The following is a 60,948-nucleotide window of genomic DNA, read 5'->3' as shown; positions in this document are numbered from 1 at the left end:
TTCATTTTAAAAATTTCTGTGGACTCGTTTTTTGTGTGCGATGACATCATCAAAATTAAAAATATCCGCTTTTTGTGGCGATCCCGCCTTCGCATAGCGATCTTGTGGTCGAGCGAAGTCGTAAACACTGGAGGTACGGTAAAGGTAGGTTAGTCGGCTGCTGCGAAAGACTGTATACCGGTACTAGTACGTGTCCTTATAATTGAGCATTGCACTCATGTTTAGTTCTGAGCGAAAGAGAAATTATGGGACACGGAGTGGACATATGGATCGTTTTGGTATTATATTGTTGTTGTTGTTTGTATTTTTTTTTCTGTCGTTATGAAAAAAATCGCTTTTCTCTTCAATTTGTGGACTTACTTTATTTATTTCATAACATAACTATGTGCTATATGAGATTTGTTTCATGCGATGACAATATCAAAATAGCGCCCACAGTGGCGGTAACGAAAGCGTTCGCGTCACTCGCGAAAACTGCTGTACCAGTGCGGTCATTTACAGTGACAGATTGCATAGCAGTACTATTTCGCGTCCATATTTTTGAGCATCCCTCTCTTGTTTATTTCATTTTACTGTAACAATATGTTGAAACCGGGTGTGACACAGCAGTTGGGTGACTTTCACCTGTCCACTGAGTACAATTATTTACGGTTTGCGTCTACGATGCATTTACAAGTTGGGGCCGTGTTGAATACACACTCACGTAGCGGGCGTGTTTTTCCCAAATATCACATTCTTGCATTAGGGGATTGGGCGTTCTATAAAAGATCCCACATATTTTTGCGATCTTCCCGCAACATAATTAAATCTGCTCTGAAACCATTAGGACGTAACAACTCTAAAAGTTTACGTCAAATGTCACGCTGAGCTTAACCGGTTAATTTTACCCGATTAACGGTGAAAGTATTTTCACTGAAATTCCCAGCCCTAGACACTCAATACATTTTTCCCCTTTATTTACGGTCGATTTGTATGTTGGTCATGCTAGACGCTATCTTCATTGTAATATAATTCAAATGAAGCGATTCATTTGTTACGTCTTAGTGACAATAGAAAAGCGAGAAAAAAGACGCGAAAAACTGAACTCGAGAATGTACTTACTTATTTAAAAATGTAACCTTCGAATGAGCAGTTGAATTTCATGAGTATCTGCAGGTTAACTCATTGACAGCTGGTCCGCAAACCTATTTTTGCTGATCCGCGCAGAAATTATTTTGTTTTGCTACTAGTATAACCGATTAGTTACCGAGTATACAAAGTAACGGGATCTTTTGCACTAAGCGCCCGCCAAAATCAACACCCCCGCCACAGCTTAAGATAAGAAAATTATTTTTTAGGAATCCAGTTAGAAATAAATATTGCTCTGAAAATTCAGAATGTTCAATCATTTCTAACCATAACTCGAATCCAATCGGATAATTACTAATTTAATATTGGAAAACGTGGCGGGTTGTTTTTCTCAAATCTCAAATTTTTGCATTAGTGGCTTTGTACAATTAATCCAAGTACAGTTGCTTTATTAGGCAATTGATCCTAAACTGGGTGTTTGACAAGTATGTTACTTATTGCCTGTAGTGTCTTTACCGAGGTATAACACTTTTCAGGTTTCGATTTTTATAAATTCCAAATTTTACATCCTAGTTTATCGAGTACTTATACTATAAAAAATTATGAATACTTCGATAGATTTAATTTTAGTCCAAACGGTGCTCCGTGGCGGTATTAACTACTAAAATAATTACCATGCCCACTTAAAGCGTTAATATTGAGGAATCTTCAATATTGAGCAATTAAGAATAACTTTATGATCACATGTGTGTCATAAAATATCTGACGCATCTACTATTAGTAGAACTTGCGAACGGCAGGGAATAATTGCATTCATTGATTTGGAGACACTGGTACATTTCCAGTGTCTATTTATGTCTAAATTCATAATTTATACATTACAGTACTTTAAACATACACACATAATAGTAGACTGCTTCCCCATACTTACAATGAAATTATTAGGTCACGGTATTGTGATATCGCTTTCTGTTTCTGTTGATGAAACAGTCACCACCCAATCTCGAAGTCCTACATCACTCTAAAAATGCCCAAAACAAAAATTACTATTATTACGACGTACTTGAAAGTTGTATTAAAAATCAATTTCTCACTATTATTTTAAAAGATCCGGTTAGAGAACCTAAAACTCAGACATATTCATTCAAATTGATTTGGGAATATTAATCTATAAACTTTGCGCTAGCAACAAATATGTATTTTGAACTTTTTTGAAATGGCTTATATACAATATGAATCTTTAATATGTTATTATACATATTTCTTTTGTATAACTAAAGTATTGTCATTGTTGTGAATCTCAATGAATGAATTTCTCAGTTCACTCCTACAAAATATAAAGTGCAATATAATTTATGTTCTTTGTGAGTTATTCAATTGTTTAGATGAATAGGGGAAACGTGTTCGACTATGGTATGTATGTAAGAGAGTCGCATATTTCTCTGAAATTATTTCGCCGAAATGCCACTTCTATAATTAGAATTGATTTAAAAATGTATGTATCATAGGCGTGACTTCTACTCAATGGACTTTGTGTTAGCTTATTATGCAATTTAACTGATTCATTTCATATCCTTGTCTTTGTAATGCGTTGCTTTAAACGCAAAAATATAAATATTTCCCTGGATCCTACTTGTGGGGTGGGTGAACAATTGCCAGAAATGTGGGTAATACGCGTCACGAAAAAAGGTTTCTACTGTATTTGATCTTTGCATCATCTCATAATGCAGATGTTCGTATCCATATAAATGTCAATGTGGTAATTTTTGGCAATTCCCTGCTAACCTACTAGATCAGGTTATTCAATTTAACAACACCCTTTGCCAAAACCAGGGATTTCACCGTATTCTGCACCCGGACTAGATGGAGGTAAACTATTGTAGGTAGCATTGTTTACCATTCCGCCCTACAGTGTTACGCAACATATTTTATGCGCGTCGCTGAGTATAAAACCATCCCATAAAAATTTCTCTGATTGAAATGACTGATAAATTATTTTAGATTTCTTTGATATCATTTCTGATATTCTGTTATGAATATTATGTTCTAAATTGAAATTTGATTTATTTTTTATTAATCGATATTTCTCAGTCTGTCGCAATATGATGTAAATATGTGCTTTATTACGTCGTAGTCAAAGGTAACGGTATATAATGGGTTTGCCAGTATTTGAAGAGCATATATTGAATCTGTGGAAGTTCAAACAATACATTCCAACTCCCCTATTTGAGCCTGGTTTATGAACAGTAAGATAGAAGTTGAAACATTAACGTGCCTCTTTTGGTGTCCTCGAGATTATGGAAATGCCTGATTTTAAATAATTTCCGTTACGTTAAGTTGTATGAATTGGCGAATTATAAATATATTTTTTTGCGTATAATTTTTAATATTAGTTTATCATTGATGTCATAACCTAATTAACGAGAATATCGGTCAGAGACCGAAGACTTATCGATCGAAACTTAGGGATCCCAAAACAGCGCTCTTACTCCATAGTGACACCTTGTGTCCAATCACCAAAAAAGTTATTAACTCTCTAATTATACGACGAAATTCGCCCAAAATCAATAGGCTTTTGGTACGAGATATGATGAATGCACATACAAATCTGGAGCAGATTCGATCTTGCTTTCGTGAGATATCGTGTGCATCTAACAGACATACAGACAGACCGACAGACAAACACCTATCAACATGCTTACCGATTAAAATCGATAAGTAATGATCTCGTATATAGCATATCGTCAGGCTAATTACCGAATTGCGTAGGTCATTTTTGGCGATTTTAAGTTTTTTGTAAAATTGGTATTTATGTAATGCTGCGCACCTGTCTGTTAACTCAGATTTTATTTTAAGTATTCCGAAACCCATAAAATGGAATTGTTGTATGACATGCACATTTGTGCAATTGTTTCGTCATAATGAATTATCATTGTTAACGTATGACTATTGTGACGTCACAAAGGCAAATAGCCTCGGCGAAGTATTTTCAAGTTGTTGCATCTCAGATTCCAGCTTAGCGCTTATAAATTTCAACTTATACCACAGTATAGCAAGACTTGCATTTGTGATATTCACAGTCTGAGTCCAATTCACCGTGGTTGGCTTTTATATTGGGTGCATTGCTGATTCTTTATATTTGATTTTAGTCTTATTTCGGTGGGTATGCAGAGCGTATTATATTGATGAAATATATATTTTTAAACATAAAAAATAATGTATTTGAAACAGATTAGCTTATTTGGGGATTAGACATCGTAGATGCTGAGAATTACATTTGTTTTTGGAATGCTTGGTTTTCAGGTCTGGTGCATATTGGCCAGTAGCAAAATTGCGTATGTCCCCAAGTCACATTTCTGCCTAAGTCACAGTGCGCCATTATGACGTCACATAACTGCGTCATAAAAATTATCTTGAATCCGGCTACGACCAAAAATTGAACCATGGCAAATTATTGACTCTCAATCGCATAACAATATAATTAGGAAGTTTTTTACGTTTTTCTCAAGCTTGCTGAAAATGACTTACGCAATTCGGTTCTTAGCGTGACGATATACAAATAGGTCAATCGGACTCACTTCACACGAAAAGTGTTTTCATCGGATATCATTCATATAAAATCGACTGGTACCAAACAATACAAGTATAATGGTAAAAGAAAATTTTGGCCATTCTGCGCAATAAAATGGGGAAAATTCAACAAAAAAGACTGAGAACCACTGTAATATTTTCTTTATCTGAGCACGTGGCTTGTCAAAATGGCAGACTGACATGACCTTGCGGTGGTGCAACATGTGCACGAAATAGCAGAAATTCCGTTAATCGATTCCAACATACCTGGAAATTTATAAATATATATAATCAATAACTAAACTATTTGACAAAACTCTTTATCTCTCATTTCTGATTTAAAATTAATTGATCCCCAGTTCCAAATAAATGAATTTTTCACAAAAATACCCGCAATAAAAGCAATTTGCAAAATTATTAATATTTACACTTCTTTACAAATAAGTATTACTATATTTCCAAGTAACCCCGTGTGTGAGGTTGCAATCGCATCTAAGAAAACGAAATACATGTCTCTTAGCTCCCACAAAATATTTTCTTATACTATAACATTGCTGCCACGCATGTCTGGTTGAACAAAGATTGCCACATGTCACAGTCATAACAACTAATAAGACATTGATTTGAGAAGCATCCATAAAGAGTGTCCCGTGTAAATTCACTGTTAAACGTTATGCACTCTTATGTAGTGCAACGGCACTTTCAAACAGTGAATATTTAAACAATTAAATATTTTAGTGAAATTAATTCTGATTATTTTTTATTTGATCTATTTATGCACATTCTGAACAAATCTCTCTGTAACACACATAGTCATTCCAAGCAAAATCCATAATATTGACGTTTGTGCAAGTCATATAAAACAAATCAAATAAATTCGAAATATACCATTATATAACATAGCCAATGACTCATGTTCTCCTATGTACGATAAATATATAAATAGTGTTGCAATTAGCGATGTACGTGATGTGACTGAAGGAAAATTTTGATTCTTTTGATTATTTTAATTTAGGTCAGTTCTAAGGTTTAAATGATTTGTATATTACCGTAATTGAATTCATATTATCTTTTTCATAGGTGTGCCCGGCAATTATAATTAGATATATTTCTTGAGAATATTTAATAGATTTATAGACATAATGGAATCTATTAAGATTTATTTCATCAGCTTTCAATGAAGCATAATTTAAGCATTTTTTTTTTCAATTTCATTATGAATCTTTTTTTGTATTATTATCATTTTGTTGCAATTCAAAGATACGAAATAATTTTTATAGCATGAAACACCACGTAAATGCAAGATCTCCAAATATGAATAATGATGGCAATAAATGAAAATCCTCTATTAAGTTAAGTTAAAATATGAATCGTTTTGTTAATATGTTTTTGTTTGAAGTCTTTTTCATGTTTTTTATTGTTGTTATGAAAAAATCGCCTTTTTTATTAATGGAAAGGCCAATATCGGGCGTTGAAAGTTTTGGTATTCAGCAAAGTATTTTATCTGCAATAAGAATATTTGTTTACGTTTTGTCGCGCATGTTTCTAGTTCATAATGGTGTTACAGTCGGGTTTTAGTAATGTTTTGATGATATCATGTGTGGGATATTGTTGCAAGACAGGGACATTATAATGCAAAGTAGGAATATATATCAAAATCTGACTTTAATTAATTATTGTACGAATAATAAAATCGAAAAGCAGAAATAATATTTATAATTCCGAATCGACTCTAAACTTTAGGACCGATCAAACTTTGCCTTCAATTTGTCAGGATTTTTAAACCATTTGCAGCAACCAGGGACATCACCCGTTTCCATACCTATAAAACTATTAAACTTATTCTTTGAGTCCATTCTATGCAATTCGTGAATAACATATGACGTATGATTATTTTGATCCGTGTGTTTGCTTTTCTATAAAAGGTTTCGTTTAACAAAATATATTATTACTTTATGAACTCCTACAGAAAAGATATTACATTTTCTATTTTATTGCATAGTTATATTTCATCGGACGATTCTATGAGACAAAAGTTGAATAAAAGGTGTTATGGTGGATTGTTGTAATCTGTCAGATATTTATATATTCATCTTTTTAAACGCAGATGCTGGTAATGTGAATTGTTTTAGCTAAAAACTGAACGAAACACTAAAGCAGCAATTTAATCCCTTTTTTATTGCGCGAGTTGTTGCTTTATCACAAACTTCAACATAAAATGTAAATTATCCTTTTATTCCAAGATTGTTCTACAAAGTATTATCAGCAATTTACCATACGCTTGTAAAGCCAGACCAACTCTGATTTCAATTTGATTCCGATTGATAAAATATCAGCAAAAATGTCAAGCGTTTCAACCGTTCACTAAAAAAAAGTTTCGTACTTTTTTTACAAGTCATTCAGGTCTTTTATGACATTGCGTAAAATTTCGCAATTGTTTGCATTCTGACATAAAAGTGGAAGTAGAATATTTTTAATACACTTGAGTGTATTGTTGCAATAGCCTTGTTATATATAAAAGAATCCTAAGCGTGGGCATTTTGTTTTCCTTGTACTGTCGGTGTAGGCTTTCAGGATAACTAAGTACAAGGGCTGCTGCATTAAACCCTGTCAGACTTGGTAGAATACCAGAACCATAATATTGTGCCAAACAGAAGAAATTCATTTGAATAATTGAAAAATTCTTTGGAATATTTCAGATTTAATAAATTATAAATCAAATGGATAAATGTTTCATAAATAATTTCAAATTGGCCGAGATTTAACATCTGCGTTGGGTGGCAAAAAAATCGAAATAAAGCTAAAACACTCTTTGTCGATAACTAAAGTTATATGTCATTTATTTAATACGTTAAAAACCATCTGCTCAAAGATTTGTCGACGCTCGTTTAAGTCATATAAATCAAACCAAATAAAAACAATTCTAAATATATCATAGCGCAGCCATGACATGCCCAAATCAACACAAAGGGAAGGTAAACTATGACGCAAATTCTCCTATGTACAGTAAAGATATAAAAAGTATTAAACCTAACGATGTACGTGGTTTGACTGAAGAAAAAGTTTAATAACTTTAAACTCTTTAATTTAGGTCAGTTCTGAAGTTTAAATTATTTGTACATTACGTTAATTGAACTCATATTATCCGCTTCATATGTTTGCTCGGCAACTATAAGTATATATATTACATGAGATTATTCCATAGATTTATTAACATAATAGAATTTATTAACATATATTACATCAGTTTTTAATGAAGCAATTTTTAAGGAGTTCTTTCAATTTCATTATGAATCTCTCTTGTATCATTATTATTTTGTTGCAATTCAAAACGACAAAGTAATGTTTTTGTATCATACACAACGCAAATGCAAGATCTCCAAATATGAAACATGATGACAATAATCAAAAATCCTATATTGGACACGAAATTAACATATGAAGGCCAATTTCTGGCGGCGAGAGTTTGGGGATTTGGCAAAGTATTTTATCTGCGTCAAAGTTTTTTTGTGTGTCTTGTTGCACATTTTTAAGTTTATAAGAGTGTTGCAGTCGGGTTCAGTAATGTTTTTGCTGATATCATGTGTAAGATTTTGTTTCTAGACAGTGAAATTATTATGCAATGTAGGCGTACATCTGACTGTCTTCAAAATCTGACTTTTATTAATTGCTGTGCGGATAATAAAATTGCACAGCAATAAAATATGTGAATCAGAATCAACTGTAAACTGTAGGATCGATGAAACTTTGCCCTTAACCTGTCAGGATTTTAAAGCCCTTTGCAGCAACCAGGGACATTACCCATAATCATACCAATAAATTGTAAGTTTAACTTATTGTTCGACTCCACTTTAATTGTGAATGATAGAAAAACTTTTTTTACACTGTGGATACTGAATTTGCGCAACCTTTTATTCTTATATCAAAACGAAGCAACAGAAACGATGCACACGTTTGTTCTGAATTGTGTTGAAAATGGTTGAGGAAATTATTCAAAAAAAGAAAAAAGTCAACCCCCCTGGGCTCATGTGATAAAATAGTGTTTAATATTTTTATTTTAAACTGAAAAAATAGTTATATTTCGCCATTTTTTTAACAAGTCTGTTAACATGCGCACATAAAACCTTTTATTAAATGTTTTCTAAGCGATAGTTTTGATACTGCTTCACGTTTATGTAGGCGTATGAATAAATTCAAAATAATATTCTGCATAAAAAGATACCCATTTTTTTGCCTGCGGTGTATCTCTCTTTCGATCCGGCATTCAGTGAACCCAGTATGCAAACATTGTTCAATTTTAAATGATTTAAGAGTCTTACTGCACACTAACACAAATATATTTCTGTAACGTTTCAATTTTATTAGGTTTATCTTTATTTGAGCTATTTCGTCAACGTACAGTTTAATCAAAAAAATATATATCACACAACAAAATAAAACCTATTCATAACAGAGTGCTTGTCGATATGCTTCATTTAAACAAAGAAATTTGCAGGGTATGGTTTGGTAAGGTTATATATCTGTGACTGTAAACATGAAAAAGGTAGTTACAATTTTAAAATTTTCTAACGAAGTAGTTTTTTGTCATCATAACTAAGCCGAGTTTGTTCATATTTTTTTCATTGTTTATTCAATGTAATAAAATAAAATAATGCATTTTGTTTTCTTCCAGTCTATAGGCTTTTTGATAACTAGGTACAATGGCTGCTTCATTAAATCCTTCCGATCTTGTAGAAAGTGCAAAGCCATCAGATGGAGAAAATCAAAACAACCAGGCAAGATTGATTTTGGAGTAGTAAGCTATCGCTAGGAAGAGTACATTAGGTACATAGTCAAGGCATTTTGCTCTGCTATGATGCTCTCATCAGAAATCATGCAAAACAATTCAAAAATTTTTTTTTATATTCCAAGTTTATACAAATATACTTGGTATTAAATATGTTAAATGAAAAGTTGAATGAAGAAATAACTTTGAAGCACATTTGATAGAGTCAGCTTCGACATTGGTGAAATAGGTTGTTAAAATATAATTTTCTGTAACTAACATTTATACTAATTCACCGGAAAATGTTTTTTCCGTATTTTGTCATGATTCAAAATAATCAATTATTTTAGGAAGCTCTACCGATTCTTTCTCCGTCAAGTGATGCACAAAATGGAGAAATGCTGAACGATCTGTTTGAACAAATGAAGAAACTGAAAGTGAGAAGTTTTCTCTAATCCCAATACAAACTGTTATTAGGAAAAATTATGGAATTATTGTTTTTCTGCTGTTGGCAAATATTCACTTTAAATTTGTTTTAGCATATCATCAAAAATTCATTTTACTCTTTGTAAAATCCGTGCAGATAAAAGGAGTCATGTATTTATGTAATTATATTTATTTAGCTGCTGTATGTGCGACGTATTTTTAAATCGAGCTTATAAAAATACAGGACTATCTGAACAAAGCGCTGTAATCCGGAGAACTGATATATTGGAATGTTATGGAATCCTGTTCTGCGGTAAATCATATTCTACCATATATAGGTATAAAGGATGAGTGTTTCATGCTAATTACAGAATTATATCATAAGTTCAAAAATGGCTGTTTGATTTATTCCGCGTTATTTATTTCAACAGGAGCAAACAGAGAAACAATTGAAAGACCAAAATGCGAGAATAGCAGAGCAAAGCAAAGATTTGGTGAGTATTTTGTATTTAAAATGAAAATCACCAAAACCATAGTTCACAGCAGTGCAAGATAAGTTTTGAATTCAAATTCAAAGGTGCTCGACGGTACTTCTCTGGACCATATTCAACCACTGATATATCAAAAACGTTTTTTTTTTATATTAATGTACTATTCTTCTTATCACAAATCAAAATGAATAAAATTAAATCGCAAAAATTTAAAAATGCTGCTCTTTTTTATCCAGTGCTTTTTATTTCTTATGAGAAATTCAATAAATTCAAATAAAATTCAGATAGGTATAAAGGATGGGTGTTTCATGATAATCACAAAATTATATCATAAGTTCAAAAAAGGTTGTTCGGTTTATTCCGCGTTATATATTTCAACAGGAGAAAACAGAGAAACAATTGAAAGACCAAAATGCGAGAATAGCAGAGCAAAGCAAAGAGTTGGTGAGTATTTTGTATTTAAAATGAAAATCACCAAAACCATAGTTCACAGCAGTGCAAGATAAGTTTTGAATTCAAACTCAAAGGTCCTCGACGGCACTTCTCTGCACCATATTCAACCACTGATATATCAAAAACGTTTTTTTTTTATATTAATGTACTATTCTTCTTATCACAAATCAAAATGAATAAAATTAAATCGCAAAAATTTAAAAATGCTGCTCTTTTTATCCAGTGCTTTTTATTTCTTTATGAGAAATTCGATAAATTCAAATTATATTTAGATAGGTATAAAGGATGGATGTTTCATGATAATCACAAAATTATATCATAAGTTCAAAAAGGGTTGTTCGGTTTATTCCGCGTTATATATTTCAACAGGAGAAAACAGAGAAACAATTAAAAGACCAGGATGCGAAAATAGCAGAGCAAAGCACAGAATTGGTCAGTCAGTATTTTGTATATAAAATGAAAATCGCCGAAACCATAGTTCACAGCAGTGCAAGATGAGTTTTGAATCCAAATTCAAAGGTCCTCGACGACACTTCTCAGTATCATATTCGACCATATTTACATGGATCATATTCAACAGAAGTTAAAACAATACATCTTTCTTATATATTGAAACAGTCCTAACAGTTCTGAGTCCTGAAGTCCTTGCTTGCTCCAGTTTTGTAAAATGTTTCAGAAATCAGAAAGTCTTGAGAATGAGGATTTTTAAATTTTTTTAGATAAAAAAAACATTTATTTTTTTCAAAAACACTTCGCTATTCGCACGAACACCGAGTACCTTTTTTAGGGTACAATAAAAGCCATTTCATCTCAAATATCTTCAGTTCCTCCTAATAGTTTACTATAAGTGTAAAATACCTACCAAAACATCTCTGGTTCGGACTTGTAAGTAATTTCACTGCAACTTTCATTGTTTAGATTTTTTGCAAAATAGAATATTACCATTCGTGCAATTATTTTTGTAGGTTGAAGTAAAAAACAAGTTAGACACTGTTCAGAAAGAGTTAGATGACATCAAGGTAATTGATTGTTTTGTCTCATACTTTATTCATTTTAATATGTAAATGCGTAATAGTACTCCAAATGCTTATCAAGCATTAATATCAAACGTTCACCCCGAGTTTACCTGATGTTGAGCAGGGTATGCAAGTTCCAAGTAGCAAAGCGTGACCAATTTTAAATAGTTAACAATCGGTTTTGTCATAAAATAATTCTTCATTTATAGATGATAATGACCACATTTTTGATAAAAAACTTATTTGTATGTATTTATACTTTTTAAAAACTGGTTCTTGACTTATTTTATAGGATTTCGAGACAATGTACAACAAACTTGGAGGGGAGGTAAATAAAATTTAACACATGTTGAGATGTATATGGGACGTTGATAGATCAGCGGGTCTTTCAATTATATATCGGAATCAAATAGGTTAATAGGATATAATAACATAACGGCTCCATTCAAGTACTTCATTCAAAAGTATTTTTTTGTTTATTATACTCAATGAATATTCGAATATTATTAAAATGCTTTCGCCGCTAATGATATTTCTGATATACCTAGTTCTATTTATCAAAAACTTCTTTTTAACAATTTTGGCATCTCAATCAAGAAAGCAATGCTCATATATATGAACATGAAAGTAAAATGACAATCTGAACATAAAGCTGTCATTCTAATGCAATACTAAAATCAAATTAAATTGCAAAACTTTCACCAACGGTATACTGCTTGGTAGCTCTTTGTCGAGAAATGGAGATAAACATGACAACAGAAAGCAAACTCTTTAAAAATATATTTGAATTCCAGATCATAATTTATTCATGATTTCATTACTAAAATATTATTGTTTTGTAGTGAATATTAGAGGAAGGGATTTAATGATCATAAGGGCCCCGGACTACGCAAGGCAATCTACTCTTTTTGAATCAAAAGTCTTTTGATGAATATCAAGATAATATACGACTTTTTGTTTTACTGATAATATATTTTATATTATTCATATTTTTGCCTAGACCTACTTCTATATGGATCTGGAGAAATGCTACAAAATGATGAAACAAGAATGTAAAGGTGATAAGGAAAAGCTGAAACAACTGGAATCTTGGTACAAACAAAAAAAAAATATGAGAGTGAAGAGAATTGGCGTCGCCACGGTTGCTGGTGGCGTTTTTGGCGGAATGATTGGGGGTCTCTCTCTCCACAGCAAAGAGTTTGTTTCATACATAACTAGAATAGGAGTGCCGTCAATTGACGTTGTAGCAATCGGTGTTGGAATTGGATTTGTTATAGTAGGCTTGAGTTTGGCAGCCTACAAAGCATATCGAAATAAAAAAATGAAAAACATAAATATTGATAATAAAACACAAGCCAAAGTAGGTATTGAAAATGAGTCAGCCGAAATGCCTTGTCAGAATGATTGTGAGAGTAAGACATCAGAAGTCATGAATGATCCCATGTCACTGTCATTAAAAAACCCTTCCTCATCGTCAACGAATGAAGGAATTGTTTCTCATAATTAAATAAACACGATTATTTTCCTTATACACAAGGTGTCTCAAAAGTAAGTATACACTTTTAATGTTGATTTGCTTTTTAGGTACTCGTCCTAGAGCGTTCATTTCTTCAGTAAACATAGTATGGATAAGTAGTAAAATTTAGGTATTGTTTGCATTTTACTTCATCCCACAGAATGACAAGAAGATTAAACCAAGAAATGAGGTGAAAAATTGCTGTTTGTCAAGAAGCACATAAATCAGTAAGACAAACTCAGCGCCTCTTTAACAGAGAATTCGGAATTATTTTCGAATTTCTCGTAAATTTATGAAAACTGGATCTGTAATTGATGCACAAAGATCGAGAATGACAAGGAGCGTATGCTCTGAGGAAAATATTCAGAGCCGAATTGATTTTAAATTCTCTGTAAAAGAGGCACTGAGTAGGCCTTACTGATTTATATGCTTATTGCCAAACAGCAATTTTTCACCTCTTTTTTGATTCAATATCCTTGTCATTCTGAGGGTTGATGAAAAACATGAAAACAATAACTAAATTTTACTACTTATCCATACTATGTTTACGGAAAAAATGAACGCTCCATGATGAGTACCGGAAAAGAAAATCAAAATTAAAATTACATACTTATTTTTAAGACACACTGTATATATATAAAATAACAGTGAAACTCGTTTTGTATGCTGTCCAAAATGAAATAAACAAGTTTCGGTATTCATTACTAATTGAAGACCAAGTTATGATCATATATTGGTATCAGTTCTCATGCCCACAAACTTTTATAAAACGGTCTAAGATGATATATTTGGTAACCAAAAATAAACAAAAATTTATTTCAATCGGGCCAATATTGAGGTCAGAATTTGAGTCTCAGAACTCGAAATATTTTATTAAATCCTGGAGCGTTATTGAACTTGTTCATGGAAATTTCTGTGGTGCCCCCATTCCCCTTTGCCCTAACACGTGCTTAATTTGCGTAATGATTAATCCAATCCTGTATATATATTAGAATGTCGTGTATTTTATCTTGTCAAATATCAATGTTGAATAATTTATATTGAACTTATACTCATTATACATATTTTATATGTATGTATATAAGAATTATCATTTACCCCCATTTTGCCCTTTAATGTATTTTTTTACTCATATTGAAAATAAATGGTTATACAATTCATAATTTTTGTGGATAATTCAATTTTTCAAAGTAGATAAAGAATGTGCCTAATTATAATATTTATTAATTTGCTAGAATATTGGCCAATTCAAGCTGCAGGAGATGAAAGGTTTAAGAACAGCTGAATATAGCATTATTCTATTATTCAGATTTTTATACCCCAGGTCATAACTGTGGAGAAGTTGAATTTCAGCGCATACTCTGTCAACTCTGTACCAGGTTGGGGCTGGACCATAATTTTATTCCGATTTCTTTATTTTAGTTCTATTACGAGTTCGGGGATTGCCAAGTGAATATACCCCCTGCCCAAAGGTTTCAGTCCCTTTACACAACTTGATGTAAAATAGGCAAACAAAATTAGTTAGCTACATATTGGTACACATACTTTTGAAGCGCCCTATAAAGACCAACATGTTGGGTCAGGTTATTCAGTTGCATAACACCCTTTGCCACAACCAGGGACTTCACCGAATTCTGCACCCGGACTAGATCGAGGTAGATTGTTGTAGGTATAGCACTGTTTGTAAATCCGCCCTACAGTGTTACGCAACATATTTTAGGTAATGGCACTACGTTGCCTGCGCGCTGCTGTATAAAATCACGAACTTTTCTAATAATATCGCGGTTTGGAATAACTAAGAAGATATTCCAGATTTTATTAAGATCATTTCTCATATTTCATGGAATATTATGTAATAAATTTAAATGGTACTCCCGATGTATGTGAACCAGATTAGGGTTGGGCCATAATTTTAATCAAATTTTCGTTAATTTAGTTCTATTATCAGTTCGGGGACTAGCAAAGTGACTCTCGTAGTATTTGTACATCAATTTATATTCTAACCCTAACCTGGTACACACCTGGTACTATCTTCCGGTGTCCGCCATCTTGGTTCACATACTTCTGGAGTACCGTTTAAATTGACTTATTCTCTCAGAAGACATTCACGACTCTGAGTGCATTTCTCAATACCATTAACTATCAAATTGTGCTTTTGGGTTGAGTTCAACGATATCTTGACGAGTTAAACAATTCCGTCAAACCTGGATTAAACAGAAACTAAAACAAATAGGAATTTCTCTCATTCATTTTGACTCTTGCTGTAGTGACCTATAGTCTGACACCTGCGTTACACAAAATAATGAATGGGGTATGGGTTTGTAAAAGAGTTGAATGTACCATTTACAGGAATGTATAAAACGTTATAGCTCAGATCACATAACTTTATTTAAAAATAATAAAAAATTGTAATCATTTTATTCGTCGGCGATCCACAGATTAAATTTAGGGACTGCGCGCACCTTGCAGGTAAAGAGAGAATATCATAAGGTAAAGAGAGAATATCAAAGTGAAAAAGCTTATAAGCACTAAGGTCTCCTCCATTATAGATTACTGATCAACACTACGCCAAGCTAAAGGATGACAGACATATATATATTTACATGTTTTTTTTTTCAATTTGAGCTATTATCAGCCATTTGATCAAATTCAATGGTACGTTTTATCTCTACATTACCGGTTCCCGACAACGCACATATTATATTATCCTAAAATATTTGTGCTGTATTTGTTTTCTCTTACAAGTATGAACTTGGAGTTATGCGTAACTTTATAAGATTTGTTTCATTAGGAAGCGCCGCAATTTTCATGAAAATCAAGGACAGAATGTTGAAGCGTTCCCATTCTAACCATACATCGTGGGCAAAAGTTCTCGGGACCTCAAATACCGTGCCACACAGTACTCGTGTTGTAATAAATTAGGTGGGCAATTCCAACCGTCAAATTTCAGGTCACTTCAAACCACAATGCTCTTTATATTCAAAGGCCAAAGCCAATATGCAATATAAAGCAAAAAAGAAATAGAATACATTCCATAAATTACAAAATCAGATATCGACTCACAGTAATCAATATACGAGGGGCGCAAAAATCTCGCTCAGTTATCTCGTCAGCGATATCTTGTTGTTCAATTACAACATCGATTATAGTGAGGGATTGAATATGAAATATTTTATATGGTGACCGTACATTTGAACCAATGTACATTTGAACCCATGTGTATATCCACGGGTTCAATCTATATGCGGGTGCTAAAACCCATGGGTTAGGGTTAGTATGGGTTCAACTATCCGAAAAACAAAAACAATTCCCTAGGTGCAATAGCATACAGGTGCAATTGTCATGGGTTCAAATGTACGTGGGTTCAAATGTAATGGAACCATTTTATATAAGTATACACAATAGAAAACCAGACAACAGAACCGAAATAAACTACAGAAACAAGGTACTAAGTCGCAATGATTCATGGAATATTTGATAACTCACTAGCGACATCTGGGGTTAGGCTATGGCTCATTGTTGCTGATTCCACCCTGAAGCGTATTCTTAATTTGACGCCGACAAATTCAATGGAAGTTTGTATGACTTTTGTGGAAAAGCAATCGTCATAACGAGAGGATCTGACAGAGGATTGTATTCTGTTTGAATGAACATTTCCCTGCTTCAAAAATAGTACGTATGAGAGTGTTTAGTTGTGGCTTCGGTGCATCAACAACTCAGAGTTTGTAATGTAGGCATGAAAGAATAAATCAAGATTTATTCACCACATAATATCTAAAGGGATATCAGAAATGACAAGATTTGATCCAATTTCGCATTGCATTTGAATGATAGTATAGAATATAACAGGGGTGGACAACCTTTTTCGACTCGCGTGCCAAAATCGGCTAAATTTATCTACAAAATTCTTCCTTGTGCCGACCAAAATTAAAAACAATGCTTTGCTACTTTCAAAGCGAAAATACACAATAATAAACCTTTTAAACATATACGGACAGATTCACTATTCAGGAAAATATCAGTCCGACAAATAGATTTGATTACTTTCCTTATTCAATATCAGTGAGACTTCTGCTGCGCATTACCACTGATGGAGATTTGACATTGGGTTTATACTTTGTAACTTTCAGAGAAACACACAAACTACTGGTTTCATTAGTCAGGCCACGCCTATTTACAAGACTTATTAACTGAGAACAGAGATTCACAAGCATATGCAAATAAAAACATGAAGACACGTGTTGCCCACCCCTGGAATAGATGATTAATTCTATATACAATTGTCACTGCATTTTCGCTGACGTATAGTTGAGCACACCTTTTTTATGCTTCCCACATACTCTTCTGGTTCTGGTGGGTTATCTAAGATGCATTTGATTCTGACGTAAGATATAGAATTGAGAGCTTATTATCAACTGGCATATGTATATATCTGTATATTTACCTCTCCTTCATAGTGCTTGAACATTGACTGGAACGTCTGTAATGTTGGTAATATATAAGTTATTAGAAAGTATAGCTTTGAATACGCAAAAATCCATCAAAGATTTTACAACTTACAATTGTCAACAATAAATCCACTCACAAATGGTGAAATATCCAATCATTATATAAAAGGTGTCAGATGAAGAATTTATGGTTAATTAAATCAAATGTTGTGACATATCGAAATTTGTATCTCAGATATTCAAATGAAATTTTAAATTTCTGGAGCTTGCATGAGAAAATAATTATTCTCCTTGAAGCTCTCCAATTCATCATGAACATTTGACTTTCTTGACTTCTTCCTATAAAAAATGTATATTTTGTATCATTTGAATTCACAATCACTGCGCACAGCAGTCAGGATGCATAAAATAGATTAATATTTCCAAATATAGGTATATATGATACGGTGTATTATGCAATGATATTCGGTCCTAGATTCGCTGTGGAAGTTCCCTGAACGGTAAAAAACTGATCTTGTACCATTAAACTGCTTGACCCCAGTCGCATTAGTATGAGAGCTTTTGTGTGTGTGTGTGTATTCGTACTTTACACAGACAACATTGACATAAATTGAAAACAGTGTAAGCTGAATTAGCATGACATGCTTTATATCACGGATCCCAGATACAATGTATATGCTCTGAAAGGTCTGGTTAACCCACCTTGTCATATTGCGACAATGCGAGAATATAACCTAACCTCTATTTGTGCACATATTGACAAATAATCAGACTCAAAAACAAAAAATTATATCATGCTTGTCCACTACTGACAACAGAAAAAAAAATGATTTGTGGGGGTAAATGTTTTTTAAAAGCGTTTACACTAGATATCGGCCACGTAATCAAATAGGTATCTTGATCTTTAAAATGGTTCTGCATTTTGTTAATATTTAATTGGCGATATATGTATGGGAGGGGGAAAGGAAATAACTTCCATGCGTATTATTGCTTATTTTATATGAAAAAAAAATTTATAATCAGAGGTTTCATATTCTTAAGTTTATTTCTATCAGTAACGACGAGTAAACTCGTTCTTGACATTTTATGACTAACAAGAGGGCAAATATATATATATATATATAGACGCTTCAAATCGTTTTCAGTACCGGTAGTCTTCCTTGTCAAAAAACTACCGACTTCGCCATACAGTAATTAAATAAATTTTTAATTTGGATGACGTCATCACATAACATATCCAAATGCGAGATAAATAAAATAAAACCTACAGAAATTTTGAAAATGAATAAAGTAATAGACTTTTAATGATCAAAGTCAAGTATTGAAACAATTTATCCACTAGTTGATGAGAAAAGCTATTTTTTTACCAAGAAATATTCGTCAATAACGTAAATGTTCATTGAGCAGTAAGTGTTCAGAGTACTCAAGATACCAATGATATTAAATGGGTAATTCAATTTTTATATTGTTTGTTGTGCAACTCACCAATTCATCTATTTGCCTGACCATCTCTGAATTGCTTTCTTCTTGCAAAACGCAAATAAAATGAAAGTGAAAAAATTTGGAATTTTGGGCATAAAAAATTTTTTGTCGAATAAAAAACTTCGATATTGGGATTAGAAAATATACCTGTCGGATCGGATATACAGGCGCCCTCTATTTTGGAACAAAAGTCTAATACTTTGTTCAAAAATTTAATGAGCTTAAATTAGATATGAGCCATAGACAAAATTAAAAAAAAAGATAAAAAAAAAAGAATAAAAATAGGGATACCGGATACCCGTGTAAAATTGAACGTGAAAATTTGCGCTAATCAAAAATTCAAAAATCATATATCATTATTATCTTGGATTGAAGTGAAAATATTTGCCTGTAGCTTATTCATTTGTTCATACATGATCCTTAACATTTCTTCATTTCGTGTATCACCAGACGGAGGGAGAATCGGCAAAGCATTCTGAAATATTCGATTATTTTATTAACACGACCAAATGAAGGGATAAAAGTTTTTCAATCATTTGGTAAAACTGAACGTGTAAATGTCTCATTATTTTAAAATAATGAAACTATTTTCATCTTTGCGCAAAAGAATGGGAAAAATTGCGAATGGAGCTGATAAATCCCAAATTTTAAAATATTTATTCTAATATTTCACAAATGACAAAGCCCGCTCTGGTAAAATGAGCTTTCATATCATTCATCTTAATTACTATCAAGTTGTAGTTGTAAAAGCGGGAGAATATTAAAATTGAATATAACGAAAAAAAAATTCAATGAGAGCAACATAGCTAGAGCACCATAATCGTGTCTTGAATATGTGCCTAATATATTTTTCTAAGCTATAGCCTACTATTCATAAAAATATTTGACTGGTGTTCTGATTTTCTACACCTTGTGGACTTGCGTTTTCTACAAGATCGACAGGGTTCAATGTAGCAGCCAGTGTACCTAATTATCCTAAAGGCCTACATAGACTCTACGAAGAAGAAAAAAATGCCCATGCTTATAACATTTCTAAAAATACACTGAAGTATATTTAAAAAAAAAATGAACGTTGTAGACTTGTAGTCTCAGAAATATTAATAACGAATATTGGGGCTCAAGCAACTATCTTGAAACTTCTTGAACGAATATAAAACCGAAGAGTAATAATTGGCCAAAATTTGATTCAATTTTATCAAGTCACAAATGTGTGTTCTCTCAGATTATTCGTTAAGAATAATAAGCATAATTTACAAAGTCCGAATACAATACAATAAATATTGAATTGCCTAGCTTAATATTTGCATTGAAGTCCTCATAAAATGACCAAGCCCAATATGTACGCACAAAGGGCATACTAAAAATTGATGTTTCATAAATATTTTTCTGTTTGAAGAGTTGGAAGTAATGGCTTATTAGTTCCGAATGGAGTATACATTTTGCAGATCAAAGTAAGTAGACGGGAAAATGACAAAACGATGTAGGATACAAACAAAAACGAATGAAATGATTTTCTTTTTAATAATTCCAAAAAAGTAGAAGGACATGAATTGATATAGCAAGCCGGCAGGCCCACAGTTTGGAATGAGGCACTTCACTCGCCTATAAAAATTTTGAATAGGAACTGGCTGACTATCAAGAATTTACAACGAGAATAAGAAAATATCATTCCTGTTAAACACTTATTTACAAACATTATCTGACTCGTAGCCAGATCTAGAAATTACCTGCCGTTTGTTCTTAAGCAGTTTGGGGTAATCAATATAATCTCACCAAAACTTGGCTTATACTGGATATACTTCGTAGAAATGAAACAATATGTCGTTCAAGTAGTATTACACAAAAGCCGTTTTGATTGAAACCTTCTTTTGTTCAGTTGAAATTTGGCCCATACTAGAACGAGAATAATTCTTGTGTTTTAGATCAAAAAATTGAAAACTAAGTTTACGAGGTGATAAAATATAATATCCTGGAGGTTACAGGATGGCGACGACGACGACGACGACGACGACGACGACGACGACGACGACGACGACGACGAGTAAACTCGTTCTTGACATTTTATGACTAACAAGAGGGCAAATATATATATATATATATAGACGCTTCAAATCGTTTTCAGTACCGGTAGTCTTCCTTGTCAAAAAACTACCGACTTCGCCATACAGTAATTAAATAAATTTTTAATTTGGATGACGTCATCACATAACATATCCAAATGCGAGATAAATAAAATAAAACCTACAGAAATTTTGAAAATGAATAAAGTAATAGACTTTTAATGATCAAAGTCAAGTATTGAAACAATTTATCCACTAGTTGATGAGAAAAGCTATTTTTTTACCAAGAAATATTCGTCAATAACGTAAATGTTCATTGAGCAGTAAGAAGATAATAATGGCGTCATATGTCACATGCTTTTATATAATTAATATGCGACTCTATGCAACGAGATGCCAATTACGATACTGATTGAATTGAGATATTTAGGCATATTAAACAATGCTTATTTGCGGTTGCTCGTTTGGAAAGCGTATGCTTTTTACGGATATTATCCCAAAGCAAATCGCGAGAAATCAGTCAGAATTTGAAGCGAATAATCCCGGGGAAAGATGCGGGCGGACACTAAAATGTCAAGAGTTAATTGATAGTTCAACAGTTTCCCATGAATCTAATCACTAGTATAAATACTGTACATTCAACTGTAAATAGACAGTCTGTTCTCGATGATATGTTGAGCATGTACTATGTCTGTATGAGTTATTTACGTTAATATTAAACTTTTATTCGACCTATCACTATTGACATTATAGAGAATTGTTGTATGGGACTACACAATGGTAAATACTAATTGACGCAAGACTTGAAGTAGTTTTAGTTAATGCGAACATAATAATTCGGATTACTGTTTCATTATAATATTCTTATTCTCGTGGATGACGTTAAAATCCGACACAAAGAAATCGATTATAACACGAGCGTCGGGGGACAACGTTGTGTACATTGTAATGTTCAATATTAGATCTTAAATATTTGATTGTCACCAGAAGTCCAAATTCGAATGTATCTCTAACAAATATCACAGTTGTACAGCCATTCACGTACATAATTTGCTATTATCTATATTATGTCATCCCTTACTAATGTGTTAAAAACAAGAGAGCGATGCTCAAATATAAGGACACGAAGTAGTACGTGTAAACAGTCTATCCCGTACCCGCAGTGTTCACGACTTTGCCGAACCACAAGATCGCTGACGCAAAAGCAAACCGCCTAGGAAATCGCCATTTTTTTAAATTTTGATGACGTCATCGCACACAAAAAACGAAACACTTAGAGGCCATAGGAATTGTTGAAATAAATGAAAGTAATAAATAGCCTTCTAGAGAAAAATACAATCTTCAACCACTAAAAATTACAAAGCAATTGATTCATTAGAAAAAATAGATTTTTCACAACAAGAAAAAGAAATGACAATATATGAAAATGACCCATGACCATAGGTCAACTCCGTGTCTAAAAATTAATTCCCAAAACCCTTCCTTTAGGCTCAAACGAATAAATTGCATTGATTAGCCTTGAGCTGAAACCATATACAACGATAAGATTTCGTAATTTTATGAAAGTTGGCCTGCGTATTAGCAAGAGAAATAAATGTCCTTTGAATATAAATTTAGCTACACTGGCTTAGAGTCTGAGTTTTTGTCCATTCACTTACTGGCAGTTCTGTTTTGCTAACCGCTTTAGACTCGACAGTTTAATTGCTTTTATTATCTTAATATAACATAATCAGATTTCGCCAATTTATTTAGAATATTTAATTTTAGTCCAAGCCAGGGTGCGCAACAGGCGGGCATTGTTATTTAGTAACTTTAAATAATTTTTGAACAGCACGTGCTCATCCCCGAGGTTTTGTTGTTCGAATTTGCATGGCACCATTTGGCACAAAAATGGACATCGTCGGATTTTACAATGATATTATTGGTGCGTTTTTTTGTGTCAATTTATCCGTATTCGTTCGTAACATATTTCCAGCTGTTAGAAATTGACTTAAGGGCACTCTAAAGAACAATAAAATATGAATTGTCCATAAAGAAGCTTTGTTGCAACGTGAGTACTGAGCTATAAAATAGCAGGGCCGCGGTACTATTTTGGGCGACGACTTTTTGCACGAAAAAGAAACATAGAGTTTTCATTTAAAATTTATGAAGGTTTCAACAAAAATATTTATAATATTTTTCCACATCCTACAAAGCATAATATACGATTATATAACATAAATTCAGTTTGTAAATAGGCATAGTCGCAACCTATATTTCTTTTGTTCATCAAATATGACGTGGGGTGAACGGAAAAGTACTAGGTTGGTATCATTATAGTTCAACACATATGAGAAGAACAAACAAAATGGCCTTATCGCGTCACGCAATTGAGTGCAGTTGAGACTCTTTCATTATATTTGAAAACTTATATGCTTGCACATGCGCGGCGAAGTTCATAATGAGCTACATAGAGTTCAGTTGTGTCAGTTGTGGGAAACAGTCAGCTTGCAAACTGAAGTTACTGTGACTATTGTTTGGGATGTTTAATTTTTGAAATATACGTGAAAATACATTGTTAAAATAGTCTTGTTATGTTAAGATAATGCATTTTGTTTTCTCTTGGGCTTTAGGATTTAGGCTTTTAGAATAACTAAGTACTATGGCTGCTTCGTTGAACTCTGTCGATCTTGTAGAAAATGCAAGGCCACCGAGTGCAGAAAATCAGGACAAACAGGTAAGGATTTTTTGAATAGTAAATAAGCTATCGCCGCTAGGAAAAATACATTAGGCACATATTCAAGACACAAAATAAAAATTCTTTTAAAAACGATAGCATCTAAGACTATGTTGCTCCAGCTATGTTGCTTTTAGCAAAATTCGCACAAAAACAATGAGAAATTTTTCTCCTTATACAGTATTTCAATTTTAATATTATCCCGCTATTACAACTATACTTTATAGTCATTAAAATCGAATAATAAGGTAATTACCGCTTCAGTCCATTCCAGCGTTTTGTATTCCAAAATTTCCTTTTAATTCCAGTTATATTTTAATATTACTCATTTACACTTATCGGAAAACTTTTCTCCCTTTGTTTGCGATCCCTATTTTGGTCATGATTTAAAAAATAAAATATTCAAATATTTTAGAATGCTATGCCGATTCTTCCTCCTTCCAGTGATACGCGAAGTGCAGAAATGCTAAAGATGCACACATGAATAAACTACAAGTGCGAGGTTTTCTTATTATAATCCAAGAATAAAATATGTTTAAAGTTGATATTTTTTAACATTTCGCTTTACGCAAATTTTCACGTTTAATTTGTTTCTGTTATTCCTATTTTATTGCTATATTTCTTTATTTTTTATTTTATTTCTGTATACAGAGTAGATCTAATTTAAGCTCATCAGAATTTGAGGACTTATTAATCAGGATGTTATCGAATCTTGTTTCAAACAAGATACACAGGTATATCCGAACCACTATTGGATTATAGATAAACAAGTCGCCTAGGATCTCCACTGTTACATGAGGCGGCCCAAACTTCAGTAAACCGTTACCTTTCACGCAAACTTGCATCTGTAACAACAGCGTACTGCAGTGACCGGGATACTAGAACTTTCAGTTCATTTAGCGCCGCGTATTTCGTCTGTATCTTTTTCAAGAGCGATCTAATGTGACTGAACATGTTCACTAAAATTCCCAAGGCTTCCTCAGTTTATGGATTAACGAGATGAAAAATGGCTTGTTCAAAAGAGTTTTTACTTCTGCGTTTTTCGTTGTTGCCAGCAATCCGAACTTTCGGTGATACGCACATAACTAGAGTGACAGCATAACTCACGAGAGAAATTTCAAGCAGATCGGCTCAGCCGTTTGGACGCTACGGCTAAACAGACAGACAGAACGACTGAAAATAAGGGTCTCCTAGAGCGGAGATCCAATATATTTCTTTCACATTGAGCCGGCACAATTCACAGTAGGGAAAATTGTGATTTGGAATCAAAATCCAAAGTGTTTCGATTCGACATCTTTGTGCATATCTCCAGATTTATTCAACAGGGTGTCTATAAAGTTCATTTACATTTTCAATTTTGTTATGAAGTCAGTTCTCAATATATCTTATTCAATGGGTAATCGTTTAAGTAGTTAATATATATATATATATATATATGGTAGCGATAAATTCCATTCGCAATTTTAAATTTTTCAAAGACTTTATGTACACCTAGGTTGGAACTGTTTAAATATTTGCTCAACAATATGATAATCACATATAAAGAATATATTTAAATCACACTTTGAAAGTCTCTTGTGTTTTTATTTTGCGTTATTTTTTGCTCAGGAGGAAACCAATAAACAATTCCAAGATCAAGCTGCAGAAATAGCAGAGAAGAAAAAAAAGTTGGTGAGTATTACATTTTGAACAATAACACTCTCAAATTTCAATCTGAGATTTAAACTTTTCTTACTCCAATTTGATTTGCGTTTTGCAGAAGATGCAGGAAGATAGTAATTCAAAGATGGCCAGGCAAATAGATGATTTGGTAAGTTGCACAACGAACGTTATAAAATTGAGGACGCTCCCATAGTACATGAACCAATATGACGGACACCGGCACGTGGTATGTGTACCAGGTTAGGGTTGGGACATAATTTTATTCCAATTTTTATTGTTTCAGTTCTATTGCAAGTCGAGGACTAGCCAAGTGACTCCAGTAGTATTTGCACCTTAAATTATGGCCTAACCCTAACATGGTACACATACTACGTTCCGGTGTCTGTCATCTTGGTTCACATATTACATGAGTACCAAATTGAGTTACTTACTTGAAATCATTGGTATCTTTGAACTTTTTCTTTTTAATGGTATATTTACGTTATCGGCCATAAAATGTACCTTTGGATCGTTTTGTTGAATAATTGTTGTTGTTAGTGTACTGCTTGTTGTTGTTGTTATTTATGTTGTGAAAAAATGCTTTACTCTTTAACTACTAGACCAACTGCTTTGAAACTTTCAGTGGCTATTACTTTTAAATTCATTTCAAGAACTACTGTGGGCTCCATGAAATTTGTTTTTCATTTTGAAATGTTATGTGATCACGTCATCAAATTAAAAAATTGCGCATCGTGGGGCGGTTCGGCGATCGTAATTCAACGATGTGGCTTTCATCTGGTGGTCAGCAAAGTGGAGAGGTTTTGGATAAAAAAGATTACCGGAGCTGGAAAAAATTTGACACGTCCATATATATTTGCCATCTCGTTTAATAATAGTCATAGAATGTCAAGAACGATTGTAAACGTCGTTACTAAGAGATTTACGCTACAAAAAAGAGGATAAGTTCGAAAAAAAATAATGCCATTTTTTTCATTTTGGGTTGTTACCAATAAGAAAATAATAGTTAGGGCCAGGAACAAAATGTGTGTTACATATTGTTATTTTTCTTTTCATCTGAAGTAGGCAATTAAATGTGTGGACCGATAGATAATACGTGTTAAAAAGCCTTCCTAGACATGTTACATACAAAAATAAAGACAAGTAAGAAATAATATATATATACACAATGTCACATGGCGGTAAATATCGAAAATTCGATTGCGCCACGATTATTTTTGGCTGATGTCAGATTTGATTTAACTGGTATCTTGGGTAAACGATCTCAAGAGAGTCATCGCCATTTACAAATCTATGTTTTTCTGGTGACATTCGTGAACATGATATGATTCATTAGATTTTGTTTGTACTTCAACTTCTGTTCGTGCATGATTTTAGCCGAAAGTTTCAGGAATCTAGGACGCTTTGCGCAAAAGTTATGTTCCATCTAGAATATTTCCCCTAGGCATCTCCTCCTAGGCATAGGAGATAGACAGACTTAGCAGGTGATTTGAACATATTTTAGAGTGAACATAACTTTTGTGCAAAAAGTCTCAGATTCATAAAACTTTGGGTACAAGCATGCACAAACAGAAGTTCAAGTTTTAATAAAATCAAATAAATTTTTGTGTGTGTGTCACCTTGTATCTCGAATTATACTTGTCACAAAAACAATATTTCTAGGGGTAGGGCTGCCTGTCAGTGAACCAAACGACGCAGACTAGACTACATGAATACCAATTACTAACCCACACATATTTTTGTTCTTGTCAGAATGAAGCCAACGAAATATTGACAAATAAAACCGCAGAGACCAAGAAAGAATTGGTGAGTAGTTGCAACTTGTAGGTGATGCTTTAAATTAATCATTTACCAAATATTTATTTGGAACAGCACATGTGACATGTTAAAGTTATCGTCAAACTAAATGACAAATTATAAATTAAATTAAATGTTGAATTTGACAATTGAATAAACAAGCTGTGTAGCTATCTCAAAGGTAAACGTATTATCTGTATAATTCAGTACTACAGAGATCTATAGAACCAAATATCTTTAGCCCATTCCCATCTGAAACATAATACACCGTATCATATACAACTATATATTAAAATATTAGTTAAATTTCCTACAACTCAACCACTGTGCGCAGTGATTACAAAATGAAATGATACAAAATGTGGATTTTTCTATAGGAAGAGGTCAGGAAGGACTTATGCAACGTTCAGGGTGAATTGGAGAGCTTCAAGGTAATTGCTTTTTCATGCAAGATCCTGTCAATTTTACATTTAATCTTTTTTAAATATCCAAGACACAAATTATGATAAGTCAAGTCTAAGAGTGGGGAATACATTTAACTATAACGGGTTGCAAGATTTGATCTTGAAAGTTGTCAATAATTTTATATTTAAATCAATATAAAAATTCTTCATTTAACACTATCTATAAATACAAACATTTACTCTAATTAAAAGAATTTTAAAACCAGAATCCTGCTTGTAAAATTTAATCTTTAAATTTTGAGGGACATAACGAGTTGAAATTTTTTACAATTGCTCTGTGTCACTTTTGGCAATTATTTCTTGCCAAGTCTTTTGTTGCCTCTTGCGTAATCATAGATATATTCTTGAATAACTTATTTTGTATTTACTTTACAGACATTTCAGTCAATGTATAAACAGTATGGAGGCGAGGTAAATACCTATGTCATTTGTTAGCTTTCAATCATTGGTACTCCCGAAGTATGTGAACCAAGATGGCGGACACCGGAACGTAGTATGCGTACCAGGGTTAGGGTTAGACCATAAATTCAGGTACAAATACTACGGGAGTCACTTGGCTAGTTCCCGAACTCTTAATAAAACTAAAATAATGAAAATTGGACTAAAATTATGGCCTAACTCTAACCTGGTACACATAGTACGTTCCGGTGTCCGCCATCTCGGTTCACATAGTCCGGGCACTCAATTATTAACTTGATATCCGGGAATCTAATACGGCTTCGATTTTACTTGACATAACTCCTTTCTTAAACTTAAAGCCTTGATCAAATATACGAAGACGAAGGTTCAATAACAAATGTATATACAAATGAGATTAAATGACATATATTATCAATAAACTGTAACAGCATAATCGTCCCAAAATTTCAAAACAAGATATACCGACGTATTAATTCACATCGTTACCCTACAGGGCCACGTTTCCCTTTCTGTTTGAGGGGTGGACGTAATTGAAGAAATTACATTTGCGGTATTTGTTTATTTTGAGCAGTCAGATTAAATTTTTAAAATAAAAATAAAAATTGTATTTGACGATTTTGACCCTTTTAAATTAACAAAGAAATGCCATTGTTGAGAATGGAACTCATTTTTAATTGCTTTAAATTAGACATAATCCAAAAGTAAAGCAATGAATTCATTTCAGATTTAAAAAAAAAAACTAAAATATTTATTAGGTTCTTCTAAAATGACAACCTAATTAGATACGTATGTCACCAAAATGATTTTATGTTGCCAATGCGGAAATTTTGTTTTTAGAATTATTTGGAATTTTTGAAAAAAGATTTGAAATATTTGGGTTTTAATTTGAAAAATAGTAAACTTCAAAACTTGAATTCCCACAATTCTTTAGATGATGATGCTGATTTATTGCTAATTTTTAGCTGCATATTTTGTTGAGATTAATGAACTCCCGCACTGTGCACCAGGGTGTGTCCGAATGTGACCCACCACTGGGGTACAGGGGAACATTTGACAAGCGTTTTTCAAATTATTTTGGTGACAAAATGTGTGCCGCTTGGTATTACTCAATCGCTGAGTAAAAACTATACAACTATACATTTACCCCATTCTGCGTTAGTACTGAAATGTTGACTGAATGTGCAGGCTATAGGGTCATAATATACGAACCACCCTTCCCACTCTACTCTACTTCTTCAACCACAGACGCTTGAAAATTTTGAAAAATTAGTTGTTTTTCATCTACCATAGACATATCGTTGCCATCGTATGTTTGACCTTGTCATAAAAAGATCATGAAGACAATGTACTGAGAACGAGTCGGGTTAATTTAGATTTACTTTGGTTTCCTACGCGAGGCAACCTACTTTCTTTGAAGCTGGCATATATCTCAATAACAATTAGTTTTCTTTACCAGATCAGACCTCATATGTCATTATTGGTTTGTCATTTCCCATTAAAAAACTAAAAACACGCCTTTAAGAATCATTTATTACAGCGGGAATTTAGAAATGCTTGAAATTTTTTCATAATGCTTCTACTTCACCAGATCATATATATACTATCAGTTATTGTTATTATTTCATAGACTCATTTCTACATTGAGCTCGAGCATTGCTACAATTTGATGGAAAACGAGTTCAAAGACGACCCAGAAAAGTTGAAGCAGCTGGAAGCCTGGTATCGAAACAAAAGAAAAATGAAAATCACCAAAGTTAGCATTGCGATGATTAGCGGTGGGATTGTTGGGGGAATGGTGGGAGGTCTTCTTCTCCACGCCACAATCGTAGCTGCATCTTGTGCCCTGATTCTATCACCAGCAGGCGTTATATTGTTCGGTGTTGGTGTGGGAGTTATTATGGTAGGCGCAAGTTTGGCAGCCTATAAGGCATATCGATTGAGAAAAATAAAACGACAAGATGCTAAAAATCCAGAAATAATTAAAAATATCTTCCTAGAAAGTATCAATTAAGATAATAGTGCATTGCCCCATGCAATTGAGGTTTATGAAGCATTAATTGCCTTTACATCATTTTCCATGTAAATAAAGAACTAAGTGATTACATTAAAAATTTTCAACAATAATTGGCAGTTTCATTAGCTTTTATGCTACGTGCTTGAAAATTATCTAATATTTTAATTTCACATTATTATTTGAAAGGGTTTGAGGAATAGTTCCTGGCCAGTACCCACTTAGAAATTTATATGTATTTTAGAGTTTCTTATGATCAATTATGAATATATTATATTCATATTGATTATGGTATATTAAACTTATTTCTTTTAGATAAAGTATAGTCATTTATGTACATATTATTGAAATCTTTCGTTAACTCATAAATATAAAGTGCATTATAACTCATGTTATTTGTGAGTTATTCAATTTTTTTCAAATTGGGGAAAAGCAGCGCGGTAAACTATTTATTTACTTATTTAATAATTTTAATTTACGCTAATTCACGCTGCAGGAAATGAAAGGTTTTAGAATATCTGAATATAGCATTATTCCATTATTCAGATTTTTATACCCCATGTCATGTCCACATAACTGTGAAGAAGGTAAAATTTTTGCACTTTGTCTACGGACTATAAAGAGCTAACCAACTATATCAGGTTATTTAATGCATAACACCCTTTGCCACAACCAGGGACTTCACCGAATTCCGCACCCGGACTAGATCGAGGTAGACTGTTGTAGATATAGTACTGTTTGTAAATCCGTTCTAAAGTATTACGCAACATATTTTAGGTAATGGGACTACATTGCATGCGCGCTGCTGTATATAAAATCACGAACTTCTCTAACAATATCGCGGTTTGAAATGACTAAGAAGATATTCCAGATTTTATTAAGATCATTTCCCATATTCCATGGAATATTATGTACTAAATTTAAATGGTACTCCCGATGTATGAGAACCAAGATGGCGGACACCGGAACATAGTTTGTGTCAGGGTTTGGCCATAATTTTATTCCAATTTTCGTTATTTTAGTTCCATTACGAGTTCCAGCACTAGCAAAGTGACTCCCGTAGTATTTATACATAAAATTATGGCCTAATCTTAACCTGGTACACGCCATCTGCCATGTCCGCCATCTTGGTCACATACTTCGGGAGTACCGTTTAAATTGACTAATTCTCTCAGCAGCCATTCTCGACTCTGAGCGTATTTCTCAACACAATATCAACTATTTAAATTGCATTAAATTGCAAGACTTACAAGAAATATAGTTTAACGATATCTTAACGAGTTATGTAATTCCCTTGAGCCTAGATTCAACAGAAACTAAAACAATTAGGAATTTCTCTCATTCATTCGTGTACAAATGGGAATTCAGAGCAAAATATTGTACGTTGCGTATTGTACGTTCCTTAATTATTGGGCTCGATGTGCACATGTAGATCATTTTGTTAAATTGTTGTTGTTGTTGTCGCCTTTCTTCTCAACAAATGCACATTCAAATTTTAATACAGTATAATTGAATTAAAACCTTCAGTCGTTGAAGATGGAAGAAATGGATATATGAATCTTTCCCCCTTTTAAATCCTCTCTAGTACTAGAGGCCGATACTATACCCAAAATATTGGTAACGGATACCAAGATCCAAATTCTGCGTTGCTGACAAATAAATAGTCCACATAACAAATTGTTTTACCATCATTTCCTCGAAAATCATACGGTTTTCATGTCCCACGAATCCCAAGGGAAATACAAATGTGTGCTGTCCCATCCCATGGGACGTTTCCCGTGGACAAGCCTGGTTATGTAGCTGGTCTGCATTGTTAGTGGGCAAATAGCGTATTGTACGTTCCTTAATTATTGGGCTCGATGTGCACATGTAGATCATTTTGTTAAATTGTTGTTGTTGTTGTTGTTGTCGCCTTTCTTCTCAACAAATGCACATTCAAATTTTAATACAGTATAATTGAATTAAAACCTTCAGTCGTTGAAGATGGAAGAAATGGATATATGAATCTTTTCCCTTTTTTAAATCCTCTCTAGTACTAGAGGCCGATACTATACCCAAAATTTTCTTGTTTTAATTTGATTCGTGAGAAAACTGTATTCAGTGACTCTTGGTAACCGATTTTTCCAGCAAACTTGGTGCTCAGATAACATGATACGGCCTTATAGTGCTACCCTGATATCGGTAACACGGGATTTTTGTGACCATAACCACTTGGGAATTTCTCTATCGTTAGTCAAAAAGTCAAGTCTTGCTATTTATACCCCAGACTAACCAAAAAGTGTTGAATTGTAGGGTAATTTTATCTGACCTTTTTGACCGCCTTTCTTGACTAAAATGCGTACTTCACTGCTACAATTTGAAGTAAAAAGAATTCAAAGACGACACTGAAAAGATGGAACAGTTGGGAGCTTGGTATCAAAACAAGAGAAGAATGAAAATCACCAAGGTTGGAATTGCCATGATTAATGGCGGTGTTGTTGGGGGTATGGTGGGTGGTCTCGTCCTTCACAGCGCAGCCGTAGTTGCAGCTTGCGCCGCGGTCGTCATTGCCATCCCGGTAGTTGGCGCTATATTACTCGGTGTTGGCGCGGGAGTTATTATGGTAGGTATATATTTGGCAGCCTATAAGGCATAACGATTTAGAAAAATAAAACGCGAAGATGCTCAAAACCAAGTAAGCATTAAAAATAAATCGCTGCGGAGCATCCATCAATCAAGAGAATGGTGCACAATTCAATGCTATGTTTTACGAGGCATATCTTTCACTCGAATCCCTTTCCCTGTAAAAAAGAAACCTTTGATTAACATCAAAATTTTCAACAATAATTGGCAATTTTATTAGTCTTTGTGCAGACACCTTTGAAATTTATAATTATACTATTACCCAAAATGTTTAACAAAGTCTCAAGTCAAACAAACGCTGAGAGCTATTCAGTCAAGCTGATTTTGTGGTTTCTTTATATACCTCAGTATTTTTTTCACAATGCATTATGAGCAAAATTAATCTTGATTGTGCGATATTGAACTTATTTCTTTCATTACAAGTATTGGCAATTATGTACATATCAATGATCAAAATTGTTAGTTTGATCATAAAAAAAAAAGTGTAATAATATTTATGTTGTTTGTGAGTTATCTATTTCTTATTAAGTGGGGAAAAGTAGCGCGGTGAACTATTTATTTACGAAATATGTGACTAATTGACTCTGCCGGAGATGGAAATTTTTAGATTTAGACCATCCGATTATATCACCATCAATCTTGCCCAAACGCTGTCTATGGTCAATAAAAAGTCCACCTGTTAGGTTTATGTATTTATTTCATAAAACCCTTTGCCGAACCTGGGACTTCACCTCATTCTGCACCCGAACTAGATCGGGGTAGATTATCGTAGGTGGCAATGTTTACCACTCCGACCTGCAGTGTTACATTTTTTAAGAAATCGAATTACATTGCACGGGCGCTGTGCTGTATTTAAAATCATAAACTTCACTGACAATATCTTGAATTGAAATGAAGGCGCTCCAGAAGTGTGTGTACCAATATGGAGGTTTGCCTACTCCACATTAAGTTCTGTGAAAGGACTGAAGCTTATGGGCAGGGAGTATATTCACTTGGCTAACAAAGACAGTCCCCAAATTCGTAATAGAACTAAAATAAAGAAAATCAGAATAAAATTATGATTTAACCCTAACCTGGTACACACACTACGGGAGTACCGAAATGACAGACAAGATATTCCAAATTTCATTAAAACTCAACTCTCAGTACATTTCTCAATACAATCAACTATTGAAATTTTGTAAATTAAACTGTGCTTTTGCGTTGAAGGTAAAGGTTATATGGGATGTATGTGTTGGCGTATCCAACGATATCCTAAAACGAGTGATCAAATTCCGATGAGACAATATTCAACAGCGCAATTCGCAATTTATTAAATAAACTGAAACAAATAGGAATAATTATCACTCAATCGGGTACAAATGGTGATTCAAAGAATAATCTTAGATATTGGTAACTTATAATAAAACGTAAGTTATGCAGGCAAATAAAATACAACAGAAAAATGAATATTTGGTTGTCCCCATATAAATTTAATTGGATTGTATATGCATATGGAATTACCTGTATATGCATATGCAAACTTTAGGCATTGAACATTTCAATGCAATTGGTCCAGTACTTAAGGAGAAAGCGATACTTTTTCAAATCACCAACAACATCTAGTAAAATATTACAAGGGTAATAATATTAACAACAACCATAACGCCAGCGAAAAACGATTCAATAGGGTGTCTTAGTGTCCAACAAGGCAACAAGACATACGTTTGTCCAATCCTACAAAAATGTCCGCATTAAGTGGAAATATACCGCGATTTAATGCATAGACATAAATAACATCGCAGACACTTTTTCGGGGAAGAAAGGTAATGGTTTCAACGAGTTAATCAAAACAGAAGGTTATCGTGTATGTATTGTATTAATTTGCAAATCAGGAATGTATCTTTGTTAAAGTAAAAATAAATGCAGTCGTCTTTATTGAAAAAAGAAATCTATAGTTGCTCCGAAACATGCCTTCGAACCACTGCTTTCCTGGAATAAAGACTTTCAATTCTCATATTTTAGTCGTGGTCCCTGGTATCAAAATATCTACAAAAATGCCAAATATCAAACATTTTCAGCAAAAAAATATTTGAGGAATTTTCTATTTATGTGGTGGCATTAAAGTAATATTGACCGAAATTGCTTGATTACTAATTAACCATATTTATTACAACTAATCGATTATTTAATTTAGTGTTATAATACCAACGATGGGTCACGAAGCTGTTGGACTATGTATATCTGCAACTCATCCCTGGCCATAATTGATATTTATAATATATATAGTAACATAATGGTAGCGTTGAAACAAACTTGGTGTGTGTATTCACGGTCGTGTAATAATCAAGAGAGTGAGAGGCTTTAGAAAACATCGAAAATAGAAGCGCTACTGGCATCGGTCGTGATTGTTTTTGACTTATTCTAAGGACTGACACCCACGATAACCGAATTCAGTCAACGGAATTTATAAATGAATATATCAATTACAGTACTTCATATCCTTTTATATAGGATTACCTAACTGTAATTAGATATATTAACAAGTGATAATAATATTAGTAGTCAGCAGTCTACGAATATAATTTTAGGAGTCCCTGAACTCTGCGTGCATAACGTAAAACAAAATACCAAAATGACAGTGCGGTCTACTGCGGTTATTATTATTATATTATTATTTTAATGGTGCTTATAACTAGCTTAGTTTTGTGCACCAGGACTGTGATATTAAGCGTTTGGTGCTCAAATGCTTCGACCCGTTACGAGGACGTATTCTATAACAAATGATATAATTCTGGGATTTGTTAGCAAATTGATAATATTCACGGGGCCTATATTCAGTTCTTTGCAATTATTAAGTAAAATTGATCTTGGGAAGTTATAACGGGGACAATTTAATATTAAATGTTCGACGGTTTCGTTTTCCGTGCAGGTGTTGCAAAATCCATTTTCGTGGAGTCCAATTTTATGAAGATGAAAGTTCAGACGACAGTGGCCTGTTTGTAGTCTGAACAATGGTATTTCATATCTTCTAGATAATTTGCAGGAATTATGTATTTTAATCGATGGGAAGAATAATTTGAAATGTTGAGCTTTTTCTAGTGTGATATTATAGTTATTCCATTCCATTTCGCACTTCGCATTAATAATTGACTTTGCTTCGTTTTTCGAGAAATTGATGACAGACGTTAAAATACTTCCGTCCATTGTTGCTTCTTTTGCTAGTTTGTCTGCTCTTTCGTTGCCAGCAATTCCAACATGTCCTGGGATCCACACGAAATCTACGAAAATATTTTGGCTCCTGAGGGAAGATAGAATAGTTTTAATTTTAAAAAACAACATATGATTAACAAAGTAAATTTTACTTAATCCTTGTAAAAGGCTCAGACAATCGGTCAAAATTAAAACACGTGACGGCCGATGCAAAGTTATCCAAAGCAATGCTCTGTACACGGCATAAAGTTCAGTTGTGAACGAACTTAATTTTTTGTCAAGTGTAAAAGATTTGGAGACGTCATACTTTAAAATACAAAATGATGAACCACATCCTGTATCCGTCTTTGATCCGTCCGTATAAATTAACAAGTATTGACTGTAATTCTCAGTAATATATTCATCACATATTAGTTTACTTATAGGTAACGGATTTGTTTTCGAAATAATATTCGCGAGCGACACATCAATATTTGGAAGTTCCATTTCGCAAGGAGGTGACTGAAGAGGGGGTACACGATTAACCGAAATTTGCTTGAAAACATCCGATGTGGTTAGCATGTTAAAGGTTTGAAACAAGGGTGACTTCGGGTAAAGCTCGTGCCATGTTTGTTCTATTATGTTGGTATTCGGATATTGCGTAATCGATAAAATTTTGCTCTTATATCTCATGCAAGCCTGTCGGTGACGAAATTTAATCGGAATCTCTCTACAGGTAACATTTAGGCAGCAGATCGGGGTGCTTGGCAAAGCGCCACAGCAAACACGAAGAGATTTATTTTGTAACAGCGATATTTTCCTAATTACATACTTTGGTGCAAAATAATAAGCTTCTATTCCGTATTCAATTATTGACCGTATTAATGCCCTGTATAATTTAAGCAGAGTTTCTCGGGAAGCTCCCCATGTTGTGCCTGTCAAAAGTCTCAACAGATTTAATCTTTCATCACATTTGTGTGTTATATGTTCTACATGAGCTTTATACTTCAATTTGTTGTCGAATATAACGCCAAGGTATTTATACTCAGATTTAACCGGCAACTCCTGTCCATCAATGTAGAGATGCAATGGTGGAGGTTAATGTGATCTTGAAAACAATACAGCACACGATTTTGTCATTGAGATGTTAAATCCCCACGCTTGACACCACGAACTGATTTGATTTAATGTCATTTGCATATCCGAAATAAGTTCGTTGATTTTTAAACCAATCTTCCATGCGGCGCAATCGTCAGCGAATGTTCTGGATGTCGAGGATATATTTTTTGGAAGATCATTTATCATAATTGTAAAAAGCAAAGGACTTATCAGGCTACCTTGAACAATCCCATTTTCCGATTTAAAACTGTTAGAATAAGTAGAACCAACCCGTACCTGGTAAAACCGGTTAGATAAAAATGATTTAATCCACGATAAGATTCGACCCTTTATACCAATGTTATGAAGCTTATAAATTAGTCCTTCACGCCAAACCATATCGTATGCTTTTTCAATATCAATGAAAACTGCAATAACGTGACGCTTGCTTGAAAGAGCCTTGTATATATCATCGTGCAGACTAATAATATTGTCCAATGTTGATCTATTCGACCTGAAACCAGATTGTGTTTCGTGAATCAAATTAAACCTGTCAAGAAACCATTTCAATCTGTTGGCCACCATTCGTTCCATGACTTTGCAAAGATTACTCGTAAGAGATATCGGGCGATAAGATGACGGCGAGTTGTCTTTCTTCCCTGATTTGAGTATCGGTACCACAATCGAATGCTGCCACGCTCTCGGTACACGCCCTTCGGACCACGATCGGTTAAAAAGCTGTAACAAGGTGGGGATAATTTCTTGTGGTAAATTGTTTATCATAGGATAACCTATTTGATCCTGGCCGGGCGCTGTACTTTTACGCGATTGTAGCACATTTTTTAATTCGTGCATAGTAAACGGAACATTCAATGGGTTCTTATAGTCGAGGTTCAATTTGATTACTTGATACATACCAATCTCAAAGTTTCGTTTCCTATCCAAAAACTGATTTTTATAATTTGCAGTACTGCTCACAGTTTGAAATGTAGACCCCAGTAGATTTGCCTTATTATAATCACTTGTGACAGAAGCACCATTTGGATCCGAAAGCGTAGGAATATTGTAATTTCTTGGCGAGTTCGTAAACGCGTGTACCATTTTCCAAATTTTCGAAAATTGGGTTGGCGAGTTAATCGAGTCGCAGAATTCTTGCCAACAATTTCGTTTTGCTGCTAGTATTATCTTCCGAGCACTAGCTCTCATCTTTTTGAAGTATATAATATCTATTCCGTGAAAGGTCCTCTTCATTTTCATATACGCGGCTTTTCTGAGTCGAATGGCTTTTGCGCAGTCATTTGTCCACCATGGTACTGACCTTTTCATAATTCCAACTTTAGATCTAGGAATTGATTTGTTGGCCACGTGAATGAGCTCAGATGTAAAACTATTGTTGAAGCTATCGATTTCTAATGTATTGGTGATACGAGGCACTAATGATAAAATTAGGTTTGAAAATTTTAACCAGTCAGCTTTTTTAAATCGCCAAGATGCTATAAAATGTTCTGATTTAATATTTCTTACGTTCACTGATGTTGTAACAATACAATGATCGCTTCCCAGAAAATCATTTGCTACATTTGTATGACATTGTTGTGCGATGTCTGGAGAAGCTATAGATAGATCTAGTAATGACCATCGATGATCTGGATGCGAGTTGACAGCTGTATTGAGTCTTGTTGGATGTTGTGTGTTGAGTATCACAAGATCGTGTCTATCGATTATATTTGCCAGATAGTTACCACGGGTATTGTTAATTTTACTTCCCCATGAATGGTGGTGACTATTCAAATCTCCCAAAATTAAAGTTTTGTTTCTGGAGAAAGGGATGGCGCGTGCCATTTCAGATTCCGATATAAAATTGCTCGGTGAAATATATATATTGACGATGTCATATCCACAGACGTCAATGCACTGCATTTCCATCGCCAATGGATTTAATTGTTTTTCCGCGTGCGTATGAAAGCTTGTTGCTAATAAATATACAAACACCTCCGCCATATAAAGATCGGTCTTTCCTTATCAAATTGTATCCATTAATTCGAGGGGAATATTTCGCAATTAGATGAGTCTCTTGAAGCAAAATTAAATCAGGCATTCGTTTCATAGACGGTATATATTTCTTTAGTTCGTTTATTTTGCGATAAATACCTCGACTGTTCCACTGCATGATGAGCAACTTGCTATTATTATACATTTGATTCGTGGCATACTAAATCCTTTAAGTTTTCTATTTCGATCGGAAATTTCAATTTATGTTTTGCAGACAATGATATTATCTGAAAAATATCTGCTTGCTCTCCTTTAGATTGTGCAGCAATAGTATTTTGAATACCTTCAGCGATGAAAGCCATAAAGAGCATAGGTTCAAAGTGGATTTGTGAGGTTGCGTAGCAAGATATCTCTTTGCATGGCAGTGACTGCATGTAAAAATACTTTTTAGGTGTAACATGTGTATAAACAATCGTTTGAATGTACCCATCTAATATTCAAATTAATATGGTATCTTAAGGTTATTCCGACCAAATTTGAGCAACTTTTGATACATAATATTCGTCCTCGACTAAACCAAATGATTTATTATTAACAACCAAACAAATTAACGATGGAAGATCACTTTCGGTTAATGCAGTAGGTTGGTCAGTACATTAGGACATATTTTAATTTTACAAATCTCGGCTATGCACGCGGTGCATATATATCTCCTTCAATAATGTTCCATTGCTAGATGAAAGTTAATGTTATACCTATACTTATGGTATATACCTATGATACTATATTCGTTACAATTCGTTTATTTTATTTTATTATAGGACGTTATTGTGTATAACTGCCCACGGTATTTACCGCGTGGTCTCAGTAAGTCATAGGTTATTGTGACGTTTGAAATAAGGAACTGCATGAATTAGCAATCACTAATTATTATTTAAGGTGAATCAGAGACATGCGCCGGACTGCATCAAGCCCCGCACATAATGCATACTTATAAGCCATATTCAGTAATATATATATCATAGTTCAAGTCATACGCATTGCCCTTTAAATAGATGAAAGAACTTTAGCACGATATGATAAAATAGAGCCTTATATTCTGTGCAGTTAAACATAATTTGACATCAACACTTCCCTGCCTCGAGAAAAGGTCAGTATTTATTTTCAAGAACTTAACATGCCCAAAAACAGTAATTTACTCAGAAATTTGCATTATTTTATCAGTATTCTCCATATTCGATAATATATTGGAAGTGGGTGGTAATAATAATATGATCTCGTGGTTTCGTTATGCAGTCATTCTGTAGGCGTATTATTTTGCTCCTTTGTATTAAAGCAAAGATCAATATTCCAGTGCCTGCGCTGGTGTAAGTATTAAAAGTTGTAATCTTAAATATATACAAGTGAATCAAATCGGATATGGCGATTTAAAATTCTTCATTGGGCGCTTTTTTGAAAACTAATTCAACGGGTTCCTATAACAAAATCTAGTCCATATACGGAAAGAAACAAATTATTAACAAGGATAACACTTATCAAGGTCAAGTGAATAAACAGAAATAATTTTATTTCGAAAAAAATTATTTATGCATAAAATCTATATCTATATTTACAAGGAATGATCTAATATTTGTATTAGCATAGGTTGCCAATATCCAGAACTGTGGTTGATGGTAATAATTCATGTGGTCATTCCGGCATATTTATATTATGATCGTTCGATAGCATCCGGAATAAATATAAAAAAAAAACGGTTCTCCCTAAGTATGTGTACCAAGATGGCGCACAACCTGAACATAGTATGTGTACCAGGTTAGGGTTCAGGTTGTGCGCCATCTTGGCACACATACTCCGGAGCGCCAAAATAAAAAATTTTTAACTAATATAAAAGAGAAAATGAAAATCTATGTCCGTAAAACACAAATTTGCTACGTTCCCCAAAATGTTTTTTTCTGGTCTGGAATGTATTTAAATGCAGTCAAATATTTGTGTATCAGTCTGGCATCTGAAATTTACAAAGCAAACAAAGAAATTTGTATTGTGTGGTTTTTATAAAATTGCATAACTGTGTCTGTCAATATAACTTGAAAAAATTATTTGAAAATTATTATTATTTGAAAAAATAGCCTTACCAGTTTTATCAGATTTAAAAATATGATTTTGACATTTTTTTTGTATAGATTTGATATAAAAATTTTAAAATTATCTACTATGTCGAACACTGATGAAAATGAAAATGAAAAGCTGTCCAGTGAAGAGAATCATACCAATCAGGTGAGGATATTTTTGTTATATAGGGTTATCATTAGCAAGAAATCACTTTAAAAAACGATAAAAAATGACGTACAGATCTGACGGAGCAATATTCGCGGAAGTAGTATTACTACCGAAACCAATGAAAGTAACTGTTAAAATGAATTAATAACTTTATGAGACTCAATTTTTATCAATTTGTTCAAAATGTGACATTGATCCGAACTGTAGTGGTGAAAAAATTGATTTTCACAGCACAACGCAACAACAACAACAATTTTAAAACGATTCATATCTACATCTAATTCAAAACTTATTTTTCGTCAGTTTGAAAATTAAATAAATAAGGAAGGAAGGAAAATAAATATGACACCGCTCCATGTTTAATAATATATAGAAAACACAGTGAGGTAACTTTGATTCAAGTATGTCTCGTATTTATCAAAACTTTTAATTTTAATATGATGTAATTAGTGCACCGCTTGTTTCATTGAAAGCTTTCGGCACTTTGTCTTTTGTTTTTGATCTTCAACATAAAACTTATGTAAGACATATCAAAAATTAATATCACCAATAATTTCATTTGTTGGTATATACCAGGGGTGGTCAACCTGCTTTCGACCGCGATCGACTATAATCTTCAAAATCTAAAATCTTCAAAATAGCTCGCGTTCGACTGATCGGTTATAAGTTCATGCACAAAAACAAATGAATATTGAATGCAGATAACTGAACACACGCATCCAAAAAAATTCGAAATTGACTCTTTGGCCGCATTCCTAAAAATCGCCACAAGAATTCGTCGATCCCCAAACTACTACAGTTTCCAAAAATTTTATCACTTTATTATAGAAGTGAGGCGATATTTTTAGAATACGTCAGAAGTTATTGTAGGATAGTTCGTCATTCAAGACACCCGATATTCGGCAAGTTCATTTCTAAACCTTGGCAGCGGAAAAACTTGCATTTGTGGCGTGAAAATATGATCTAACTCGCTTGGCCAAACCTAAGTACTGTATGTGTATGACGTATTTTGCACATGTACAGTACTGTATTACGTATACCGTTTTAAAACACACAACAGGCTCAGCATGAGATTGGTTCAAGGTAATTACTTGGGATATGTTATTAAATTCACTCAACATCAGACGCGATCAAATACTCGAGACCTGGAGATCGACCGGCCGATCGCGATCGACGTTTCGGCCACGCCTGGTATATGCTATATATAATATAATATAACTTGAAATGTCAACATTTATTTCATTTATGTCAAAGGATTCATAATAGTCTATTATTTTAGATGGCTGTGCCGATTCTTCCTCCGTCCGGCGATGCAAGTGAACTAATGCTGAGAATATTGCTTGAGCAAATAAATAAATTCCAAGTGAGAATTTTATCTTTCCCTTGGTGATTTTGTTTTTTCAAAGAAATTCATGCGGTTGTCTTTCTACGGTACGCAAATGTTAATATCAAATTCATTTTGGCAATCAATCAAAATTTTTTTCACTACAAAACCGGGCAAATAAAGGGGGCTCCCGAAGTATGCGAACCAAGATGACGGACATCGGAATGTAATATGTGTACTAGGTTAGGATTAGGCCATAATATTAGGTATAAATACTACGGGAGGCTCTTGGCTAGCTTCGAACTGATAATAGGACTAAAATATAGAAAATTGGAAAAAATTATTGCCTAACCCTAACCTGTTACCCATGTTACGTTCCGATGTCCGCCATCTTGGTTCGCATACTTCGGAAGCACCAAATAAAGTTATGTATTTATGTATCATGTATGTATTTATGTATAAAGTCATGTATTTATGACTTTGACAAATCAAGAATCTTTATTTATATATAATTATTTTGATGATATATTTGCGACGTATATCTAATTCGAGCTTATAAAATTATCTGAAATAAGCGCTAGAATTATTAAAACTAATATATTGGAATCCTATAAAATTCTGTTCTCCCATAGATCCGATTCCATCAGAGATAGATACAACAAATATGTATTTTATGATATCACAAAATTAAATCCTAAACCGAAAGTTTGAAACAGGTTGATTGGTTTATTCCGCGTTGTTTATTTCTTCAGGAGCAAACAAAGAAACTGATAGGAGACCAAAACAACAAGTTGGTAAGCATTTTATATTAATTTTGAATTATATATTCTTTTATTTAAGATAATAGGCGTCAAAACCAATTACTATTGATAATGTCGATAGCACAAGTAGAGTATTTAAATTTATAGGGTATTTCTTTGTATCACATACGACCTCTATAATGTCTAGATTCAGCGGTTCTCAAACGATGAGGCATATACAATTTTTTGAGAGAGCGTGAAGATCTTGTCTGCCCTATTTTTGAAAATTTTATTTCCTCATTTTGGATATTACCATACCTTCGCTTTACTATCTGTTATTTGTAGCTTATTGTTAGCTAGTTATTTTTCAGGTTGAGGGGGTGGGCGCTAGACTTGATAATTTCTAAAACAGGGGCGAGTCTTAAAAAGTTTGAGAACCACTGAATTCAAGAACGTGTTTCCAATATTAGTTTAAATATTAATCTGATCAAAAACACATTAAATCTGTTTAAAACTTTTGTTAAGCTTTTTTATTTTTACCCCGCGTTAATTAATTTTTTAGGAAGAAACCAATAACCAAGTCAAAAATCAATCTGGGATAATTGCAGAGCAAAATACGAAGTTGGTGAGTATTTCATATCATACACTCTCGAATTTTTCAATAGATAATCAGATATTCTATTTAAAACAAAAATGTTGAAAAATGCCCAAACCATAGTTCATAGACTTGATAAATTCTAAAACAGGGGCGCGTCTTAAAAAGTTTGAGAACCACTGAATTTAAGAACGTGTTTCCAATATTAGTTTTATTTTAATCTGATGAAGAATATGAGTGAATAACATTAAATCAGTTCAAAATGTTTTAAAGCTTTTCTATTGTTACTACTCCGCGTTAATTAATTTTTTAGGAAGAAACCAATAACCAAGTCAAAAATCAAGCTGGGATAATGGCAGAGCAAAATAAGAAGTTGGTGAGTATTTCATATTCATATCATACACTCTCGAATTTTTAATTGATAATCAAATATTCTATTAAAAAAAAAATGTTGAAAAAAGCCAAAACCGTAGTTCATACCAGTGCAAGGTGCTTTTTAAATCCAAATTCGAAGCTGATCGACCGCACTTCTCTGTCAATATTTGATCACTGCTATATCATGTACGTGTTTTTAATATTATTTCAATAATATTCTTATCACAAAATAATAAAATTTCAATTGCAAATAAAGAGTTCGAAAATGCTGTTGTTTTTTATTTTTTTGGTTTTTATTTTATTAGGAGGAATTCGATGAACAAGTCAAAAGTCAAGCTGAAATAATAGCAGAGCAAAACGAAAAATTTGTAAGTAGTTTACGTTAATACTGAATGCACGAAATTAAAAATTTTTTTAAACAATAGACCTTTTTTTAATTAAATAGCCGTAAAATTGCCTACACATTTTTGCCCTACCTTATAGATTTTAAGGAATTGGCCGAGAAATCCTAAATCCTTTAAAATAAAACTGTTGTTCTTTTTTCAAAATTAACTTTGCTATTCGCACAAACAACGGAAACCTCCATCAATAGAAATAATTCCGGCCCAAATGTCTATAGTTCATTCTGATAGTCAATCATACGTATAATGTACCTAATACATCCCTGGTTCTAAATTAAAAGTAATTTTACTACAACTCAATTTTTTTAGTATTTCACAAAATAAAATATCATCAAACGTACATTCAATTTTTATAGAATGACGTGAATGAAAATTTACGCAATGTTCAGAATGAGTTGGAAGGCTTCAAGGTAATTAATTGTTTTTCTTTCCACTCGAGCTTTATAAATTAAATATGTAAATACTTAATATAACTTCAAATGCTTTCTGAAGCATTAAATATCATACAAATTTTCATTCCGAGCTTACATTATGTTCAGTGTGATATGCAAGTTTCAAGTAGCAAAGCGTGTTAGATTTTGAATAATTAACATTCAGTTTTGTCATTAAAAAATTTATTTTCTATCGATGAAAAACTTTATTTTTGTGTATATCTATACTTTACAATAACCTGTCTTTGATTTATTCTATAGAATTTCCAGTCAATGTACAAGAACTTGGCGGAGAGGTAAATAAATATAACATATGTAAAGATGTGTTTATGAATTTGATAGATCAGTAGGTTATTAACTTATTAGCCCTAAATTATATAAAATTAACGGAACTATATAGGCGTTTCTTTATAGTATTCCATCCAAAGCATTTTTTTGTTTATATTACTCAATTAGAAAACCGCTTTCACCACTAATGATATTTCTGATATTTCACTTTTCTATTCATCAAAAACTTCTGTTTAACAATGGGGGCATCTCAGTCAAGTGAGCGTGACAAATATGAACAACCATATATGGACAAATAGGTCAAAGTACAACCTAAACATAAGCATATTATCTCATCATTCGTATTCAAAACCAAAAGTAAATCTAATTGCACGAGTACCACTGTCGGTATACTGCTTCGGAACTGTTTGTCAGAAATGGGGACAAACATGATCTATTTATTACTTTTTTTTTTCTTTTTTATTTCCAAGTAACTGTACCACCATTAAAAAAATTCTTTTAGAAATATTTAATATTCGAATTACACTTATCGATATATGTTCAATATTGTATATAATGAAGATTTAAAAACCATTTATTATTTTAGTCTACACGAGGCAATCAACATTTTTTATAGCTATGAATATTTTAATTATAGGTAAAATATAGAGTTTTGCCTTAGTGTTAATAATTTTGTATCATTCATATTTTGTTCTAGACCCACTTTTATATGGATCTGGAGAATTGCTACAAAATGATGAAAAAAGCCATTAATGGTAATGAAGATAAGCTGAAGAAACTGGAGTCTTGGTATAAAGAAAAGAAACTTATGAGAGTGGGGAAAATTGGTATCGCCACGGTTGCTGGTGGCGTTGTTGGTGGAATGATCGGGGGTCTCGTCCTCCATAATGGGGCCGTAGCTGTAGCCTTAACTGGCGTAGCATTGTCGCCAGCTGGGATTATATTAATTGGTGTCGGAGTGGGAGTTGTTATTGTAGGGATAAGTTTGGCAGCCTATACGATATACCGAAATAAAAAAATGAAAAAAGAAAGTGAGAAAGCACAAGTCAAGTTAAGTATTGAAAATGAGTTGGCCCCAATGCTCGATCAAAGTGAAGGTAATAGTAAGTCATTATAAGTCATAATGGTCCATGTTTGACTGCTATTTTAATCATTTTTCTGTGGATAAAGAAGATGATAAGTATTAATAATAATTGACATGATTATTTGCCTTTATCTGACATGTTTGAAATATTCATATAAAACAAATATACACTGTTTTGTTCAATAAGGGAGGCAAATCACCAGTCACAATCTAAAACACTGAGACTAACTCAAGCAAACATCAGTTTTCAAATTCTGGTATAAATTGTCCTAAACCTCTATATTGACAGAACATATATATGCAGGGACTGTAATGTATATCCTGTATTTTGGATGCCCTATACCCCGGAGTCTTCGGTACCCTGACTATATATTGAAAGTAAAACTGGTGTTTTATGTTATCATGAATTGAACAAGTAGGTTTCAGTATTCATTACGTGTTGAAGGTCAAGTTATGATTATTTATATGATGTATTTTTTGAAGAGATCTCATGTCCACAAACATTTAAGATGATACTAGAGAATGGAAAATATATTTTTTTTTTTATTTCAACCGGGCTATTGAGGTCTGAATTGACTGACAACATTGTTTTAATAACACTGAAGCATTATTGTTCATTTCTGTATGGAAATTTTTGCTGTATACTGAACTTATATTTATTATTATTAATTCTTATCAAATGTTAACATTTACGATAAAATATTGTATATACTAGTGTTAACATTTACATATATCTGACTAAAAGAGGTTTTATTTTACTCATACTGCAGATAAATTACAATATTTATATTATTTGCTAGTTTTTCAATTTTGTGGTGGTGTTTAGAATAGGTACGCGTTCAGATGATAGAAGCTTTTAATATATTTGACTTAATCTATTAAATCGGATATTTATACCACAAATGTTTGCCCACCTCGAGATGTTGAATTTTGCCAATACAATGTCTACGGACTATAATAAAACACCAACCTGATCAGGTAGCATAACAGCTTTTGCCACAATCATGAACTTCACTGCATTACGCGCCCGGAATAGATCGAGGTAGATTGCTGTAGGTATAGTACTATTTGTAATTCCGCCCTACAGTATTACCAAACATGTTTGAGGTAATGTAACTACATTGCATGCGCGCTGCTGTATGTAGAATCACGAACTTCTTTAACACGATCGCGGTCTGAAATGCCTAAAAAGATATTCCAGATTTTATTAGGATTATTTCTCATATTCCATGGAATATTATGTACAAAATTAGAATGGTACTCCCGAAGTATGTGAACCAATATGGCGGACACTGAAACGTAGTATGTATACCAGGCTAGGGTTAGGCCATCATTTTATTCCAATTTTCCTTATTTTAGTTCTTTTACGAGTTCGGGGACTAGCAAAGTGACCCCGGTAGTATTTGTAACTAAAATTATGGCCTAATCTGGTACACATACTATCTTTCGGTGTCCGCCATCTTGGTTCACATACTTCGGGAGTGCCATTTATATTGACTGATTTTCTCAGCAGCCATTCCCGACTCTGAGTTCATTTCTCAATACTATCAACTATTTAAATTGTGCTTTCGCGTTGACGCTCATGAAACACTGTTATACAATTCCGTTGAGCCTAGATTCAACAGAAACTAAAACAAAGAGGATATCTCTTATTAATCCTGGTACAAATGCGGGAATTCAAGACAAAACAACAAATTTGGGAACGGATACCAAGAACATATGTTATATGTTGCGAACAAAAAGACGGTACAAATAAAACGTCATTTGAAACATTTTAAATTTAACCAACCTGCGATTGGCAATTATAACTAGTCGGCACCGTTAATGGCCAAATAGCGTATTGTACGTTCTTTATTGGGTTTGAACTATACATGTGAATTATTTTGTTAAATAATTGTTATTGTTGTCTCCTTTCTTCTCAACAAATGGACCAAATTTTGATACAGTATACTTGAATTGAAATTTTTAGTCGTTAAAGTGGAAGAAATGAATATAGGAGTCTATTATTATTCAGTGACGCTTGACCACCGATCTTTTCGGCAAACTTGGTGCTCAGAAAACATGATACGGCCTTATGGTGTTACCCTGATACCGGCAACACGGGATTTTCGTGCCTATATTTTTGGGTTCTCTCGTTTGTCGAAAAGTCAAGTTTTGCTAATTGAACCCCAAACCAATCAAAATGTTGAGTTGTAGGGTAATTTTATTCAAAGTTAGGCTTTTTGACGTGATCATTTGACCGCCTTTTCTTGACTAAAATGCGCATTTTACTTTCTATGACAAGCGTAAAAATGTCGTCTCCGCAAAAAACTGACGTCTACGGATTTGACGCTGCCTTGAGTCTAGACTAGTAACTTAAAAAGTGGGCAATGGCGTCACCTAGGGGTGAAAGAGATGATTTATATAAATATATATATATGTATAGGGTGTTGTAATGGGACGGCGGTACATAAAAGTTTTGAGAACTGCTGACCAAGACTATAAATGATCAAATTATTGTTGAAAATAGGGTTTTCTTATTCGAAATTGAACATTTTCAGTAAGTCATTTGATGTTCGCGTCCCTTTATTTGGGCATTGCTCTCTTGTATTATGACAAGTCTCACAATTGGAGTTGCTTTTCCTTTGTCAACTGTTTCTGAACTTGATTCATATTCAAACCGTAGTAGATCTTGTAAAACCGAGACTTCGGATTCTAAAGTAAGTATTGTATACAGATGACTTGTCGATATAAATTTTAAATATAAACTTGCTGACCATAAAAATTTGGCAAGGAGAATGTGAAAATGTAAGTAATCGCCGTTATCTCTTTTAGAAAGCACTTATTCACAAACATTGTTTGATTCGTAGCCAGATCGATCAAGAAATTACCAGTCGGAACCCGAATACCTGTTTGTTCTTTAGCATCGCTGCATTGAATGAAACGCAACCCAAATTCAGCGTGTAGCTTTAAAAACTTGAGAAAATCGGTTGAAAAGGTAGGATTGCACATTTATTCAATATAGTCTTGAAATTTGGGTCGAAGAGTTGAGAAATATACTTTATGTAGACATTGAGGCTATACTATCGTATAGATCAGGGGAGGGCAAGGTTTTTGGACCAGGACCAGGGGCCAAAAATTTTGACCACTTAAACTGGTGGGCCATGTCAGTGTGATGTGGTAAGTTACATTTTATAAACAATTTTTACAGTTTTACAAAAGCGGCCGTGGAAAACAATGGACCTCGTGCCGAAACTAAATTTAATCGCAATCTTAACAAATTCCATGAGCTTTTTTCAACTAAAACATCAAAATTTGGTTTCACCTCGGTTGTGGCAGCATCAGGCGGGCCAGATTGAATCACACAACGGGCCGGATTTGGACCGCGGGTCGTACTTTGTCCGTGTCTGGTATAGGGACTTCACAACATGCGAACATAAAAAAATCCAATATTACGTCATATGTCTCAATCTTTTCGATATTGAATAATCTACGCATCGAGATTCTTAGTACGCTACTGAATGAACTGAGACAGAAAGTCTCGATGCGTACATTATGCAATATTGAAAAGGTTGTGACATACGACGTCAATATTGGATTTTTTACTTTCGCATGTTGTCATAACCCTACACCTCCAAGCTTATTAAACAATGTCAGCTAGGGTTGGTTTTATAGGAAGCGTATGTTTGTAAGGTACTTGCTTCAGGCAAAGTCACGAGAAATGAATCAGAAATTATAATGCTCACAGCTATATTGACACTGTAAAGATATATAATGTGGGATTGCGCATTAGCGAATACCGATCGACGCGAGGCTTGCAGTGGTTCATGTCAATACGAGCATTACAGATTTAGGATTTGTTGCACACGCCAAAAGAAACAAACAATTTAGTAATTATATTTAGTTAGGGATGCAGAATGCGCTGGAAATTCACACTTTTGAATCATTAATAACTCTAACTGGATAATTACTGATTTGCCATTTTAAAACGTGGCTGGGGTCTTCATTCAATTCTCAAATTTTTGCATTTTTGGCAGGGGGTTTGTACAAAATATCCTGAATCATTATAATATAATTATTCGCATGAATGGAGTTTTGAATTCGACACAAAGAGGGCGATTTTACCACGAGCGTCGGGGAATAACGTTGTGTACACTGTAATGTTTGATAATAGACCCCAAATATTTGATTGCCACCACAAGTCCAAATTCTAATGTATGTGTTATAAATTTTATAGTTGTACAGCCATTCATGTACAGAATTAGCTGATATCTATATTACACCACCACGTACTGATGTCCTAAAAATTGATTCCCAATTTACAAGAACCCTAACTTTAGGCTCAAGGAAGAACTGTGATTTTTATCCAAAACTGGAACAGACTCAAAACAATTGGATTTCACATTTTTTATGAAATTTTGCTTTCATCGAACCAGTAGGACATTTAACAGGCTATGTTTTAAATGTAATTTTTATCTCCACTGGTAAAAGTCTGTGCTAGTATTATCTAGTATAAATATTTTATTGGCATTTTTATTCAAATATCTATCTATATATATATACAGTGTATATATAGATACATAAATTGATAAGAATATTTAATTGGCACATAACATCGACACAATAAAATCATTCCACATATTATTTTTTCGGAATCTTCATAAATGACATATTAGATGTTTAGATCTCCATCTTTCAGACTATGTCTACAACGCGAGAAGTTGGGTTTAGTACAAGCAATGAATAGCGGCAAAGAACAATCAACTGTTAAATAAGAAAACTACTTCCAAAAGCGCAGATATATCAAGTATTTTTTATATTTGGCCACCCTGGTGTCACAAAATATCTATGGCATCTACTATTAGTAAAACTTGCAAACGGCAGTAAATATTTACATTCATGGTTATTCAGAGACACTGCTCTGAAAGATTTGGGGTAAAATTAACTTGCATTTTCAGTGATCATTCATGTCTAAATTTATACTTAACTGTGAACACACGCAGACAAATGTAGAAGAAATGACTGTTTCCTCCTACCTACAATGGTATTGTTGAGTGTCGGTAATGTGATATCGCTTTCAATTTATTTCGATTTGACGGTTCTATTACATTTGAACCCACGTACATTTGAACCCACGACGATTGCACCGGCATACTAACGCACCTATGGAAATTTTTGTTGTTTTACGGATATTTGAATCCATACTAACCCTAACCCATGGGTTTAGCACCCGCATATAGATTGAACCCGCGATTATACACATGGGTTCAAATGTACGGTCACCCGATTTGACAATAGCGGATTCCTGCCGAAACAACTATAAATCCGCTCAAAATAACCAAAAATAGTAATTATCAAGTTAGGGTTAGGATGAAGGCTAAGAATGGCGATTGCGCTAGAAATCCAAATTTTTAAATCCACCCTAATCTGAACTCTAACCCCATAATTACTATTGTGGTTTTTACTTATCGATCTTTAGAACGGTAAGTATGTTGATAGGTATTTGTCTGTTTGTCTATCTGTTTGTCTGTTAGATGCACGCGATATCTCACGAACGCGTGGTTGATGCAGATTTTGCATGTGCATTCATCATATCTCGGACCAGAAGCCTATTGATTTTGGATAAATTATGTCGTATAATTAACGAGTTATTAATTAATTAGTGATGAAACACGCGGTGTCACTATAGAGTCATGAATCGAAACCGCCGTTTCGATCGATAAGTCTTCGATCTCCGACCGATATTCTCGTTTAATAATTGGCGGGTGTTTTTCACAAATATCAGATTTTTTTCATTAGCGGTGGGAGCTTTGTACAAAAGATCCAAAATACTTCATTGCTATGTGGATTTGGTAACCAATGAGTGCTTATAAGAAAACTTGTTGATATTGAATTGAGATTCGAATCAAAGTAATATTCCATTTTGAAATGGAAATATGGCCTAAAGTCCAAAATCGTTCCAGAATTCACTCGATTACAGTATACAGATAGTTTGAAGGCATAAAAATTCCACAAAATGCTCTGATTGGCTAGAAAAAGGGGGTGTAACAAATCGTCAAAAACGCTGCATTCATAAATGGTACGTAATCGGTTTGCGTCAGCATTCTGAAAGATGGAATTACCTGTTATGCTCTGTAGACATATAGAAAGCTGTATAACTCTACTACAATTTAAGATATGTCTCATACTCAGCCTAAATCCATTAAAAATTTGTATACTAAATTAAGCGACCATTTGTAGAATAATTATCCTACAGCAGGTCATTCGAGTACGCCATATTAACATGACTAAAATTTAAAAGTAGATAATAGACCTTATTCATTAAAAACCCATCCTACGCGCAAAAAGAAAAGTGATGTAAAAAATTTTTTTTAACATTAGCTCTTACAGGGAATGTGATCAGCAGAGCAGAAATTTGCATTTTTTGTAGTTTTCTAGATATCTTTCATTGTATACGTGAGTAGTTTTAGAGATAGAATATTTTTTAATTCTTTTTTGATATTTTTAGCATGATAAACATGGTCAAGATTTTTGATAATCGTTCACTGAAATTTTAATGAGCGCGGAGTTTCCGATGACGTCATTCTCACTAGACCATGAGATTCTGCCAACGCGCCGTGCTCTTGTGGGATATGCGCTGCAAATACCTAATACAGTCTGGTGGGTGTTGTCGTTATTATGTTGTTCCAAGGTTGGTCCACACGCTGGTTTAAATACACTCCGACGTTTTCAATTGGTTGGTTAAGATCACATGCTCGTATTTGATTGGCAAATGAAACGAGAGAGGCGGGGCTTATTTTGGTAAAAACGGGAGAAAGCTATTGCACCACATTCGCGAAAATTCCCATAAACATGTCTGGACTCGCCCAAGCTTGTAACCTGTACCGCAGCATGTGACGATTTTCAAGGTAGGGTGTTCTTTGTTTCTCGATATTTGTTTATCCGATTTAAGTATGACGGAATTCGATATCTAGGCCGAAATTCGGATTTAATCGTTCCTCGTTTGAAGTAATACTTTGCTGTGGAATTGCGACAATCATAGGCCTAAATCCACTCGTTTAATATTTCGGTTCATTTTCTCGATGCGTTTATGAAGGTCTTCACGCTGCATACTAGGAAACTTATATTTCAGATGCGCTGTGTATTAGTGTAGTAGTTATTAAAGTAATAACTCGTGGTAACGGTTGCCAAAAGCGTTAATTATGCGTCGATCTGTTCGTTAAGCTATTCACTCCGAGCAAGGCTATATTTGTACAAGCACCCCTATAAGAAGCTAATTTCTCGTGTGAACGCTAGAGTTTGTAAAAATGCCAAGGCCTTGACATCAAAAATAGCTTTCCTTGCTCGGCGTATACAAAATACGCTTGGAAATTGATGTAAATAGAAGAACATGTTTAGCGGCATTTAACAAAATATACGTGGGTCTATTGATGTAATAAAAAGTATTTTGATACAACGCCCTACCGCCAGGAAGTGACTATTTCCATCAATCAGTCAATGGAAAAGAAAAGGCAAACCACATTCCGCAAGCTTTCTATTCAAATAGAGGCCTCTAGAATTCGCGTAGGCGGAAGGGAGACATACAAAGAATATTGAAGCCTATTGACATTCCGTTCCATGTCCCTTTGTTTAACTATATTACGTATGCTCAGCCAAGCCTATTTCGAAATCGTTTTGTGTGCGTATGGTTATGCGAGACCCGGTTATTCCCCTGGTATCGCGTTAAAAAAATGGCACCAGACGGTCGAAATAATCACGAGATCGGCGAGCAAATCATTCTCAGATTTAGTACCAGGCAACGAGCAGGCGTTTGAGGAAGTTTGTATTATGTTATTCAAGGTCATACACTGACTTTTATCTTATTCTAAGCATGGGCTTGTAATAATATTATTCTGTGTGTAGGACTAATTTACATTTAACCTGAGGAACTCGCACATCGTGAACAAAAAGCTGATGCACCGGTTTAATGGGACGAGCATCAAGCAAGAGCAAAACGAGGTACAGCACCACGGAGTATTTGGAGGTATGTCCAACTAATTTTAGTAATTTAAAGCGATTTGAAAAGATTGAAATTTTACCTCATTTGAGAAAGTTGTTTCTGTATTTGAAGACAGGAAGAGCTTTGTGTGGGTTTGCATTGGAAGTTTTATCGTTTTTTTTAGTAATGTAGTGTTGCCTAAATCTGGAATATCCTGTGTAGCAGCTTATAATTTATGCCTCTGCGTGTTTTATGACTGTCTGTTGGATATGTATTTCCGTATTTAATGTGCCCTAATTATTCACCTAAGTCTGCAAGTACTGCTCTACTGTTAAGCAAAATCAGTAATTTTTCTTTTTCGGTATATTTTGAACTCGATTTGACTTAATGCAGTAATGCAAGTGTGGGTACAGCACGGTCTGATGGTGCATTATTGTAAAGTAATTTTAGCATAATTTCTTTCAAATCATGACAATCCAGCAATCGGGAAATTTCAATGTCCTATCATATTTCAGTATTCTTATGTTACATAACTGTTACCTGCCTTCTTGTAACGATGTACGTCTTCAGATCTTTGTTCCAAGCAAGGCTCTGTCTGTCTGACTACGAGGCTTTCAAATGCTGAAATGTAAAAATCTACGAATCTTTAGAACCGAATTTATGTTTGATTTTGTCCGGTAAACGGTGGTGAGTGTTCTGTAAGGTTTATCCAACCCGTGACATAATTTGGGCAGCTCACCATCCATACAGCCATAATGAAATCTGTTCATGCTTGTGCGCGCCTCGTTCAGTCGTTAGGAGTTTCACAAATGAACATTGCCCAACTATAGCAAAAAATAAGTTATAACGACTTTTAACGGGCCAAAAGTTCATTCAATTGAATATGTCTGTATGCATCGTTTGTTGCTTTTGATTAGCAAAATCTGAAGCCGAAAGCTGACTTTAAATGTTTTTGTTCATACCCATTGCTGCATTGCGATATTATCAAAGTTTACAAATAATTATTTCCAGAATAATTTGTCACGTTGGTATGAAAAATGTTATTAGAATGAGATGGTATCGCTGCATTGCTATTGTCGACAATGCGCCTTTTTAACAGCACCATATACTTTCATGCTACACACACACACACCTCATGATGTGCCAAATTCGAGTCCATCCCAAGACATTTTTTCATAGTCCATATGCCTGCAGGCAGGGATGGCCAATTCGAATAAAGTATTCGAATGTATTCGAATATCTCATAATTCGAATATCGGAATTAGCGTTCATAAGAATATCGGATATTTGTGTGACGTCACACTTTTTGGACGCCGCTTTCAAGGCGTTTCCGTTGAATGAAAACATTCTCGATAGAAACTTGCGCGTGATTGTTTTCATCACTCATAAGCGTAACGTGTTATTTAGGCCGTAAACGCCTTTACGTTTGTGTTATTTACTCTAAAACGAAAATTTTCCACAAATTTGTTCCACGATAACGATAACATTTATTTTATTTTTGTACGCGCACGGAATTGTGAATCTGGTAAATAAGTTCATCGGCGGCGAGTTTCTAAAGACAACGCAACTTTTTGATTGAAAAGCGGCAATTTAAAATACTGAAAATAAAACTGTAAACAATATAAGTTTTATTGAGGCCCGCGAAAATTTAAAAAACGCTTTTCCAGGCAGTGAAAATCGCAAAATTGCGTGTGCCTCTGGCACACATTATGTTTGGTCGGCAAAACATATAGTCACAAATTGAGGGCGGGATTTGCCTGATTATCCATTAAGTTAAATTGCCGAATATTATTGTGTTAACATTATATAAGGTTTGAAACGCGACTTTTTCCCGGGTTGTGAGGATGTATATAATATAATTAATCTAAAGTATATTCAATCAATTTTATTGTGATCGAATAAATTTTACCCCGAGATTTTACATCAGATTTATGGATTTGTCGAACGGTTTTATCTAAAAATCATCACAGAGTGGCAGCATTTCGATTGATCGGAGTCACTGTTAACAAGTACATCTAAATATTTGCCGAATTCGCAAAATACGGATCAAAACATAATTTAATCGGGTAGTTTACCACACGTTTTTATATTTATGACGGCGGATTGCAAGGGTATATAAGTGGTGAGGATTTTATTTTGTCGACGCAACCACAGGTTAAATTGAAGACAATTAAATTAATAATAAAGCAAGACATTTCAAATATGCCCGTATCGGTCACGAATTCATCACTTTGCACAACAGAAAAATATATATTCGTTGTTATATTATTTGTTGTAAAAGTCGACTCTTTTAACAGGTGGCATAATCGCGGCGATGAATATGTATTTTCAATTTACTGCTAAACTTTATGTATATTCATTGTATGAAATGAATTATACTCTACACTTAACAGGATTTCTATATCATTATTTGATATTTTTTTAACGGCGATAACGAGTTGTCAAGATTGCAAAAATACGTATCAAAATTAAATACATCAGGCAGTTTATCTCATACTTTTAGGTCACAGATCGCCGTGGACCGAATAGTAATGTTTTTTTTCGACGTAAGTAGAAGCAACCGCGAGTTACGTTGTACACATTAAATTAATATACTAAGATATTTTGGAATCTCGTCGTTGCCATGGACTGAATATTTTACGTAACAAGATGATCATTATACGCTGAAATAACGACTCTTTTAACGAGCGCGGAATCGCGATGGCTGTTACAGGCGGCAATGAGAATTTCCGATTTCGAAAATCCCGGCTGCGCGCCTGGCAGTGGTGGTCATCTATCCTTTACTAACTCATTTATAATTTCAAACACAACAATATGCTATACATAATAACAATATGGTTCACATAAATTAATATATAAATATACTGGTAGGTAGTAGAATACTCTAAAGGCATAATGGATTTTCGATTGCGGTTGCTTGCTTCAGTTGCCTGTATTGCCAATAAATTTTATTACTCTCAGAAAATATACACAATTATCTGAATACAATTAGTATTTTTGGCAATAGATTTGACTACAACTCCTTGGCTATCTTTTCATATGGTCATTTGTACAAAGTGAATAATTTTAATAAACTGACTGTGTCACAAGTTGCCATTATTTTTTATTGATAGTTATAAACTATCAATTAGTTTGTGTACATATACTGTTGGTTTGTGGCTTTATTCTGATATCTCTATTGAAGCTTATTTCCTAATTTACTGGGTTTTAATAAACTAAAACAAAAATGTGTTATTTTCGATTTTAGAATGTATTCGGAATTCCAGATTCGAAAACATTATTTTAGAATGTATTCGGAATAGTTTAGTATTCGGAAATGGCCATCCCTGCCTGCAGGCTTTGTCAGCAAGACGGGAAATCTCATACCCGTGCTTATCTACCAGTCCGTAATTTACAGTTCATACACTTTGACGCTTTTCGTATAATTCATTAATTTTTCGATGGCTTTAATTTGAACAATTTAGTCAAAAAACATTTGATTTAATATCAATTTCACGATTAATTCTTGAGCTCACATGGAAATATTTCAAAATTGTATATTTTTCGAAATTCTTCTCAGGTCAACAACCCGCCATTTTGTTTTAAATCGGCACCTTAAGGCGTTCAACTGGTCGATTGCACCATCAAACGTCATTCAATCTCTCGATTGCGCGGCATCGCCCGACGATGACGTAATTTCTAGCAGCGTGGAACTTTAAAGACAATAGTTTCGCCCAAACCTGCCCAGACTTGCTGAGGTCGACCATGCATGACACCTAAATTTTTGCGCGGGAAATAATCATTTGTCAATATGTTGCAGTATTTTAACTATAATTCTAAATAACTGGCGAAATTTATTAGTAATGGTTTTTGCTACGGATCTAACTAGGATATTGTCACTCATTCAGTATTTCTCTTGTACACATACATGGTCATATTTAAAACTTGTCAAAAGTCGTATTTTATGTATGGTTCAATGTTTGATAGTTTCTTGATGACGTTTAATGAACGATTTACTAATATAGACCATTACCTTCATTACGCAAACAAGGCCGATATGAAAAAGCTCTTCGAGTCGAGTATTTGATATCCCAAAAAAGGCCTTGTACAGGCGTAAACATGATATGTAGAGTTATTTTGGCTCCTGTGTAAAAATTGCACCGAAACCCTAACAGAACCTAAGCATGTTTTGAGTCTTTAATCGGCCGGGTTGGTTTGAGTCGTCATAACAGGTAAAATCAAGTTATTTTACTGAGTATTGTAACCTTATCACTAAGTTCGCGAACTCTCGAGCCTGTCCGATTTCTTTGATATTTGTTTGTTCTGGAATTTAACCGTCTGCCCTACATTGGTGCTGTCCCTTTTTGAGGATTATCCCGGCCACATTTTATATATTAATTACACTCCTATATTTCTCTCTGTAAAATTCCACTTCGCCCAATATGGTGACGACATCTATTAGTGGTCTTACACAACATTTCATACCAGGGTGTTTTATAGATTCTATTTGGGGGATTTATATGGTGAAGCTTTAGGAACTTATCCGACACACCCTCATTCCACCCTCTGCATATTTTTGAATTTATATCTGACTAAACATGTCATATAGATGGGTTTAGTAAGTATGATTTAATTATTATTGGACCATGCTTGGCAACTGTATTTTCAATCATAATTTCTTAGTAAGGTTATGTCACAATACTTGTGTAACCTCTTTTTGTTACGCCACATAACGTACTTAAACAAATAGTTTTTGAATTCAGTTCTGCTTTCGTCCGACTGACTCATTTGACGATGAAGGTATAAAAGAGTATGGAGCCTCCCACACAACACAGACGAGCAGCGGTGGTTGACGAGGAAGAGCGGCTGTGAAAGACAACTGCGACTAATTTTTGGTTGTTTATGGAAATAGGTTTGAGTTATATGGCAGCCATGTGCTATCATTTATATGCATGTACTAACAGCACATATAAAACAAAACAACTATTGGTAATTCTTTACTTCTCTTTTTTTTTCTTACAAACGCTTGCTTGTGGCTATTATACTCTTCATTGTAAGTGTTTAATTAAATAACCTACCAATATTTTAATATTGATATCAATATTTTAAAGTTAATTTAAATATATCTTACTTTTCACAGGAAATCTTGACCAAGAGACTCCGGGGGTACCTGTCAAAACTTGTTGATTGGAACATTCGACATTTTGATAGCTACCTCCCAAGATTCTTGAGTCATTTTCGTCGAGAAATCGAGTACTACTGATGGCATTTTACGTCATTTCGACTGAATTACTCTTAAATAGTGACTGAGACTGAATTTAATCCGATAGTTCCAACTTCCAACGAATACTTAAATTTTTCTGGTAGTCATAATAATTTACTAGACAAAGGCATTTAATGTTTGCTCATTCAACAGCGTTATCGTGTTAGGGAAAATACCGATTTCGATATTAGATATTACTTGATATAGAATGAAATTGGAGAGTGCCACAGGATCGAATGTTATGCAGGCACGTTGCGTGTAATAAAATATCGCTCGTGTCTTATGACATTAGACACTGAGGTAATCTTAAAAACTTCAATTTATACAGTTTTTCTTCTGTAATAGTGAACACAAAATAATCAGATTTGGTCGACTTCCTTTGAAGCCTTGCCATGGATAGGTCATATGTTTACTATGTATAAATATATCTTTTTTCCTCTCTCTCTCTCTGAAATTTGACTGTCTATATCCAAAATGTTACATGTAATTTTGACATGTTCACTCTGAACAATGAGCATTCACCTATTGCCAAATCTTGAGTCATGTGATTTCCACGTAAAGATAGCTCTCTTGCTTTTATCTGACTATACACACAAAATAGCGTCTATATCCAATAATTTTCACATTTGATATTTAGCATTTTCACTCCGAAAAGGGCTCTGTACGATCAGTCACAAACCCTAATTAGTTTGTTTAAAATTTGTATATCAAACGCTTATTAGGTAATGGGGTAAAGTTGTCCCAATAATGACCCATTGTTGGTCGACTGTTAAGACACCAATTTATACAGCTGGGTTTAAGCCATTCTCACATAGTCTTTTGAACAAATTTGTCATTGAATAGAATTGAGTTAATTATTGTACACTCAGTAAACAAGACGTCACACCCAGAGAATTCGATTCAATTGCTCTCTCACGATTCATGGTATCAATTGTTTGAGTCCAAATATTTTATTTTCGGTCCGCTACAAAAAGACTTGTTACTTTATT

At 33.7% G+C, this 60,948-nt stretch overlaps 3 protein-coding genes and 1 long non-coding RNA gene across 9 annotated transcripts in view; all 4 read left to right on the top strand.

The window, feature by feature from the left end:
• Positions 1 to 2,143: 2,143 nt before the first annotated feature.
• LOC120342898 (uncharacterized) lies at positions 2,144 to 47,552 on the top strand. Of its 2 annotated transcripts, XM_078110888.1 has the most exons (10): positions 2,144 to 2,147; positions 41,425 to 41,519; positions 42,802 to 42,885; positions 43,599 to 43,640; positions 44,149 to 44,211; positions 44,495 to 44,557; positions 44,862 to 44,924; positions 45,314 to 45,367; positions 45,650 to 45,684; positions 46,374 to 47,552. In XM_078110888.1, exons 2-10 carry the CDS (start codon positions 41,457 to 41,459, stop codon positions 46,411 to 46,413), a joined length of 507 nt encoding a protein of 168 aa, XP_077967014.1. In that variant the 5' UTR covers positions 2,144 to 2,147; positions 41,425 to 41,456; the 3' UTR covers positions 46,414 to 47,552. The 2 variants fall into 2 exon arrangements, with proteins under 2 accessions (XP_077967014.1, XP_077967015.1); XM_078110889.1 differs by lacking the exon at positions 44,149 to 44,211.
• LOC120343232 (uncharacterized) lies at positions 8,147 to 13,838 on the top strand. 5 transcript variants are annotated; one of them, XM_078111304.1, is made up of 8 exons: positions 8,147 to 9,413; positions 9,754 to 9,840; positions 10,261 to 10,323; positions 10,702 to 10,764; positions 11,143 to 11,205; positions 11,739 to 11,792; positions 12,082 to 12,117; positions 12,790 to 13,426. In XM_078111304.1, the coding sequence occupies exons 1-8, from the start codon at positions 9,339 to 9,341 to the stop codon at positions 13,294 to 13,296; spliced, it is 948 nt and encodes a 315-aa protein (XP_077967430.1). In that variant the 5' UTR covers positions 8,147 to 9,338; the 3' UTR covers positions 13,297 to 13,426. The 5 variants fall into 5 exon arrangements, with proteins under 5 accessions (XP_077967430.1, XP_077967433.1, XP_077967432.1 ...); XM_078111307.1 differs by lacking the exon at positions 11,143 to 11,205 and having other exon boundaries at positions 12,790 to 13,838; XM_078111306.1 differs by lacking the exon at positions 10,261 to 10,323 and having other exon boundaries at positions 12,790 to 13,427.
• Positions 25,623 to 30,626, top strand: LOC120343234 (uncharacterized). Its single transcript, XM_078111334.1, has 6 exons — positions 25,623 to 25,682; positions 25,771 to 25,821; positions 27,423 to 27,476; positions 27,845 to 27,898; positions 28,307 to 28,342; positions 29,979 to 30,626. The coding sequence occupies exons 2-6, from the start codon at positions 25,774 to 25,776 to the stop codon at positions 30,360 to 30,362; spliced, it is 576 nt and encodes a 191-aa protein (XP_077967460.1). The 5' UTR covers positions 25,623 to 25,682; positions 25,771 to 25,773; the 3' UTR covers positions 30,363 to 30,626.
• A 6,488-nt stretch (positions 47,553 to 54,040) lies between the features above and the next one.
• The window catches only part of LOC144421006 (uncharacterized), a 9,112-nt gene continuing 2,204 nt past the window's right edge, over positions 54,041 to 60,948 (top strand). The window contains exons 1-2 of the long non-coding RNA XR_013474865.1: positions 54,041 to 54,762; positions 59,460 to 60,948. The exon at positions 59,460 to 60,948 is cut by the window's right edge and continues 2,204 nt beyond it. This is a non-coding gene — a long non-coding RNA (uncharacterized LOC144421006). The remainder of the gene's footprint in view (positions 54,763 to 59,459) is intronic.

Source organism: Styela clava, chromosome 3 (genome assembly GCF_964204865.1).
Source record: "Styela clava chromosome 3, kaStyClav1.hap1.2, whole genome shotgun sequence".
In the NCBI taxonomy this organism is placed as follows: Eukaryota; Metazoa; Chordata; class Ascidiacea; order Stolidobranchia; family Styelidae; genus Styela; species Styela clava.
The sequence above is the reverse complement of the archived record's forward strand: the minus strand, read 5'-3'. Positions and strand labels throughout refer to the sequence as shown.

Bases quoted from the DNA above. Each gene is read 5' to 3' on its own strand.
- LOC120343232 (XM_078111304.1), top strand. From the start codon at position 9,339: ATGGCTGCTTCATTAAATCCTTCCGATCTTGTAGAAAGTGCAAAGCCA. The intron at 9,841-10,260 runs GTGAGAAGTTTT...TTATTTCAACAG, and splicing joins AACAAATGAAGAAACTGAAA to GAGCAAACAGAGAAACAATT. The intron at 10,324-10,701 runs GTGAGTATTTTG...ATATTTCAACAG, and splicing joins CAGAGCAAAGCAAAGATTTG to GAGAAAACAGAGAAACAATT.
- LOC120342898 (XM_078110888.1), top strand. From the start codon at position 41,457: ATGTCGAACACTGATGAAAATGAAAATGAAAAGCTGTCCAGTGAAGAG. The intron at 44,212-44,494 runs GTGAGTATTTCA...TTAATTTTTTAG, and splicing joins CAGAGCAAAATACGAAGTTG to GAAGAAACCAATAACCAAGT. The intron at 45,685-46,373 runs GTAAATAAATAT...ATTTTGTTCTAG, and splicing joins TACAAGAACTTGGCGGAGAG to ACCCACTTTTATATGGATCT.
- LOC120343234 (XM_078111334.1), top strand. From the start codon at position 25,774: ATGCAGGAAGATAGTAATTCAAAGATGGCCAGGCAAATAGATGATTTG. The intron at 25,822-27,422 runs GTAAGTTGCACA...TGTTCTTGTCAG, and splicing joins CCAGGCAAATAGATGATTTG to AATGAAGCCAACGAAATATT. The intron at 27,899-28,306 runs GTAATTGCTTTT...TTTACTTTACAG, and splicing joins GTGAATTGGAGAGCTTCAAG to ACATTTCAGTCAATGTATAA.